The sequence below is a fragment of the Corvus moneduloides genome, chromosome W, assembly GCF_009650955.1.
Source record: "Corvus moneduloides isolate bCorMon1 chromosome W, bCorMon1.pri, whole genome shotgun sequence".
Classification (NCBI taxonomy): Eukaryota; Metazoa; Chordata; class Aves; order Passeriformes; family Corvidae; genus Corvus; species Corvus moneduloides.
The window spans coordinates 9,105,729-9,177,817 of record NC_045510.1 but is presented as its reverse complement, the minus strand read 5'-3'; positions in this window follow the sequence as shown (position 1 = coordinate 9,177,817).

Genomic DNA, 72,089 nt, shown 5'->3' with positions numbered 1-72,089 from the left:
TCAAACCCGCCCAAGTTCGTTTACTGTCTCTTTAAGACCCGCTGCCGGGAAGCGGAACTTCTGCGCTTTAGCCCAGTTCACGGAAGGGGGAGGAGGGTGGGGGTGGGGGAGGGTCCCTTTAAAACGGGCAACAGAGATATAGAGGGCTCTCTTTTGTTCTTTCTGGGCTCCCGAAGGGGTTGCCTCAGGCAGGTCTCCAAGTCACAACCCAGGAAGCTTTATTTCGCAATCCGAGGCTACTTTGAAGTGTATTTCGCAACACCTTCGCTGTGGCTGCTTGCTGTTTTGTAGAGGAGGGGCCAGAGCCGCTCTCCACGAAAATTCCAGCTGCCTGCCGTTTGCCAAGGAAGGGGGGGGCGAGGCTTGCCCGAAGCTGCCGGAGACACTTCTTCGGACTTTTTCGCCGCTGCCCACAGCTGTTACTGCCGACGGGACCTTCGCAGCCTCGGGAAATGGTATTTCGCAACCCCCAACTGTCGACCGGACCGCTGCCTCCGGGAGAGTCCCTGTCGGGTGGCATGGAGCGAGCAGCTCGGCAGCATTGACTCTTGTTTTTGGAAAAAAAAAAAATTCTTCCAGGTTTTGGCTTTGTCCCTGTCCCCCGTTGGTTGTTGTTTGGGGAAGGAGGGAGCTCTGTAACCGTGGAGGCTCAGTTGCTGTGTTGTTTTTCCTTTGTTCTTTCTTTCAGTCACGTGGTCTGAAGAAGGCGGCTTCTTCGCCATATTGTTTTCTTTGGGGGAGGGGGAGGGCAGGATTCAGCATTTTTGTATCTAGTGGTTATTGCTGTTATCTTGGTTGTTGCTGTTGTTCTTAGTAGTAAACTTTATTTTTTCACTTATATTTTCTCGTATTCGTCTTTCCTTATTGGTGAAAGGGGAGTGGTTAAAACTAAGGGGCGGTAACTCATTGTGGAGTCTCTGCCCTGTATAATTGTCTTAAATTATACAGTGGGGCAACACAGAAGAAGTTTTTGAGAAAGAGAAGAAAATAGACTAAATAATTCGGAAAAATGGTTTTGCCATAAAACAGTGTAAGGTAAAGGGACCTGCACAGGAGATCCAACTTTTAGGAATAAAATGGCAAGTTGGATGTTGTCAGATCCCAATGGACATTATTAATAAGATAACAGCGATGTCTCCACCAACTAACATAAAAGAAACACAAGTTTTTTTAGGTGTTGTGGGATTTTGGAGAATGCACATTCCAAATTACAGCCTGATTGTCAGCCATCTCTATCAAGTGACCTGGAAGAAGAATGATTTCTGATAGGGCCCTGAGCCACGACAAGGCTTTGAAAAAATCAAGCAGGAGATAGTTTATGCTGTAGCCCTTGGGCCAGTCCAAGCAGGGCAAGATGTAAAAAATGTGGTTTGTACTGCAGCTAGGGAGAATGGCCCTACCTGGACCCTCTGGCAGAAAACACCAGGGGAGACTTGAGGTCGACCCCTATTGTTTTGGGGTTGGGGATGTCAGGAAAATTAATCCACAATGTCAGAGGTTTATGTCCAAAAAGGAGACAGAGGAGTCCTGTAACTTTATTCGAATAAAGGGAGAGGTCATGGGGTATTTCCCATGGGGTCCCTCATTGCTGGAGGACACAGCCTCCTTTTTATCCTAATTTCCCGGCTGCATTTCCCTCTCTATTTCCCCATTGAGGTACTTGAGAGGTACAGACTTCCCTGATTGCCTAATACAGACCACCTTTTTCTTTGTATCTCTGTTCTTTTTCTTTAAGTCCAGGAGTTTAGCACAGCCTTGGGTGAGCAACAGTCTGTCGATTAGTGAAATTCCTCTGGAATTTATGGTTCCTCCCATTGCTTCTTTCACCTATGAGTATCTGGCTTTATCTACCAGCAGACCCACAGTTTGTTTGTAAAGACACATCCCTCTCATTCCTTTCAGAGATACAGAGGATCTGAGGCCTGCTTTACTCCAACTGAAAAGGAGATGCTGGCAGCTTATGAAGGTGATGCCTTAAGAACCTAAAAATGAAACAGCACACACTTTCAAGATATTAGTATAGGAGGTAATATAAAGGTTGATCTTTATTGGAGGCCTCCAGGGGCAGATATTGAAAATGTCCACAAAAGCCCACCCCCCAAGGGGTGAATAGTTTTATAGGTTTAGTAAATTAGCATATTTGACAAAAATCACCAATTAGGAGCACAAGTGGTGATGCAATCTCCCCCTCCACCCCCAGTTCAAGCCCCTTCTAACTCCTCCCCCCTCAGATGGAAACTGAATTTGTTGATGAAAATGTGTCTTGAGCTGTTTTTCAGCCTTGATTTCTAAAGAGAACCAAGATAGGGTAGGGGCTTTGGAATATGTTTTGTCTTTCTGCCTATCAGGGCAGGGAAAAGTACTGGGAAAACTAGCTATGAATGCAATAATAGGCTACAGAGCTCCAAATATATGAGTAAAGAATACAGAGAATATATTAAAAAAAAAAAAAAAGGCAAAAATTCATCTGGCATCAAAGGTATCTGAACTGCTTTGGAGGTGATTGGCACTGAAGCACAGCTCCTCCTGGCACTCCAATTGCCAGTGCTGGGCTGGATGTTCAAAGGGAGGGTCTCCTCTGCACATCATGCAACAGATGCTACAGTGGGTCGTACTGATTACATAACAAGGTTGAATAGGTAATCCCAGTCATCCAGGAATCTTGGAAGTGATCGTGGACTGGCCAGAAATGGGTTGATTGTGGTCTGGGGACTGGGTTTGGCATTGGTCAGTGGATGATGAGCAATTGTATTGTGCATCACTCATTTTTCTTGGGTTTTATCACCTCTTTTAAAATTTACTATTATTTTTATTATTTTACTTTGTTTTAGTTATTAAACTGTTCTTATCTCAATCTACAAGTTTTCATTTTGATTCTCCTCCCCATTCCATTGGGGTAAGGTGTGTGTGTGGGAATGAGGGAGTGGCTGTGTGTGGTGCTTAGTTGCCAGCTGGGCTTAAACCAGGACAATGAGCTACACTGCTGGAGCTCTTTAGTGTGGCAGTTGAGATTTCACCCATCCTTCTACACAGCTTCCCTGCCCCTTCCTGCTCCTTGAGAAAGCTGGCTATACCAGGCTTGGGTCTGGGTAGGAAGAAGAGAAACCTCCAAGCTGTCTCAGGGTACAGGTTGTGGGTAGGGTTCTGAAAATACTCCTCTGACAGTAGCTTTGATCTGCTTCTCCAGGGCAGTGAGTTGACCAGGCCCCAGAGGAGCATCTCAAGTATGTTTGCTAGTAGCACTAATGTAGCCCTTGAAATTCAAATAGGCGTGCTCTAAAATATGAAACCTTTCTGTTGAAGACAGCAAAGCAACCCAGGAAAAATTTGTGGAAATACTCTTTGTTCCTGTTATGGATTTACACACACCAGTCACCATAACAGGGTGACTCTAGGATCCCGCTGATTAATGTAGGTTTCCAATTTCTCTTTTATTAGTTTTCAGGTTACAGCTTGAGCTGGTTGCCTCTGGGGAGGGACCCCTACCCCAGATCATGCCCCCCAGTTATACCTGTACCACCCAGCACCCGATCCCCAAGTCCAATCACTTAATTCTGGTCAGTAGTCTCTTGATTTCTTATTGGTTTTCACTGTTGCTGAGCTGGCCTTCTTCTGAAGTTACCTCATTCTCTTGGAATGGTTTCCTTGGTCCTTATCGTCTTCATTTTGCTCACATCTGCCGGATTCAGCTAGTTCTGTGCTAGTAGCATTAGTTTTATCAAAAATTTTATTCTCGCTCAGCTCTTGCAGCCTAAAGCTTCAATTACTTTAGTTATTAGTGCTAAGCTGCTAATACAAAATGAGACTATTCAAAGAGAAGAATACAGTTAATTAAATTCCTTCTATAACAGTCCTCCCTTTGTTTTGTTTTTGGGCATTCCTGCCCATCTACAGTTGGTCTTGTATGAGGACTCTGATACCCTTGTATAGATTTCATAAGAATATTCTGCAAACAATCCCAAATACAAGTAAAAACACAGCAGGCTATCAGAAGCATAATAACCACAGGTAAAAGATTTTTTAGCAATGAACTAAATGATGATAATGCCCATCTATAGGAGAAGTGTCTACGAAGGATGTCTGAACTTCAGGTGGCTCTCTTGAAAGCTGTTTATTGCATAGGCAAAGTTACAGCAGTCCAGGGAGTGGGTATCCAGAGACAGCCCTACAGCTGTCAGCTACAGCTTGTGGGCATACCTGAAGTTGCTTTCTGTTCAAGATACAAAGCATTATATACTTTGCTGAGTATCTTAATACATGACAACCAATAAGCACCATACACAATACCTTTACATTTGCCTATAGCCTATCATAGCTACTACCATTACCATATTATAGTCATTATCAAATCACAAGAGTAAGTATGTTACAATTTAAGCTTACAATGGAAAATTCTCAGACTTTTCTTCTGCCTGCCACATTGACATTTCTTGTTTGCCTGCAATATCTCTCTTTTTGGTAAAAACATGTTTTCTATTTACTTATGCTCTTCTTGAGACTTATTTACTTATGCTCTTCTTGAGACTTATTTACTTGGTGAAAAACATGTCTTTGTTTGTAATCACATACCTTTGCCCTAATCATAAAAATCTCCTTCCAACTCATCTCCCACCTTTGCCTTCTCAGTTATTCAGTGATCACTGGTTCAGCAAAACATCTTTATATCAAAACTTGCTTTCATTTCTATCTCATCCTCAGTTTCTACATTCAGAGATCTTTCTGCCAAGCCTACATATCTGTGAAACTTTCTTACCAAACTTTCATCCTTCCCAACACCCATCCAGAGAGCAAGTTTTGTAACTATTTTCAGGGGGCTTGTATGCACTTTGGGCTTCTTTGTGGGTAGTTAGGTTGGCCACATGATGGGCCAACAACATAAAGGAATTGCATTCCTTATAACTATAAACAGGGAGGTATTAATAAAAGCAGTAAAGAAAGGTATTGTACTAACAGTTTTGAGAATAACCCTCAGAGAATGGGGTTGCTGATGTATGGTTGAGTCTGTTTTGGTGATGGTTTGTCCACTGTGTTACGATCCGGTTTGTTATGAATGTATTGTGATGTTGGCTTTTTGCAAGTTACATAATGTTAGAAAAACTTTACCTAGGTTCTGTAATGTAATACATGATATAGAATGTCTATTGTTTATGTAGTCAATTTAGAAAAGATAGGCAGAGAAAGTCTTCACATTCCTGGAGTGTCTTATTTTTGTTGTTCTAGCAGTCTTTTTAGTGTTTGATGCTTTCTTTCTGCGATGGCTTGGCCTGTGGGCAAATGAGGGATGCCAGTGATGTGATCCACACCCCACTCATTCATGAATGTTTTTAACTCTGCAGAGGTATATGCTGGGCCACTGTCAGTTTTTATTTTATTTGGTGTCCCCAACACAGCGAAGGCCTGTACCAGGTGGTTGATGACATCTTTGGCCCTCTCCCCATGGTGGGCTGAGGCAAAGGTTGTGCCAGAAAAGGTATCCACAGAAACATGAATGTATTTCTGGCGGCCAAATTGGGGGAAATGGGTGACATCTGTTTGCCATACCTCACAACTGCCTAGGCCTCAGGGGTTAAGCCCTTGACCTAATGATGGAAGCTGATGATTTTGGCAGTTGGGGCATGTTGCCACAATGGCTTTCGCTTGGTCTCTAGTGAGGTGGAACATTTGAATGAGAGCTGGAGCATTCTGATGGAACATTGCATGGCTCAGCTGGGCTTGCTGGAATCTGGTAGGCAGATTCGCTAACTCGATGGGCATAGCTAGGGCATCTGCTCTCCTGTTCCCTTCGGCAATAAATCCTGGCAGGTCAGTGTGTGATCTCACATGCATGACATAGAATGGTTGCTTTCGGTGGGAGATCAGTTGAATCAGTTTCGAAAGCAAGTTATGAATTTTTGGGTTTGCAACCTCCTTTAGTAAGGCTCTCTCTGCCCTGGAAACTACACCTGCTACATAGGCAGAGTCAGTTATCAAATTAAATGGTTCACTGAACCGCTCAAATGCTCTGACCACGGCTGCAAGTTCTGCCACTTGTGGGGATCCTTCAACTACCTGCACATCAGACTCCCACTTTTGAGTGCGCTTCCTGTACCTTACAGATGGACTGTCTCGCCTCCTCTGTTAGATGCCTAGGTGATGTGAGGTCATCTTTCCCTCACAGGAGGTTGAACAGAGGAGCGAGATCTTCTGTCATCAGCCCTAGGAGTGGCCTCACCCAATTTATGTACCAGCAGAGCTGGTGGAGTTCCTGCAAGGTCTTAGGGTTATCATTAATTTTGACTTGTTGGGGAACTACAGTCTGTTCATGGATTTTTAGTCCAAGGTATTTAAATTGAGAGGTTTTCTGGGCCTTTTCAGCCTGGATTTCAAATCCATTTGCCTCTAAGGCCTCGATTACCTTCCCCAATGTCCAGTCTAAATACTGCTGGTTAGGAGCACACACCAAAACATCGTCCATATAATGGAGCATTATTGCCTTTGCTTCTAACTTTCTGATGGGGGACAGAATGCGAGCTACATACCACTGGCAGATGGTGGGTGAGTTCTTCATGCCTTGTGGCAGAACTCGCCACTGGTAGCGCTTCATGGGAGCCTTTCGGTTGATGGAAGGTACCGAGAAGGCAAACCGGGGTGCCTCATCTGTGTGTAGTGGGATCTGGAAGAAACAGTCTTTAATATCAATGACTGCTACCTTCCACTGCCTGGGGAACATGGAGGGTGAAGGCATTCCGGGCTGCAGGGGTCCCATGTCCTCAATGATTGCATTTATTTTCCGCAAGTCCTTTAGGAGGCGCCACTTGTGTTTCCCCGGATTTTTGATTACAAATACTGGGGAGTTCCAAGGGCTGTTACATGGTTCGATATTTCCTTTTTCCATTGTTCCTCCACAAGTGTGGTGAGCACCTTTAATTTGTCGTTTTTCAAAGGCCACTAATCCGTCTAGACGTGTTTGTCAGTGATCCATTTTAGTTTCTGGAAGGGGTGCTCCGCAGTGGCCTTTACTAAAAATTTTGGGGTTGAGATGGAATTTCGACTCGAGCCCCCCACTGGGACATGAGATCCCTGCCCTACAATGTAAATCCAGGGTCAATTACAAAAGGACGGACTGATGCTATCTGTCCCTCTGGACCCTCAATTTGGACAACTGCCCTGCTTCTCTGGGCAGATATAGATCCCCCCACACCCATCACTATACCTTCTGCCAGCTGCAGCTCCCAGTGTGACGGCCAATTGTGGGAAGAAATGACTGTCACATCTGCTCCCGTGTCCATCATTCCTGCCAGGCTGATGTCCGAGCCTTGGCAAGACAGTTTGCAGTTAAGCATGATGTACTAGTTTGAAAACAAACCAGTGGGAGGCACCAAGTCAGAATAACAATTTAATGGGGAAGTTAAAGAAAAGGAAAGAAAAAATCTAAAAGAAAACACTGGTTCAAACTAACAGAGTCAAGATACAACCTGAGTCCCTGTTAGGCAGGGTGGTGGTAGCAGTCTGGTAGAATGGTGGCTGCAGTCCTCTGAAGCGGTGATCCTGTAGAAAAAAGGGTCTGCTCTTCCTCAGAAGGTCCAGTGGTGGCTGTGTAGCTCCTGTCCTCTGGAAATCCAGTGGAAAGGCATTGTCTTTGGTGTTCAGTCTCAGCTTATATCCATGATGGGATGCTTGGTTCCTCCCTCTGGGTGGAGCATCTCACAATGGGGTAATGAGTCATGAGGCCAAGTGTTGATTAGGCTCATTAACAGAAGATAGTCCGGAGGGAGTTATCTCTGAGTCATGCAGCAGGACAATGATGGGCCATTAACAGAAAGATAGTCTGGGGGGAGGAGGCAAGGAAACACTGCCCCACCTGATTTCAACACCTCATAAGGATGGTAATAGAATACACTGCAACCCAGGACATTATCCACCCCTTATTCTATTACCATCTACATCATCCCAAATCAATACCTTCTTTAAACTCTACACACACACACATACATACATATATATACAATGAAACCCTACACACAGTTCTCACCTAAGATTAGGTCTCCTTGTGGTACACAACGGGTTTCCCCATCTTTTTGCATTACCCACCAAGTACAACCAGGTCCTTGAGCAAAGACAATCCCACGGATGGGTTTGCCTTTGCCTGAGGTGGGATTAATCCAAACAGTCTTTCCTAAAATACCCCTCAGGTGGACCGCAGGGACTCTATCTCCATCCACTGTGTGCAAGGGTTCAGACTCTGCGGGACCAGCTCGATTGATGGACCCTCGGATATTGACCATCCAGGTGGCCTTTGCTAAGTTTACTTCCCAATTTTTGAAGGTCCCCCCACCAAGTGCCTTTAGGGTGGTTTTAAGTAGTCCATTGCAGCGTTCAACTTTTCCGGCAGCTGGTGCATGATAAGGAATATGATATATCCATTCGATACCGTGTTCTCTGGCCCAGGTGTTGATGAGGCTGTTCTTAAAATGAGTCCCGTTGTCCGACTCAATCCTGTCAGGGGTGCCATGTCTCCACAGGACTTGCTTTTCCAGGCCCAGGATGGTGTTCCGGGCTGTAGCATGAGGCACAGGGTAGGTCTCCAGCCATCCAGTGGTTGCGTCAACCATGGTCAACACGTAGCGCTTGCCTTGGCGGGTTTGGGGAAGGGTGATGTAATCAACCTGCCAGGCTTCCCCATACCTGTACTTTGACCATCGTCCACCGTACCACAGAGGCTTCACCCGCTTGGCCTGTTTGATTGCAGCACAGGTCTCACAACTGTGGATGACCTGTGAGATGCTGTCCATGGTAAGGTCCACCCCTCGGTCATGGGCCCATCGGTATGTTACATCTCTCCCCTGATGACCAGAGGCATCATGGGCCCAATGAGCTAGGAATAATTCTCCCTTGTGCTGCCAGTCCAGATCCACCTGTGATACTTTCACCTTGGCAGCTCGGTCCACCTGCTCGTTGTTGCGATGCTCTTCATTAGCCCGACTCTTGGGTACGTGCGCATCCACATGTCGAACCTTCACGGTCAGCTTCTCTACTCGGGCGACGATGTCCTGCCAAATCTCAGCGGCCCAGATGGGTTTCCCTCTGCGCTGCCAGTTGGCCTTTCTCCAGCGATCCAGCCATCCCCACAGAGCATTAGCTACCATCCATGAGTCGGTGTAGAGATAGAGCCTCGGCCACTTCTCTTGTTCACCAATATCCAAAGCCAGCTGGACGGCTTTAAGCTCTGCAACCTGACTCGATCCACCTTGTCCCTCGGTAGCTTGTGCAACTCGTCGTGTGGGGCTCCATACTGCAGCTTTCCACTTCCGGTTAGCGTCTACAATTCGGCAGGAACCATCAGTGAAGAGGGCATAACGTCTTTCAGTCTCCGGTAGCTCATTATATGGTGGGGCTTCCTCAGCACGAGTCACTTGCTCTTCCTCTTCTTCAGAAGATAATCCAAAAGTCTCACCTTCAGGCCAGTTTGTTATAATTTCTAGAATCCCAGGGTGATTCGGGTTTCCAATACGGGCACGCTGTGTGATGAGGGCGATCCATTTGCTCCATGTGGTGTCGGTGGCGTGATGCGTGGAAGGAACCTTTCCCTTGAACATCCAACCCAGCACCGGTAGTCGGGGTGCCAGAAGCAACTGTGCTTCAGTGCCGATTACCTCTGAGGCAGCTTGGACTCCTTCATAGGCTGCCAAGATTTCCTTCTCTGTGGGAGTGTAGTTGGCTTCAGACCCTCTGTAGCTTCGGCTCCAGAATCCCAGTGGTCGACCTCGAGTCTCACCAGACACCTTCTGCCAGAGGCTCCAGGACAGACCATTGTTCCCGGCTGCAGAGTAGAGCATGTTCTTCACCTCTGGTCCTGTCCTGACTGGGCCAAGGGCTACCGCATGAGCGATTTCCTGCTTGATCTGGGCAAAGGCTTGCTACTGTTCGGGGCCCCAGTGGAAATCGTTCTTCTTGCGGGTAACCAGGTAGAGAGGGCTCACGATCTGGCTGTACTCGGGAATGTGCATCCTCCAGAAACCTATGGCGCCTAGGAAAGCTTGTGTTTCCTTCTTGCTGGTCGGTGGAGACATCGCAGTGATCTTATTGATGACCTCAGTGGGAATCTGACGTCGTCCATCTTGCCACTTTACTCCCAGGAACTGGATCTCTTGGGCAGGTCCCTTGACTTTGCTCCTTTTGATGGCAAAGCCAGCTTCCAGGAGAATCTGGATGATTTTTTCTCCTTTCTCAAACACTTCCTTTGCTGTGTTTCCCCACACGATGATGTCATCGATGTATTGCAGATGTTCTGGAGCCTCACCCTTTTCCAATGCAGTCTGGATCAGTCCGTGGCAAATGGTGGGACTGTGCTTCCACCCCTGGGGCAGTCGGTTCCAGGTGTATTGCACACCCTTCCAGGTAAAAGCAAACTGGGGCCTGCATTCTGCTGCCAAAGGAATGGAGAAGAAGGCATTGGCAATGTCAGTCGCGGAGTACCACTTCGCTGCTTTGGACTCCAGCTCGTACTGAAGTTCCAACATGTCCAGCACAGCGGCGCTCAATGGTGGCGTGACCTCATTCAGGCCACGGTAATCCACCGTCAGTCTCCATTCTCCACTGGACTTATGCACTGGACATATAGGGCTGTTGAAAGGTGAATGGGCCTTGCTGACCACCCCTTGGCTCTCCAGTTTGCGAATCATCTCATGGATGGGAACCACAGAGTCTCTGTCGGTGCGGTATTGCCGACGGTGCACTGTTGCTGTGGCGATTGGCACCTGTTGTTCTGCAACTCTTAGCAGTCCCATGGCAGAGGGGTCATCTGAGAGGCCAGGCAATGTACTCAGTTGCTTGATATCTTCTGTCTCCACAGCAGCTATCCCAAAAGCCCAACGATGTCCTTTTGGGTCCTTGAAATATCAATTTCTGAGATAGTCTATGCCTAGAATGCATGGGGCCTCCGGGCCAGTCACGATGGGGTCTTTCTGCCACTCGTTCCCAGTTAAACTCACTTCAGCTTCCAGTACAGTCAGCTGCTGGGATCCTCCTGTCACCCCAGAAATAGAAATGGGTTCTGCTCCCACATACCTTGATGGCATCAAAGTACATTGAGCACCGGTGTCAACCAAAGCAGTGTATTTTTGTGGGTCAGATGTGCCAGGCCATCGGACCCACACAGTCCAAAAGACCCGATTCTCCCTTTCCTCTACCTGGCTAGAGGCAGGGCCCCTCTATTCCTGGTCATGTTGCATGTTTCTCCCTTCTGGTGAATACGTTCCTGAGGTCCCTTCAAGAGGATTGGTCATATTATCATTCCGGTACCGTCTGGAGTTCTGTGTGCGAGAGACCGGAGCAATACTGACTCTAGATGTGCTTCTTGTGGTAGTTGTCCCTTTTTTTAGTTCACGTACCCGAGCTGCTAAGGAGGAGGTGGGTTTTCCATCCCACTTACTCATGTCTTTTCCATGTTCCTGAAGGAAAAACCAGAGGTTACCTCGTGGGGTGTATCCTCTCTCCCTGGTTGGGGGACGCTGGCTCCTAATGGCAGAGACTCTTGTTGGTTCTGGCGAGATCAGGTAAATCTCTTCCTTAAGTTCCTTTTTCAATTTCTGATGGCCTTCTTCAATCAAGCTCCGGACTTGCTCAGCCGAAAGACTTGTTTCCACGGATGAGACATGGGTGTGAAACGGGGCTGTGACAGTGTCCTCGTAAATCCTCAGTTTGTTCACCAAGACGCCCACCCTGTCCTCGCCTTCCCTCCATTGCAGCGTTGCCAGGTAACGGGAGTATATCTCTGGTCCAAGGCGTGCAAACCTCAACCACATCTGTGACGTGCACTGGACACCATCTGGGCTCTTAGGAAATCTCTCATCTTCTGAGAAAATTATTTCCAGCACAGCCAATTCCCTCAGGCACCGAATACCTTGTTCCATTGTGCTCCATTTTCCTTGGTGCACCTGGAGGTCCTCTTTACAAAGGTACCTGTCCCTTACACTTGTCAGCAGTCGCCGCCAGAGGCTGAGAGCTTCTTGGGTTCTCCCAATCCCCTGGTCAATGACCACATCCCGGGACAGAGATCCCAGTTGCCTGGCCTCACTTCCATCCAGAATGGTGTCATTGGCTGCAGCGTCCCAGATGCGGAGCAGCCAGGTCAGGATAGACTCGTTTGTCTGGCAGGTGAATTCCCTCCGCAGGTCATGCAGCTCACCCAGGGATAGTGATCGAGTGATGATCTCTGGCTCTGCTTCTTCTGCTGGGTGCGAAGGTCCTGCTGCATCCTCGTCAGTCACTATGCGGACTGATTTGCTTATTGATTTCTTCTTCTGAACGGGGGCAACTGCAATTGGTTTAGGCTGTTCTGGTTCAGTGATGGTTTGCGTGGGGACGCTGACAGTGCTTTTGGTTCCCTTCTCTGTGTCAGTCTGCGTGGACATGGACGCTGTTGCTTTGCATTTGGTTCCTTTCTCCTCTGTGTCAGTCTGCGTAGCCATGGTGTTTGTTGCTCTGCTCTTTTCCCCTCCCTCATCCTGAGGATGCTGTGCCATAGCTTTGATTCTAAGCATGGTGTACATGGTGCAGGCTGTACAGAGAAGACAAAGCAGAATAGGACAGCAAGTTTATGCCGTCTTTGACATCCAGAGGGAATTCAATATTTCCAAAAACTGCTGTGCCTGGCCTGAAAGGCTGGAAGAAACCACTCTCTACTCCTCCCACCAGGGGATGGGTGCGATTGTTGAGGAGATCCCAGACATAGGAGCCCAGACTAGGACAGCCAAACAAAACTGAGTATATACTCCGAATGGTATTCATCGCCTCGCAGGTTATTATGCTATAGACATAATAAACCATTAAAGCAATTCTCATACCATTCCCTGGTTTTAACAGCAGTAATGCTACAGGCAGGTAGTTCCCCATGTGAGGAAAAATATACAGCAAGATACAGTACCCATGTAGACAAGCTGAGCACCATGGTGAATAGGTTTCCATTAACACAAAATTGTAATTCTGACTTTCTCTCAGAGCTGGCCTCACATTAGGCGCCAAATTATGTACTAGTTTGAAAACAAACCAGTGGGAGGCACCAAGTCAGAATAACAATTTAATGGGGAAGTTAAAGAAAAGGAAAGAAAAAATCTAAAAGAAAACACTGGTTCAAACTAACAGAGTCAAGATACAACCTGAGTCCCTGTTAGGCAGGGTGGTGGTAGCAGTCTGGTAGAATGGTGGCTGCAGTCCTCTGAAGCGGTGATCCTGTAGAAAAAAGGGTCTGCTCTTCCTCAGAAGGTCCAGTGGTGGCTGTGTAGCTATTGTCCTCTGGAAATCCAGTGGAAAGGCGTTGTCTCTGGTGTTCAGTCTCAGCTTATATCCACGATGGAATGCTTGGTTCCTCCCTCTGGGTGGAGCATCTCACAATGGGGTAATGAGTCATGAGGCCAAGTGTTGATTAGGCTCATTAACAGAAGATAGTCCGGAGGGAGTTATCTCTGAGTCATGCAGCAGGACAATGATGGGCCATTAACGGCAAGATAGTCTGGGGGGAGGAGGCAAGGAAACACTGCCCCACCTGATTTCAACACCTCATGAGGATGGTAATAGAATACACTGCAACCCAGGACACATGAGTTTGTCGTTCCCAACTACCTCAGCCCAGAAGACAGAGGGGTTGTAGTCCTGTGACGGACTAGTGGGCATGAGAATACTTTGGGCTACAACCTGGTTAGCAGCAAGAAAACAGGGGGGTTTAACACACTGGATATTGACAGTAAAAAACCCTTGTGGCCCCACTTGAACAATTTCTGGTATAACACAAATGTCAGCTGGTGAATGTACAACATCTTTTAGCACAAACGGTATACAGTCTCTCAGGTTCTCGCAACTCACGACGATTCTCTGGGGTGTTACCGAGTCCATTTGAGTTGCAGTGGTCGTGGTAACCATTTTCCTGGTGGCAGTTTCATGATTTGTTCCCCCGCGTGGCCCTTCCAATCCATTCGGTCCTGTCAGTTTTTTAGCTGCATCCCATCAGCGGCAGGCGATGTCATTTGCCCTGGGGAGACAGCTTGGAAACCCTGATTAATTGGAGCCAGGGCTCGGCAATTTTGGGCTAAGTGCCCTGGTTTGCCACACCTGTGACAGACCCAATTAGCATTTCTTTTGTCCTGAGAGGCTGTAGTTTCAGCGGCAGCTTCAGTTCCTATTAAATTCCCCCTCGTTTTTAAATTGTGCTGGTTAATTGGCACTAATGTCCTGCAAGCACGAATCATTTGGTTTAGGGTAGGTGGAGGATCGAATGGAAGACCCAAAATCACTCTTTTACAAGCATCATTGGCATTAGTTTTTGCAATTTGCGTTATGCTCTCTTGTTTTCGGATCTTCCACTTGTCTTTCCACTACGAGTCTCAGGTTATCCACAAAATCAATAAATGGCTCATTTTGCAGTTGCTGAATCTCTGTATAATTCAATTGAGGTGCTAATTTAGGGGGCATCATTAAGAACGCTTGCTCTGCCGCTTGCTTTACAGCATTCAGGACTGGCTCTGGTGTATTTTGAGCCTGGGTCTGAGGCTTGGCTAATAACCCCTCACCGGTAAGGTGATCCATAGAAACCCCGCGTTGTTTGGATCCTGCAGTAAAATCAGGAGGACCTCTCCCAGTTTCTTTCTCCAACTTTCTTCCCACATTTGAAACTCGAATGGGGAAAGCAAGCAGGAGAAAATGCTTTTGACGTCATTTGGCACAATCACTGTACTGGTGAGAGTTATCTTAAGAAGGTTCTTAAAATACTGACTCTCCCTCCCAAATTCTTTCTGGGCTTTGCAAAGCTCTTTGAGCCCTGCAGAATCAAAAGGTTTCCATGTGGGATTATTGCCAGTTCGATCATGTGTTACAGGAGCAGCAAAGGGATAGGAGGGGGCTGAGGGGACTGCTGGACCCAATTTCAAGATGGCGTCGGTTCCAGTTTCTACCCCGTGGGAACTGGAAGAGGGGGCGTGGGAACCAGGAAGTCCTCCACAGGGGGCGGGGTTGGAGGACCAGGAGGCGTGGTCACAGGATGGGGAGGGATTCCCAACACAGGGGGCAGTACCCGACATGTGGGAGGAACCCAATGACGTCACCTCTGGGGGCGGGGATAGGAAAGGGTTAGGGGCAGGAGTGTGAAAGGGACTCTGGGAAGAAGAAGAGGGGGGAAGGGTGAACTGTGCCATGCGGTCTCCACCATTTTGTTGACACGTGGAGTGGGGGAGGGACAATGGCAAACAGCATTTAGAACAGTTTTCCGGGCTTACAACTGGGGAAGAGGGCGAGGGATACAGGGTTTGGGAAGGGGTTGAGGCAGCTTGGCCAGAGCTACCCCAACAGGGTGGCTGAAAAGACCGAGAGGGGTCAGAGAGAAGGTAGCAACTCTGTGACTCTGGGCATATCACCCCATTCGGTTTTTCCAACGAAAGGGAAGTGGGATGATGAGCAGGAGGGGAGGAAGGAGGGATATGGGAAGAACTGCGAGGGGATTTGTGCTTTTCTTTTACTTTCTGATCCATTTTATGCAAGTCCCTAAGGACTAGAACTAGAGGAAAGAATTTTTCTCCAGAGGAGTCCCCTTTTCGCTTTAAATCAGCAATCTTATCTCCCACAGCCTGCCAGAAGGCAGGAGATTTTAAATTTGCAGGAGACACTTGAGGAAGGTAAAAGAAAAGCCAGCGAACAAACTGTTTTAACAGACCCTTTGAAATTTTAAACCCACTAACTGAAAGGGATTTCACAACTTGGAGAAAAACCTCTCTTTGGGGCTGAGACAATTTTGATCCCATCTCTCTCTCAGCACTTCTTCCACCCACCACCCGCAAAATGAAAAAAGAAACAAAATATCAGGGACCGGGGATACACCAGTTCAGTTAAAAGGCGTCCGGTCCCAAACTAAAAGCACAGGTGGGGTTCTCCGAGGCACGGCTGCTCTCCAAAGTCAGTTCAGTGCCGAATCAGTGGGAGTTAGCAGCCTTCTCTCAGGGCACCGCTCCTAAAACAGAGCGGACTGCACCAAGAGGCGTTGGCAGCTCCAAAGTCGCTTCTTCTCACTGTCCACCAACAGCCACGACGTCGCAGGGATCCACTCGCGTGAGCCCCACACTTGGTGCGCCAACCTAATGCAGTTCTTGTGCTCGAAGCACGAGCTATGGCATGCCCCAGGTCAGAGACAGTCCAACTATGTTCTTCTGTGCGTTGCTGAAGCAACTTCGGCATCAGGAAAAGAGCTGCTGGCTGAGCTAGCTAGCTGGCTTCTTTGCAGAGGGAACACAGCAGAGCCGATGGTATCGGCTCACATTAGCTCGGAGACAAAGGAAGAGAGAGGCTGTTCTGGTCTGGCTCCTAACAGGTTTCTGTTAGAAGTTTCGCAACCCGAACAATCTCAGAAGGGATGGAATGCGATGGGATGCCTCCCCGAGGCTTGTCCTCAGTTTTATAGGCAATTTGAAAATTGTGGTGAAAGGGGAAAACAACCAATGAGTTACAAACCAGGGGGAGGATACAATTTAACAAGACCCACTGGGGGAAACTGAGAGGCGGGAGTTATAACAAAGAACCAATGAACAACGGAGTAACCGAGAATTTTCCCAAACCAGGGGAGGCGGCTTGTACCCGGGCACCGCCCAGGGGGGGTGCGGCTTAGGCTTCTGAGCCGCCCCTCAACCCACCCTCTGAGTCTGCCTCTTCGGGAAACTCAATCCAGGGGATGGGCTGGGATTGATTGGCATTACGCTGCCCCAGCCCCGCAGTGGGCAGGGTCACCGCAACATCTTATCAGAGAAGAAAACCAGAAACCAGAGAGAAGAATTTATGGAGGGAGCAGAGACATAATGGAGCCAAGGAGGAAGATAAGGCTGATGGGATGATACATAGAAACTCCAAAGAATTTATGAATCATGCATGATTGTGATGAATATGCAATAAGAGATGTACTTTTAAAGACGATCTTTTGGATGTAGAGGTGTGCCTTTGGCTCTCTGCCAAAGCACCCAGCTGTAATACCGTTTTTGCTATTGTCTCCTAATTGTCACTTTTATTAAACTTTTTAAAAATTTTACAAAAGTGAACCTCGTTTTTCACAATTGGTGGCCCGTACGGGGAAAAAGAACTCGCCTCTGAGATCACCCGGGGAACCCAGAGCGGGGGGCACCCCCTCCTGCTTTTGGCGGCTTCCCTTTGTGTTTCCCGACGTGGGTCGGGGGGTTTGCAGGTCAAACACCTGGAGGACAAAAGAGGAGACAATAAAGCAAAAAGAAAGGAAAGAAAAGGCTCCCTGAGATACCACGGTAGTTAAGCATGTAAAAATCTTGTGCGCGAAGACTCAGGGAAAGGTATTTTTTTCTTTCCTCTTTTTCTTGGGGGGGAGCGGATACGGGGGATGAAAGCGTGTGTATGAGACGCGGGCTGGTTACCCCCAGACCTGCAAAGTGAGTGAGGAGCTTCTGAAGCTGCATTTCTGCTCTCCCGCGAGGGAAGCAGTCAGTAAAGAGGCAAAGTGAAAGATAAAAGGAGTGAAAGAACCACCGGTTTAACTGGGACTGGGTTTCAGGGGAGGGATTGGATCCCTTGAAGAAAGGGAGCCAAGAGTTTCCTAGTACAAACCACGAGGAAATGAGGCAAAAAGTAAGAGGGCCCCTAAAGACTTGCCAGGTTGAGGATTGAATCCAAGAAATTTGGGTTTTAAGATGGCCAAATTGAGGATTGAATCCAAGAAATTTGGGCTTAATTCTGCCAAATTGAGGATTGAATCCAAGAAATTTGGGTTTTGAGACTGCCGGATTGAGGATTAAATCCAAGAAATTTGGGCTTAATTCTGCCAAGTTCAGAACTGAATCCAAGAAATTTGGCGTTTGAGACTGTCGAATTGAGGATTGAATCCAATAAATTTGGACTTAATTCTGCTAAATTGAGGATTAATCCAAGATACCTGGAACATTCGGCCCATGGGTGAATATTAGCCAACGATTTGAAATTAAAAGGTACCTTAATCTTGTGTGGTTGTGACTGTGTCTTGGTTTGAAAGACAGGTGTCTGCTAAGGAAGGCAGAAGCCTCCCTTCGAATGGCAGATGTAACCCCTTTCCCTCCGAGTTAATATAATTTTGAAATCAAGGGCTTTTAGGCAAAGATGTGGGAAATAGGAATAACAGTTCTTTACTATTATATACATAACCAGTCAAACAAACAATAATAACTATGGCAGTAACAGCAAACAATCACAAACCCAGTCCCGGCCTTCTCGGCTGTTGGGCTCCTTTTTTCCCCTCGGGTGCAGTTTTGCTCGCAGCCGGCAGAGGCACTGGCGGCTCCCGGTGAGCAGGGCAGGTGCGATGGTTTCCCCGCGGCTGCAGGAGGCGCTCCGGAGCGAGCTCGGGGAGCACATGGCACACGTGCCCTGGGATCCTGGGAGGGATGGAACAAAGGTTTCACAAACCCCTGGACAGCTGGCCCCGGTGTCTGGCTGGACCTTCGGGAACAGCAGGCTGGAACGGCAGGCTGGAATGGCAGGCTGGAGCAGCAGGCTGGAGTGGCAGGGATGAGCACAAATCCTGGGTGGCAGACGCAATGTATCCAAGCGGGGAACCCCCCGGAGGTCTAGGCAGACAGGGCAAGGACGGCTACAACGCAGTGAAGGCTTGAATCAGCGGCGGGGCAGGGCGGCCACAGCCTGGCCTCCAGCGGGGAAGGGAAGGTTGGCCAGGGATCCTGGGATCTTTCTCCGCAGAAAAAAGAAAGAACGGCCGAAAAGAACCAGAAGCATCTCTCTCCGAATGCCGAGAGCGAACTGACCCCACACCCAGGTGAAGTAAAGGAGTAGCCAGGCCCACCCCACCTCCAGTGGGCAGCTCTTTTGTCTTTCCTTAAGTACAGAGCGATTTGTATCTTAGTAACAGTATGGGGGAAAATTCCTTTAACAGAAAAAAAAAAAACTAGAACTCTTAAAACCCCAACATTATCCACCCTGAATTTTTTCCCATACTAACATGTTATATGAAACTTAACCCTTTTAACCATATAAATACATGCATCACCCGAATTATATACATATATACCTGCTGATACTGATACAAGTACAGAGCCATGGGTAGTTCACCCTAAAACAAGGTCCCCTTGAGGTATGCATTGGGTCTCTCCATCCCTTTGCATCACCCGCCAGGTGCAACCTGATTCCTGAGCGAAGACAACCCCACGGATGGGTTTGTCTTTGCTCAAGGCAGACTTAACCCAGACAGTTTTTCCAAGCATACCTCTCATGTGCACCACTGGAACCTTATCCCCGTCTGTTGTTTGTAGGGGTTCGGATTGGGCAGGGCCTGCTCGGCTGGTGGAGCCTCGAGTGTTAACTAACCAGGTGGCTCTTGCTAAATGCACCTCCCAGTTTTTGAAAGTCCTCCCACCCAGTGCCTTCAAGGTGGTTTTAAGCAGTCCATTACACCGCTCAACCTTCCCAGCTGCTGGTGCATGGTAAGAGATGTGGTACACCCACTCAATGCCATGTTCTCTAGCCCAGGTGTTTGTAAGGCTGTTCTTGAAATGAGTCCCATTGTCAGACTCAATTCTCTCAGGGGTACCATGCCTCCAATGGACTTGCTTTTCAAGGCCCAGGATGGTGTCAAAGGCAGTAGCATGAGGCACAGGGTAGGTCTCCAACCATCCTGTGGTGGCTTCTACCATTGTGAGCACATAGCGCTTGCCTTGGCGGGTTTGAGGCAGTGTGATGTAATCAATCTGCCAGGCCTCCCCATACTTGTATTTGGACCACCGCCCACCATACCACAGGGGCTTCACCCACTTGGCCTGCTTGATCACAGTGCATGTCTCACAGTCATGGATAACCTGGGAGATACTGTCCATGGTTAGATCCACCCCTCGGTCTCATGCCCACTTATAGGTGGCATCTCTGCCCTGGTGGCCTGAGGCATCATGGGCCCATCGAGCTAGGAACAACTCTCCTTTATGTTGCCAATTCAAGTCTATCTGGGTGTCTTGGGGTGACCTTATGATGTGTATCCCATATCGCTGCCTATGCCCAGAAATTAATTTTTGTGCCTTTCTATGCCTCTAAACTGAGCCTGAGAGGGGGAAGGAAAAAAAAACTGAGCAAAACTTTCTCAAAGCAGTTTGCAGCTCGTTCAAGGTTACAAAAAGATAGCAGGTTTTTTTTTTTCCCAGCTGGGGCAGGGGAGTGAGGAAGCACCCGGCTTGCTGCTTTCCAGTCAGTTTTTGGCCAGTTGTTTTCAGTTTCTTGTTCTCTGGAGAGAGACTGAGAGTTGGACTTTGCATTTCCTTCTCTGGAATTCCGGATTTTCTCCCTTTTCTACTGGACTGCTTGATTGCTGTAACATCAGAGCACATCGGGAGGACTTTCCACCGGGCACAGAGGGCCTGGCCCTGGCCCAAGCCCCAGCTCCGAGGAGACCAAAGGGAGGACTCGAACACTTTCCCAGGTTTTTTCCTCTACAGCGAAAGATTTTACCATCTAACATTATTTTCCTTCCCGTGTGTTTGTTAAATAAATAGTTTTATCTTCTTCACTTTCCTTCGAAGAAAATTTATTTTTTCCCGAACCTGGTGGGGGAGGGGTGGTTGTGCCTTCTCTCAGAGGATATATTTCTAAATTTGGCCAAACTGGAACAAATTTAGTGGCGCCCAACTGTGTGGCCCGAAGGAAAGTGAAAAAAAACCTGTGCTAATTACATTTTGGTTTGAATTTACTTATTCTGTGTTGGGGTAAAGTAGTCACCATGCTGGTTGAGTTCATAATGTCTCTCTGTCTCGACGTACTCATGTCTTTCTGGTCCTTAGGCTTCATTGAGGTACTAGTGCTTTTTTGGTCCCTAGGGTTGTTTGCCTATCCACAACTTGCTCCAATCTTGTCCTTGATGTGTAAATTTTACAGAGAAGGGAGACGAATCAGGATTTCTATTTTGCTGTGCTTGGTGATAATGTTTTATAAGAAGTTGATAGAGGTAAAAGCAGCTGTTCGAGGTGTGTATGATAAGTGGTTTCTGCGTCCTAACCCCAGTCCTAGCTTCAGTAGCCTGTTTTGGGAATTTATTAGTAATTGCACCCAGATTGTTAGAGGAGGAGGAGATGGGGTTTCTCTTCCCTTTAAATTTGATAGGTTATCTTTTGAGAATGTTCAGTATCCCCTGGATGTTAAAGAGACCACCCTCCTGGTATTTAATCTGGTAATCTTCCTCCATGTAATCCACAGCTTGTCTAGAATGAGAGCTCAGATTTCCAGGGTGACTGCTGAGACACCTGACCCAGAGGTGGAAAATCCTGAGTGATATGGGGAATGGGAGGACATCGGCCAAACCCTAAAGAAATTCTCTGACCCGATAGTTTGGGATTTCCCATCTGAACAAATTCAGAAACCAGCTGAGGTGGGAAAATATCTGAAAGAGTAATACAATGACAATTCTAATGAGAACAAGCTCCTTGCAATATGTTGGGCTTTGGCATATGCCTATCGCACACTGCAGCAGGTAAAGGTAGAGGGGCAGGAAGATAAATCGGCAAAGCCTGCAGATACCCCAGTCACTCAGGCTGTAGATAAACCAGACAGAAAGTCCAAACCAGATGGAGAGTCTAAGCCACTGACAGTGGCTCCTGTCACGAGGAAAAAGCACACAACCAAAACTGATCGCCCAGTGAAAGATGATGATGATGCAGGGGAAGGAACCTCAAAAGATGCAGGGGACGGAACCTCAAAACCACCAATGAACTCAGGCACAGAAACCATTACTGAGTCCATGTCCATAAAGGACCTTCACAGCCTAAGAAAGGATTACACCCGACGGTCCGATGAATCCATAATAAGTTGGATGGTCCGTATTTGGGATGCTGCAGGTGATGATGTGATGCTGGACAGTGCTGAAGCGAGGCATTTGGGATCCCTGTCACATGATCCAGTGATCGACCAAGAGATGAAAAGGGAGGCTAACTCTACCAGTCTCTGGAGACGGATTTTGACAGGCGTGGCTGAAAGATATATGTGTGGAGATGATCTCTACATGCAGCAAACCCCGTGGAAGACCATAGAACAAGGGATCCAGCGCCTGAGAGAACTAGGGGTGGTAGAGGTTGTCTTCACAAATGACCCAGGATTGAGGAGTCCAGACCGGGCCAGAGTTATTCCATACATGTGGCGAAAACTCATACATCTTGGGCCACCAGAATACGCTTCTGCTTTAGCAATAATGAAACCAGACTATGGTGCGAATGAGACTGTGAAGGATATGGCAGTGAAGCTCCGAGCATATGCAGACTCTGTGCATGGCCCAACACATGCAGCTGTGGAAACACGTGTGCAGAAATTGGAAGATAAGATAGAGAAGAATCACCAGGAGATTAAAGAGTGCCTTCTCAGCGGACGTTCCCCAGAGAGAAGGTACATCCCACGAAGTGAGCTGTGGAATTTCCTGTGTGACAGTGGGGAAAACATGAGGAAGTGGGGTGGACAACCCACTTCTGCTCTGGCAGCACGAGTGAGTGAATTGAAGGAGCGCAAGTCTCAGAAAGGAAGATCTACCAAAAAAGAAGTAGCTCCAGTTGCCTGTAGCCAAACTGCCGGAAATGATGGAAAAGACGATGGCATGTCCAATTCCCATGAAGGAACCTCTAAGGTGCAGGCCCAGGGAAAGAAGGATAACCAGGCATAGAGGGGCCCTGCCTCTAGCCAGGTAGAGGTCAGGGAAAACCGTGTTTTTTGGACGGTGTGGATTCGTTGGCCTGGTACATCAGAACCACAAAAATATAATGCCTTGGTTGACACTGGTGCGCAGTGTACAATAATTCCATCGCAGCATGTGGGGGTAGAATCTGTTTCTATTTCTGGTGTAACAGGTGGATCACAAAATTTGACCTTGGTGGAAGCTGAGGTGAGCCTGACTGGAAATGAGTGGAAGAGACATCTCATTGTGACTGGCCCAGAGGCCCCGTGCATTTTGGGCATAGACTTCCTCCGGAACGGGTATTTTAGAGACCCAAAGGGACTCAGGTGGGCTTTTGGAATAGCTGCTGTGGAGACAGAGGGCATTAGGCAATTGAACACTTTGCCTGGGCTATCAGAGAACCCGTCTGCAGTCGGCCTTCTGAAGGTGGAAGAACAAAGGGTACCAATTGCTACCTCGACAGTGCATCGCTGACAGTACCGGACAACTCGAGATGCTGTGATTCCCATCCACAAGATGATCCGTGAGCTGGAGACCCAAGGGGTGGTCAGCAAGACCCACTCACCCTTCAACAGCCCCATCTGGCCTGTGCGCAAGTCTGACGGGGAATGGAGATTGACTGTGGACTATCGTGGCTTAAATGAAGTGACTCCACCGCTGAGCGCTGCTGTGCCGGACATGTTGGAGCTCCAGTATGAGCTGGAGTCCAAAGCAGCAAAGTGGTACGCCACTATTGACATTGCTAATGCATTTTTCTCCATTCCTCTGGCAGCAGAGTGCAGGCCTCAGTTTGCCTTCACCTGGAGGGGTGTGCAGTACACCTGGAACCGACTGCCCCAGGGGTGGAAGCACAGTCCCACCATCTGCCATGGACTGATCCAGGCTGCACTAGAAAAGGGTGAGGCTCCAGAACATTTGCAGTACATTGATGACATCATTGTGTGGGGGAACACCGCAACAGAAGTGTTGGAGAAAGGAGAGAAAGTTATCCGGATTCTCCTGGAAGCTGGTTTCGCCATCAAGAAGAGCAAAGTCAAGGGACCTGCCCGAGAGATCCAGTTCCTGGGAGTGAAATGGCAAGATGGACGGCCTTAGATTCCCACCGAGGTCATCAATAAGATCACAGCAATGTCTCCACCGACCAACAAGAGGGAAACACAAGCTTTCCTAGGTGCCATAGGCTTTTGGAGGATGCATATTCCTGAGTACAGCCAGATTGTGAGTCCTCTTTACCTGGTTACCCGCAAGAAGAATGATTTCCATTGGGGCCCTGAACAGCAATAAGCTTTTGCCCAGATCAAGCAGGAAATCGCTCATGCGGTAGCCCTTGGCCCAGTTAGGACAGGACCCGAAGTGAAGAACGTGCTCTACTCTGCAGCCGGGAGCCATGGCCTGTCCTGGAGCCTCTGGCAGAAGGTGTCCGGTGAGACTCGAGGTCGACCACTGGGATTCTGGAGCCGAAGCTACAGAGGGTCTGAAGCCAACTACACTCCCACAGAGAAGGAAATCTTTGCAGCCTATGAAGGAATCCAAGCCGTCTCAGAGGTAATTGGCACTGAGGCACAACTCCTCCTGGCACCTCGACTACCGGTGCTGGGGTGGATGTTCAAAGCAGAGGTTCCCTCTACCCACCACGCCACCAATGCCACATGGAGCAAATGGATTGCTCTCATCACACAGCGCGCCCGTATCGGAAAACTGAATCGCCCTGGGATTTTGGAAATAATTACAAACTGACCTGAAGGTGAAAACTTTGGTCTCACTGATGAAGAAGAACAAGTGACACGCTCTGAAGAAGCTCCACCGTACAACCAACTGCCATCAGACGACACACGCTACGCTCTTTTCACCGACGGTTCTTGTCGCATCGTAGGGATGAAACGAAAGTGGAAAGCAGCCGTATGGAGCCCCACACGACAGGTTGCAGAAGCTACTGAAGGAGAAGCTGGATCAAGCCAACTCGATGAACTCAAAGCTGTTCAACTAGCCCTGGACATTGCTGAAAGAGAGAAGTGGCCAAAGCTTTACCTCTACACTGATTCATGGATGGTAGCCAATGCTCTGTGGGGATGGCTGGAAAAGTGGGAAAAAGCTAATTGGCAGCGTAGGGGAAAACCAATCTGGGCTGCTGAAGAGTGGAAAAACATCGCTGCCCGAGTAAGAAAGCTGGTTGTGAAAGTCCGCCATGTAGATGCCCATGTCCCCAAGAGTAGGGCTAATGAGGAACACCAAAACAACAAGCAGGTAGATCAGGCTGCAAAGATAGAAGTGTCACAGGTAGACTTGGACTGGAAACACAAGGGAGAGTTGTTCCTAGCTCGATGGGCCCATGATGCCTCAGGTCATCAGGGCAGAGATGCCACCTATAAGTGGGCACGAGATCGAGGGGTGGATCTGACCATGGACAGTATCTCCCAGGTTATCCATGACTGTGAGACATGCGCTGCAATCAAGCAGGCCAAGCAGGTGAAGCCCCTGTGGTACGGTGGGCGATGGTCCAAATACAAGTATGGGGAGGCCTGGCAGATTGATTACATCACACTGCCTCAAACCCGCCAAGGCAAGCGCTATGTGCTCACAATGGTAGAAGCCACCACAGGATGGTTGGAGACCTACCCTGTGCCTCACGCTACTGCCCGGAACACCATCCTGGGCCTTGAAAAGCAAGTCCTTTGGAGGCATGGCACCCCTGAGAGAATTGAATCTGACAATGGGACTCATTTTAAGAATAGCCTTATTAACACCTGGGCTAGACAACATGGCATTGAGTGGGTGTACCACATCCCTTACCATGCACCAGCTGCAGGCAAAGTGGAACAGTGCAATGGATTGTTGAAAACCACTTTGAAGGCACTGAGTGGGGGAACTTTCAAGAATTGGGAACAGCATCTGGCAAAAGCCACCTGGTTAGTTAACACCCGAGGTTCCACCAATAGAGCTGGTCCAGCCCAATCTGAACCCCTGCATACAGGGGATCTAAGGTCCCAGTAGTGCATGTCAGAGGTCTGTTAGGAAAGACTGTGTGGATAAATTCTGCCTCGAGTACAGACAAACCCATCCGTGGGGTTGTCTTTGCTCAGGGACCGGGTTGCACATGGTGGGTAATGCAGAAAGATGGAACAACGCGTTGTGTACCACAGGGAGATCTGATTGTTGTGTAAAAACCACCTGTAGTGTGAAATGCCAGTATACCCCTGCTTGCTGATTGTCACTGTCACTGTTCGTATATAGCCGTGTATATATATATATATATATATATATGTATTAATGTGTGTGTAGAATTACAATATCTTAGTTTGGGCATTGAGCCAACAATATGGGATAAGGGGTGGAATCTCTTGGGGTGACCTTATGATGTGTATCCCATATCGCTGCCTATGCCCAGTGTTGGGGTTTTAGTTTAGTCTTAGGTTTTCCTGTTAAAGGAATTTTCTCCCATATGCATGTTGCTAGGGGACAAATAGCTGTACTTAAGAAAGACAAAAGGGGAGTGGGGCGGGCCTGGCTACTCCTTTGTCTACACCTGGGTGTGGGGTCAGTTCGCTCTGAGCGTCCGGAGAGAGAAGCTGCAGAGAAAGGAGCTGCTGCTTCTTTCTTTTTGGCCGTTCTTTCTTCCTGCTGGAAACAACGCCGGGACCCCAAAAGCCGTTTTCCCTGCCCTGCTGGAGACCGGGCTGTGGCTGCCCTGCCCCGCTGCTGCTTCGAGCTTTCGCTACGCTGTAGCCCTGCTCGCCCTGCCTGCCTGGGCCTCCGTGGGGTTCTCCCATCTGGATACATCTCGCCTGCCACCCGGGATTTGCGTCCGTCCCTGCCGTTCCAGCCTGCCGTTCTAGCCTGCCGTTCCAGCCTGCTGTTCCTGAGAGTCCGGGATCGGCTGCCCAGGGGTTTGTGAAGCCTTTGTTCCATCCTTCCCGGGATCCCAGGGCACCAGAACCGCGGGTTTCCCGAGCTCGCTCCGGAGCGCCCCCTGCAGGCGCGGGGGAACCATCGCACCTGCCCTGCTCACCGGGAACCGCCAGCGCCCCTGCCGGCTGCGAGCAAAGCTGCACCCGAGGGGAAATAGCCTGACAGCCGAGAAGGCTGGGACTGGGTTTGTGATTGCTGTTACTGCCATAGTTGTTGTTGTTTTGTTTGACTGGTTATATACATATATATATATATATATATATAGTAAAGAACTGTTATTCCTATTTCCCACATCTTCGCCTAAAGGCTCTTGATTTCAAAATATAATAACTTGGAGGGAGAAGGGGTTATATCTGCCACTTCAAGGGGGGCCTCTGCCTTCCTTAGCAGACACCTGTCTTTCAAAACCGAGACAGATCTTGGCGCCCAACGTGGGGCCTGAGGGCATTAAGAGATAGAGGTGAAAAAGGAATAACAGTTCCTGGATAACTTTATTTTGTGTGCTGGATATTGGAACCTTTTTAGGCAGCACTATGTGGTCTAGTTTACCCTGGTTCGGGTGGCATGTGGCCGTGGCTATATTCTTCCCCTTTGCAGCTCCTTACTTGAATATGGGTCCTCTGACTAAGGCTACCATTGCTGTTATCCAGCTTGCGTTATGGGTCGAGAAGGTGAGGAATTCATGGGTTTTTAACTTCCTCCGGAATGTGGGCACATGGATAAACAGCTATCACACACTGAGCACATGTTTTTGGGGTTATGTTAACAATGGTACCTTCTGTGAGGAAATGACACCAGGGGAAGTTTTCTCCCAACCCCTCAACCAGTTCTTTGGGCCCACCCCATCAATTTTCAAAGGGTTTAAATTCCCTCTGAATACTAACCATCTGCTGCTGATAGGCCTACTCTATTTAGCATTCAAGGATAAGTTGAGATTGGCTTGGATATCTACCCGGACACCAGCCCCAGAGACTAGAGATCCTGCCCCAGAGCCTGACACGGCCCCAGACACTAGAGATCCTACCCCAGAGCCAGAGCCTGCCACAGCCCCAGACACTAGAGATCCTACCCCACAGACTGATACTGCCCAACAGTCCACCTCAGAAATGGACTACCCAAACTGGGTGGGGGTACTGGCAAAAGGGATGCAGGAGATGTGCCAAGAGATGGGCCAGGTGCGCAAGGAGATGTGCCAGGAGATGGGCCAGGTGCGCCAGGGGATATGCCAATTGCTAAGGGAATACACCTCCTCAGCTAGTGAAAAACCCTCTCCCTGCCCCAAAGAGGGTGAGTCCGATGGTGCAGCAGTGGAACCCACGGATGTTACAACCGTCCAGGCTTCAGCTGAACCACAAGGACAACCACAGCCAGCAGCAGTCGCCCCTGTGCAAAGGAGGAAGTATAAGACCAAATCAGTACGACCAGTTAATGATGATGGGCAACCAGGGCCCTCACAACCAGCAGGAGAGCCAGAGCCAGAAATCATCACTGAGTCCCTGTCGTACGACAGTCTCCGTGCTATGCGAAACGACATTGTGCGAAGGGGGCGTGAGCCTTATACCACCTGGCTGCTTTGGGTTTGGGACCTTATGGGCACAAGTGTGCAACTGGATAGTGGTGAGGCAAGGTATCTGGGATCGTTGACCCAGGACCCAGGTGTGGACCAGATATTTGTGAGGGAGCCAGGGCCTCTCTCTCTTTGGGAGCGGCTCTTAACGAGTGTGAGAGAAAGGTTCATTCACAAAGAAAGAATGCAGGAGTATCATCATAGAATGCAGAGGAAGACACTCGAGCAAGGGATCCAACAGCTAAGAGAAGTGGCAATATTAGAGGTACTCTTTGGGAAGGATGGACAGCATGATAATGACCCCGATAAGGTCAGGTGCACAGGACAGATGATGTGGAACCTGGCAAGGCTAGGGCCATCACAATACACCACCTTCATTGCAACGATTGATGCTGACAATACCCGAGAAACAGTGGGCTCTGTTGCCAACAGGCTCAGGCATTATGACAGCATGATCAATGGCCCGCTAAAAGCTCATGTCTCTGCTGTGGTCCAGGACCTCAAAGAGGAGATGAAGGAGATGAGGGAGGAGATGAGGGAGGAGATGAGGAGGGTCAGTGTGGCACCAGTGCGAGTCACAGGCCCCCAAGTCAGAGCCCGTCGTCCCCCTGCTAGAGAGAGAGGGTACACCCCACGAGCTGAGCTGTGGTTTTTCCTGTGTGAGCATGGCGAAGACATGAGAAGGTGGGATGGGAAACCCACCTCTGTCCTGGCAGCGCGGGTGCGTGAACTCAAGGAGGGAGGCACTAACCGAGGGGGTTCCGCTAAGGTGAAGGTAGCCTCAGCCTCCCGTGACCGAGCTGCCAGGCATTACAGAAGGGAGGATGATATGTCGGATCCCCTTGAAGGTACCTCGAGCATGTACGCCCAGGGAAAGAATGATAACCAGGGTTAGAGGGGCCCTGCCTCTAGCCAGGAAGAGGCACGGGAGAACCGAGTTTTCTGGACGGTGTGGATCCGATGGCCTGGCACATCAGAGCCACAAAAATATGATGCATTGGTTGATACTGGGTCACAGTGTACTTTAATGCCATCGGGACATGTGGGGGCAGAACCTGTATCCATCGCTGGGGTGACCGGGGGATCACAGCAGTTGACCCTTTTGGAAGCTGAGGTGAGCCTGACTGGGAAGGAGTGGCAAAAGCATCCGATTGTGACCGGCCCAGAGGCCCCGTGTATTCTGGGCATAGACTTCCTCCGGAATGGCTACTACAAAGACCCAAAAGGACTCAGGTGGGCATTTGGGATTGCTGCTGTGGAGGCAGAGGGCATTAGGCAATTGAACACCCTGCCTGGACTATCTGAGAATCCTTCTGCAGTTGGGCTCCTGAAAGTGGAAGAGCAACGAGTGCCAATTGCCACCTCGACAGTGCACCGCCGGCAGTATCGGACAAATCGAGATGCTGTGATCCCCATCCACAAGATGATCCGTGAGCTGGAGAGTCAAGGGGTGGTCAGCAAGACCCACTCACCCTTCAACAGCCCCATCTGGCCTGTGCACAAGTCTGACGGGGAATGGAGATTGACTGTGGACTATCGTGCCCTGAATGAAGTGACTCCACCGTTGAGCGCTGCCGTGCCAGACATGTTGGAGCTCCAGTACGAGCTGGAGTCCAAAGCAGCAAAGTGGTACGCCACTATTGACATTGCCAATGCATTTTTCTCCATTCCTCTGGCAGCAGAGTGCAGGCCTCAGTTTGCCTTCACCTGGAGGGGCGTGCAGTACACCTGGAACCAAGTGCCCCAGGGGTGGAAGCACAGTCCCACCATCTGTCATGGACTGATCCAGACTGCACTAGAAAAGGGTGAGGCTCCAGAACATCTGCAGTACATTGATGACATCATTGTGTGGGGGAACACCGCAACCGAAGTGTTTGAGAAAGGAGAGAGAATAATTCAAATTCTTCTGCAAGCTGGTTTTGCCATCAAGAAGAGCAAGGTCAAGGGACCTGCCCGAGAGATCCAGTTCCTGGGAGTAAAGTGGCAAGATGGACGACGTCAGATTCCCATTGAGGTCATCAATAAGATCACAGCAATGTCTCCACCGACCGACAAGAAGGAAACACAAGCTTTCCTAGGTGCTATAGGTTTCTGGAGGATGCACATTCCCGAGTACAGCCAGATCGTGAGTCCTCTCTACCTGGTTACCCGCAAGAAGAACGATTTCCACTGGGGCCCTGCACAGCAGCAAGCCTTCGCCCAGATCAAACAGGAAATTGCTCACGCCGTAGCCCTTGGCCCAGTCAGGACAGGACCAGAGGTGAAGAACGAGCTCTACTCTGCAGCCGGGAACAAGGGTCTGTCCTGGAGCCTCTGGCAGAAGGTGCCTGGTGAGACTCGGGGCCGACCACTGGGATTCTGGAGCCAAAGCTACAGAGGATCTGAAGCCAACTACACTCCCACAAAGAAGGAAATCCTGGCAGCTTATGAAGGAGTCCAGGCTGCCTCAGAAGTAATCGGCACAGAGGCACAACTCCTCCTGGCACCCCGACTACCGGTGCTGGGGTGGATGTTCAAAGGAAAGATTCCCTCCACGCATCACGCCACCGATGCTACTTGGAGCAAATGGATTGCCCTCATCACGCAGCGCACCCGAATTGGAAACCCAAGTCGCCCTGGGATCTTGGAAATAATTACGAACTGGCCGGAAGGTGAGACTTTTGGGTTATCTTCTGAAGAAGAAGAGGAGCAGGTGACACGTGCCGAAGAAGCCCCACCATATAACGAGCTACCAGAGAATGAAAGACAATATGCCCTCTTCACTGATGGTTCCTGCCGAATTGTAGGTGCTAGCCGGAAATGGAAAGCCGCTGTATGGAGCCCCACACGACAAGTTGCACAGGCTACTGAAGGAGAAGGTGGATCGAGCCAATTTGCTGAGCTCAAAGCTGTCCAATTAGCTCTGGACATAGCTGAAAGAGAGAAGTGGCCAAAGCTCTACCTCTACACTGATTCATGGATGGTAGCCAATGCTCTGTGCGGTTGGCTGGAAAGGTGGAATAAGGCAAACTGGCAGCGCAGAGGAAAACCAATCTGGGCTGCTGAAGAGTGGAAAGACTTTGCCACTCGGGTAGAGAAGCTATCCGTGAAGGTCCGTCATGTAGATGCTCACATCCCCAAGAGCCGGGCTAATGAAGAACATCGTAACAACAAACAGGTAGATCAGGCTGCGAAAATAGAGGTGTCCCAGATAGACTTGGATTGGCAACATAAAGGAGAACTGTTCCTAGCTCGATGGGCCCATGATGCCTCAGGTCATCAGGGCAGAGATGCCACCTATAAGTGGGCACGAGACCGAGGGGTGGATCTAACCATGGACAGTATCTCCCAGGTTATCCATGATTGTGAGACATGCGCTGCGATCAAGCAGGCCAAGCGGGTGAAGCCTCTGTGGTATGGCGGGCGATGGTCCAAATACAAGTATGGGGAGGCCTGGCAGATTGTTTACATCACACTGCCTCAAACCCGCCAAGGCAAGCGCTATGTGCTCACAATGGTAGAAGCCACCACTGGGTGGCTGGAGACCTATCCTGTGCCTCATGCTACTGCCCGGAACACCATCCTGGGCCTGGAAAAGCAAGTCCTTTGGAGGCATGGCACCCCTGAGAGAATCAAGTCTGACAATGGGACTCATTTCAAGAACAGCCTTATAAACACCTGGGCTAGAGAACATGGCATTGAATGGGTGTACCACATCCCTTACCATGCACCAGCAGCTGGGAAGGTTGAGCGGTGTAATGGACTGCTTAAAACCACCTTGAAGGCACTGGGTGGGGGGACTTTCAAAAACTGGGAGATGCATTTAGCAAGAGCCACCTGGTTAGTTAACACTCGAGGCTCCACCAGCCGAGCAGGCCCTGCCCAATCCAAACCCCTACAAACAACAGATGGAGATAAGGTTCCAGTGGTGTACATGAGAGGTATGCTTGGAAAAACTGTTTGGGTAAAGTCTGCCTTGAGCAAAGACAAACCCATCCATGGGGTTGTTTTTGCTCAGGGACCAGGTTGCACCTGGTGGGTGATGCAAAAGGATGGAGAGACCCGATGCTTACCTCAAGGGGACCTTGTTTTAGGGTGACCTACCCATGGCTCTGTACTTGTATCAGTATCAGCATGTATATTTGTATATAATTTGGGTAATGCATAGATTTATATGGTTAAAAAGGTTAAGTTTCATGTAACATGTTAGTATGGGAAAAAATTCGGGGTGGATAATGTTGGGGTTTTAGTTTAGTCTTAGGTTTTCCTGTTAAAGGAATTTTCTCCCATATGCATGTTGCTAGGGGACAAATAGCTGTACTTAAGAAAGACAAAAGGGGAGTGGGGCGGGCCTGGCTACTCCTTTGTCTACACCTGGGTGTGGGGTCAGTTCGCTCTGAGCGTCCGGAGAGAGAAGCTGCAGAGAAAGGAGCTGCTGCTTCTTTCTTTTTGGCCGTTCTTTCTTCCTGCTGGAAACAACGCCGGGACCCCAAAAGCTGCTTTCCCTGCCCTGCTGGAGACCGGGCTGTGGCTGCCCTGCCCCGCTGCTGCTTCGAGCTCTCGCTACGCTGTAGCCCTGCTCGCCCTGCCTGCCTGGGCCTCCGTGGGGTTCTCCCATCTGGATACATCTCGCCTGCCACCCGGGATTTGCGTCCGTCCCTGCCGTTCCAGCCTGCCGTTCTAGCCTGCCGTTTCAGCCTGCTGTTCCTGAGAGTCCGGGATCGGCTGCCCAGGGGTTTGTGAAGCCTTTGTTCCATCCTTCCCGGGATCCCAGGGCACCAGAACCGCGGGTTTCCCGAGCTCGCTCCGGAGCGCCCCCTGCAGCCGCGGGGGAACCATCGCACCTGCCCTGCTCACCGGGAACCGCCAGCGCCCCTGCCGGCTGCGAGCAAAGCTGCACCCGAGGGGAAATAGCCTGACAGCCGAGAAGGCTGGGACTGGGTTTGTGATTACTGTTACTGCCATAGTTGTTGTTGTTTTGTTTGACTGGTTATATACATATATATATATAGTAAAGAACTGTTATTCCTATTTCCCACATCTTCGCCTAAAGGCTCTTGATTTCAAAATATAATAACTTGGAGGGAGAAGGGGTTATATCTGCCACTTCAAGGGGGGCCTCTGCCTTCCTTAGCAGACACCTGTCTTTCAAAACCGAGACACCCAGAAATTAATTTTTGTGCCTTTCTATGCCTCTAAACTGAGCCTGAGAGGGGGAAGGAAAAAAAAACTGAGCAAAACTTTCTCAAAGCAGTTTGCAGCTCGTTCAAGGTTACAAAAAGATAGCAGGTTTTTTTTTTTCCCAGCTGGGGCAGGGGAGCGAGGAAGCACCCGGCTTGCTGCTTTCCAGTCAGTTTTTGGCCAGTTGTTTTCAGTTTCTTGTTCTCCGGAGAGAGACTGAGAGTTTGACTTTGCATTTCCTTCTCTGGAATTCCGGATTTTCTCCCTTTTCTACTGGACTGCTTGATTGCTGTAACATCGGAGCACATCAGGAGGACTTTCCACCGGGCACAGAGGGCCTGGCCCCGGCCCAAGCCCCAGCTCCGAGGAGACCAAAGGGAGGACTCAAACACTTTCCCAGGTTTTTTCCTCTACAGTGAAAGATTTTACCATCTAACATTATTTTCCTTCCCGTGTGTTTGTTAAATAAATAGTTTTATCTTCTTCACTTTCCTTCGAAGAAAATTTATTTTTTCCCGAACCTGGTGGGGGAGGGGTGGTTGTGCCTTCTCTCAGAGGATATATTTCTAAATTTGGCCAAACTGGAACACTGGGACACCTCTATTTTCGCAGCCTGATCTACCTGTTTGTTGTTAGGATGTTCTTCGTTAGCCTGGGTCTTGGGGACATGAGCATCTACATGACGGACCTTCACGGATAGCTTCTGTACCCGAGTGGCAACGTCTTTCCACTCCTCAGCAGCCCAGATTGGTTTTCCTCTGCGCTGCCAGGTTGCCTTATTCCACCTTTCCAGCCAACCCCACAGAGCATTGGCTCCCATCCATGAATCAGTGTAGAGGTAGAACTTTGGCCACTTCTCTCTTTCAACTATGTCCAGAGCTAACTGAACAGCTTTGAGTTCAGCAAATTGGCTCGATCCACCTTCTTCTTCAGTAGCCTGTGCAACTTGTTGTGTGGGGCTCCATACAGCAGCTTTCCATTTCCGGCTAGCGCCTACAATTTGGCAGGAACCATCAGTGAAGAGGGCATATTGTCTTTCACTCTCCGGTAGCTCGTTATATGGTGGGGCTTCTTTGGCACATGTCACCTGCTCCTCTTCTTCTTCAAAAGATAACCCAAAAGTCTCACCTTCCGGCCAGTTCATAATTATTTCCAAGATCCCAGAATGACTTGGGTTTCCAATTTGGGCGTGCTGCGTGATGAGGGCAATCCATTTGCTCCGAGTAGCGTCAGTGGTGTGATGCGTGGAAGGAACATTTCCTTTGAACATCCACCCCAGCACCGGTAGTCGGGGTGCCAGGAGGAGTTGTGCCTCTGTGCCAATTACTTCTGAGGCAGCTTGGACTCCTTCATAAGCTGCCAAGATTTCTTTCTCAGTGGGAGTGTAGTTGGCTTCAGATCCTCTATAGCTTCGGCTCCAGAATCCCAGTGGTCGGCCCCGAGTCTCACCAGGCACCTTCTGGCAGAGGCTCCAGGACAGACCATTGTTCCCAGCTGCAGAGTAGAGCACGTTCTTCACCTCTGGTCCTCTCCTGACTGGGCCCAGGGCTACAGCGTGAGCGATTTCCTGCTTGATCTGGGTGAAGGCTTGTTGCTGTTCAGGGCCCCAGTGGAAATCGTTCTTCTTGCGGGTAACCAGGTAGAGCAGGCTCACGATCTGGCTGTACTCGGGAATGTGCATTCTCCAGAAACCTATGGCGCCTAGGAAAGCTTGTGTTTCCTTCTTGTTGGTCGGTGGAGGCATCACAGTGATCTTATTGATGACCTCAGTGGGAATCTGACGTCGTCCATCTTGCCACTTTACTCCCAGGAACTGGATCTCTTGGGCAGGTCCCTTGACTTTGCTCATCTTGATGGCGAAACCAGCTTCCAGGAGAATTTGAATGATTCTCTCTCCTTTCTCCAACACTTCTGTTGCGGTGTTCCCCCACACAATGATGTCATCAATGTACTGCAGATGTTCTGGGGCCTCACCGTTTTCCAGTGCAGCCTGGATCAGTCCATGGCAAATGGTGGGACTGTGCTTCCACCCCTGGGGCAGTCGATTCCAGGTGTACTGCACGCCCCTCCAGGTGAAAGCAAACTGAGGCCTGCACTCTGCTGCCAGAGGAATGGAGAAAAATGCATTGGCAATGTCAATAGCAGCATACCACTTCGCTGCTTTGGACTCCAGCTCATACTGGAGCTCCAACATGTCCGGCACGGCAGCGCTCAGCGGTGGAGTCACTTCATTCAAGCCACGATAGTCCACAGTCAATCTCCATTCCCCATCAGACTTGTGCACAGGCCAGATGGGGCTGTTGAAGGGTGAGTGGGTCTTGCTGACCACCCCTTGGCTCTCTAGCTCGTGGATCATCTTGTGGATGGGAATCACAGCATCTCGATTTGTCCGATACTGCCGGCGGTGCACTGTCGAGGTGGCACTTGGCACTCGTTGCTCCTCCACTTTCAGAAGCCCAACTGCAGAAGGATTCTCAGATAGTCCAGGCAGGGTGTTCAATTGCCTAATGCCCTCTGCCTCCACAGCAGCAATCCCAAATGCCCACCTGAGTCCTTTCGGGTCTTTGTAATAGCCATTCCAGAGGAAGTCTTTGCCCAGAATACACGGGGCCTCTGGGCTGGTCACAATCGGATGCTTTTGCCACTCCGTCCCAGTCAGGCTCACCTCAGCTTCCAAAAGGGTCAACTGCTGTGATCCCCCGGTCACCCCAGCAATGGATATAGGTTCTTCCTCCACATGTCCCGATGGCATTAAAGTACACTGTGACCCAGTATCAACCAATGCATCATATTTTTGTGGCTCTGATGTGCCAGGCCATCGAATCCACACCGTCCAGAAAACTCGGTTCTCCCGTGCCTCTTCCTGGCTAGAGGCAGGGCCCCTCTAGCCCTGGTTATCATGTTTTCCCTGGGCGTACATGCTAGAGATCCCTTCAAGGGGATCCGACATATCATCCTCCCTTCTGTAATACCTGGCAGCTCGGTCACAGGAGGCTGAGGCTACTTTCACCTTAGCGGAACCCCCTCGGCTAGTGCCTCCCTCCTTGAGTTCACGCACCCGCGCTGCCAGGACAGAGGTGGGTTTCCCATCCCACCTTCTCATGTCTTCGCCATGCTCACACAGGAAAAACCACAGCTCAGCTCGTGGGGTGTACCCTCTCTCTCTAGCTGGGGGACGACGGGCTCTGACTTGGGGGCCTGTGACTTGCACTGGTGCCACACTGACCTTCCTCATCTCCTCCCTCATCTCCTCCCTCATCTCCTCCCTCATTTCCTTCCTCATCTCCTTCATCTCTTCTTTGAGGTCCTGGACCACAGCAGAGACATGAGCTTTCAGCAGACCATTGACCATACTGTCATAATTCCTGAGCTTGTTGGCAACAGAGCCCACTGTTTCTCGGTTATTGTCAGCATCAATCGTTGCAATGAAGGTGGTGTATTGCTATGGCCCTAGCCTTGCCAGGTTCCACATCATCTGTCCTGTGCACCTGACCTTATCAGGGTCATTATCATGCTGTCCATCCCTCCCAAAGAGTACCTCTAATACTGCCACCTCTCTTAGGTGCTGGATCCCTTCCTCAAGTGTCTTCCACTGCATTCTATGATGATACTCCTGCATTCTTTCTTTGTGAATGAACCTTTCTCTCACACTCATTAAGAGCCGCTCCCAGAGAGAAAGGGGCCCTGGCTCCCTCACAAATATCTGATCCACACCTGGGTCCTGGGTCAACGATCCCAGATACCTTGCCTCACCACTATCCAGTTGCACACTTGTGCCCATAAGGTCCCAAACCCGAAGCAGCCAGGTTGTATAAGGCTCATGCCCCCATCGCACAATGTCTTTTCACATACCACGGAGACTGTCGTACGACAGGGACTCAGTGATGATTTCTGGCTCTGGCTCTCCTGCTGGTTGGGAGGGCCCTAGTTCCCCATCATCATTAACTGGTCGTACTGATTTGGTCTTATACTTCCTACTTTGCACAGGGGCAACTGCTGCTGGCTGTGGTTGTCCTTGTGGTTCAGCTGAAACCTGGACAGTTGTAACATCCGTGGGTTCCACTGCTGCACCATCGGGCTCATCCTCTTTGGGGCAGGGAGAGGGTTTTTCACTAGCTGAGGAGGTGTATTCCCTTAGCAATTGGCATATCCCCTGGCGCACCTGGCCCATCTCCTGCATCCCTTTCACCAGTACCCCCACCCAGTTCGGGTAGTCCATTTCTGAGGTGGGCTGTTGGGCGGTATCAGGCTGTTGGGCAGGGTCTCTAGTGTCTGGGGATGTGTCAGGCTCTGGGGCTGAATCAGGCTCTGGGGTAGGATCTCTAGTGTCTGGGGCCGTGTCAGGTTCTGGGGCAGGATCAGGCTCTGGGGTAGGAACTCTACTCTCTGGGGCCATGTCAGGGTCTTGGGCAGGATCAGGCTCTGTGGTAGGATCTCTAGTCTCTGGGGCTGGTGTCTGGGTAGTTATCCAAGCCAATCTCAACTTATCTCTGAGTGCTAAATAGAGTAGGCCTACCAGCACGAGTTGGTTAGTACCCAGAGGAAATCTAAACCCTTCGAAAATTGGTGGGGTGGGCCCAAAGAACTGGTTGAAGGGTTGGGAGAAAACTTCCCCTGGTGTCATTTCCTCACAGAAGGTACCATTTTTAACATAACCCCAAAAACATGCACTTAGTGTGTGATAGCCCTTTATCCATGTGCCCACATTCTGGAGGAAGTTAAAAGCCCATGAATTCCTCACCTTCTCGACCCATAGCGCAAACTGGATAACAGTAACGGTAGCCTTAGTCAGAGGACCCATGTTTAGGTAAGGAGCTGCAAAGAGGAAGAATATAGCCACGACCACCTGCCACCCGAACCAGGGTAAACTAGACCACATAGTGCTGCCTAACAAGGTTCCTATATCCAGCACACAAAATTAAGTTATCCAGGAACTGTTATTCCTTTTTCACCTCTATCTCTTAATGCCCTCTGGCCCCACTTGGGCACCAAGATCTGTCTTGGTTTGAAAGACAGGTGTCTGCTAAGGAAGGCAGAAGCCTCCCTTGGAATGGCAGATGTAACCCCTTTCCCTCCGAGTTATTATAATTTTGAAATCAAGGGCTTTTAGGCAAAGATGTGGGAAATAGGAATAACAGTTCTTTACTATTATATATATAACCAGTCAAACAAACAACAATAACTATGGCAGTAATAGCAAACAATCACAAACCCAGTGCCAGCCTTCTCAGCTGTTGGGCCCCTTTTTTCCCCTTTGGTGCAGTTCTGCTCGCAGCCAGCAGGGGCGCTGGCGGCTCCCGGTGAGCAGGGCAGGTGCGATGGTTTCCCCGCGGCTGCAGGGGGCGCTCCGGAGCGAGCTCGGGGACCACGCGGCACTGGTGCCCTGGGATCCTGGAAGGGATGGAACAAAGGTTTCACAAACCCCTGGACAGCTGGCCCCGGTGTCTGGCTGGACCTTTGGGAACAGCAGGCTGGAACAGCAGGCTGGAACGGCAGGCTGGAACGGCAGGCTGGAGCAGCAGGCTGGAGTGGCAGGGATGAGCACAAATCCCGGGTGGCAGACGCGATGTATCCAAGCAGGGAACCCCCCGGAGGTCTAGGCAGGCAGGGCGAGCAGGACTACAACGCAGCGAAGGCTCGAATCAGCGGCGGGGCAGGGCGGCCACAGCCTGGCCTCCAGCGGGGCAGGGAAGGTGGGCCGGGGATCCTGGGATCTTTCTCCGCAGAAAAAGAAAGAACGGCCGAAAAGAACCAGAAGCTTCTCTCTCCGCAGCTGCAGCTTCTCTCTCCGAATGCCGAGCGCGAACTGACCCCACACCCAGGTGAAGTAAAGGAGTAGCCAGGCCCACCCCACCTCCAGTGGGCAGCTCTTTTGTCTTTCCTTAAGCACCCAGCGATTTGTCATCTTAGTAACAGTATGGGGGAAAATTCCTTTAACAGAAAAAAAAAACTAGAACTCTTAAAACCCCAACAGACTGACAGTGCTAGAGAAAGAGATATTGGAACAATAAAAAGGAGTGAGTGAGAATGAATGAAAATGTATGTGATAGAAATGTTAAACCCTGAAATATAACTTTATTTTCTGGAGGGAGGCATATTGCATTAAGAGGAGGGAACTTCTGTATTCTAGGTGAGGAAAGAGGAAAGAGAAGGTGGGGTCCAGATTGTTAAAAAAAAAAAAAAAAGTGGGAAACAAAGGCCTGGGAATGGTAAATAAGAATCTGAGAAAATGGGACATAAAACCAGTATGCAACAATCAGGAAATAAAAAAAGGAATAGAGGCGTGCCAGCAGAGATACCCCAGGAAAGCCCTCTGGGAGTTATGTTAGCTAACCTGAATACTAACCCAAGTACAAGAAAAAAGAGCAAAGTCAAAATGATACAGTTTTGTATGTTTGATTGGGCCGAGAAGGAAATAAGATCTGACCATGATTTCTGGCCCAGATATGGTTCTTTTGAAGTTTGGATCTGTCAGGCTTTACAAGTATTTGTAAATTCAAAAGAAGCCTTTAATACAGAAGAAGGCAAGTACGCTTCATACTGGGTGGGAAACATAGAGCCTAAGGGAATAAGAATTTTTAAGTTGTCAGAGACCCCAGAAAAGGAGCAAAGGGAAAACAAGAAAGAGAAGGACTGGGACCCCCTGGAAGCATTGCCCTCTCCATTCCCGCTTGTGTCCCCCAAGCCCAGGGTCCTGTTGCGCCACTTGCAGCTGCACCGCCGGTCTTGGGGCCCGAGGTCTCACCCGTCCTGGCTCTTATGGCACCACCCACGGCTCCACCACTTGTCCCAGCGGCGGCAGCTCCGCCGGTGGCCCCCGTGTTCCTGCCGCCCCCTTCAGCCCCCGCGGGTCCTGTGGCAGCCCAGCCCACCACTTTTGGGGTTCCCCCCGCCCCTGCCCCAGCCCCGGTGGTGGCCCCGGTCCCGGCTCCAGCCCCAGTTCCGATGTCCGCGGCCATTCCACCAGCCCCTCCCCTGCTGCGCTGTCTGCCACGGCTCTGCCAGTGGCCCCGTTGTTCCCGCCTCCCCCTCCAGCCCCTGTGGGTCCAGTGGCAGCCCAGCCCGCTGCTTTCGGTGTCCCGCCCATCCCTAGTCCAGGTATCTGTTCCACGGCAGCCCAGCCTATAGCTTTTGGGGTTCCCCCCGCCCTCTCCCCTGCCCCGGCCCTGGTGTCGGCCCCGGTCCCGGCTCCGGCTCTGGTTCCGATGTCCGCAGCCGTTGCACCAGCCCCTGCCCCTGCTGCGTTGTCTGCCACGGCTCCATTGAACCCAGCTTCGGCCCCGCGGGCCACACTGGGTCCGCCGGCAGCACAGAGTCCTGTCGCCATGACTGCTGTGGACCGTGTGCAGAGAGTCCATGCTAAAATCTGGTATCCACCGGAAAAACTTGTCCCCTTGGCGGTTCCGGTGGCAGTCCCCCCCATGCCCCCCCACTCCTGAGGGAATCAGCTTCCCAGAGAATTCCTACCCCCTACTCCCAACCCCTCGCCTGCGTCACTGTTCCCCTGGCAACGACCGCTTCTGCTGTTCCTCTTAAGGAGGAAGCAAAATACCAAAGCATGGGGAGCTCAGTTACAGAACAGCCCCCCCCGACACCCCCCCAAAACAGGAAAGAAGTATCATAAGAGAAAAAGGACACAAGAATTGGGATGGGGAGGTCCGTTTGTTCCCTTTACGGGAAGCTCCAATGGGAGCTGGGGGAACAGGATTTGTAAACGTCCCCCTCACTTCTTCAGAAGTTAGAAATTTTAAAAAAGAGATCAAAGGACTATTGGACAATCCTATAGGTACAGCTGAACAATTAGATCAATTTTTAGGTCCAAACATTTTCACTTGGGAAGAGATGCAAGCAATAATGAAAATATTATTTTCTCAAGAGGAACGAGAAATGATTAGAGTTGCAGGTATGAGAATTTGGGAAAGACAAAACCAGCAGGGACCACCAGGAGACCAGAAGATGCCATTAACACCCCTGCTTGGAATCACAACGAAGAGGCTGGGCAAAGGAATATGAATGATTATCATAATTTAATTATCAAAGGAATAAAAGAGGCAGCTCCTCGAGTGCCTGTTGAATGGGAGATACCTGAGGAACGGTGGGAAGCTACAATTAAGAAGTGTCAAAAGCAATTTGCCTGGAAATTAGTGAAAAGGAAGTGACGAGGAAATAGAGGGCAAGACCGAATTGACCACTGTACTTGCCACCAAGAAGATCATATACCCCTGCTGTGGCTGGCAACCCCATAGGCATGGGAGGTGGAGGTATAAGCCATATCAGACCTCTGTTATTCCTTTATCTGTCACTCCTTTTTTGTGTCTTCCCTCTGGGGATACCGACAAAGCCATGCCATAGGTGTTACCGAAAGCTGTATATGGAAAACCACCAAGGTTCCTTTTTCATTGCGCATACCCATGTCAACAGTCACTGTTATAACCCATCCAAATTAGGAGACTGCTGCAGTGGGGATTACTGCAATATGCATGACAGTGAGGCCTGTGGAAAAATATAAGGATCAATTCTTGGTAGATGTTTTCAGAGGTGTTTATTTTCCAGCCACATGGCCGGTGACTGCCAAGGAACTGTAGTAATCACGGGACAACCAGGGTCCTTCCCGGGCAGGGGAACACAAAACAACCAATGGGGAACGAGGTTGACCCGGGAGTAGGGAAACCCCATGCCTCCACCCCAGGGTACCCCTCCCCCCGGACCCCACGCCAGGGGGGAGGAACCCCAACACTTCACCCTTTTGTTTTAACTAAAAGAGATTTAAAACTTAACATTGAAGACAACTGGATAAACATAAGATAACAAGAACAGTTTCAAAAGAAAACAAGCCACCCTCTTGAGTCTCTAAATGTCTAAATGGATTTTTTTTCTCTGGAATGATGAGCGGGAAACACTCCACTACTAGAATAAGTAGTAAAGTAGGTATGTTTATTCCAGCGCTGGGACTCATGGGGGATATTTCCTCCAAAGTCATGCATACTGACAGCTGCATTCAGCTTGGTATTTATCGGGTTACAAGTTCCATATTCATTAAGTTTCCCAATACGCCTATACATATTCATCGCCTAGCCCTGCCTAGCCTCGCTTCGTATTACAATGAGCCCAAAAGTCATTTACATCCGCGTTGCGCTTGCGCAGTGTTGTCTGGTGGTTGTGGGCAGGGGTCTCTGAGATGAAATAAGAGTCTTCCTCAGATGAAGTAAAGGGTCTTGCTCATCCTGAACTTTTCACCTTTCCTCCCTGCACATGCTCTTTATGCCCCTGGGCTAAGTCCAAACTTCAAGACTGGTTTGAGTTAGTTTTAGGTTAAAAACAGGATCCTTGGTCAAGATTCCTTCCCTTTATCAATAGTCTCATATCTTCTCATCCTGCTTTGGTAGGCACAATAAGTGTTGGGCAAGCGGTATGCATTGCTTTTAACAAACCACTTCTTAGTAAATCATTTAATCTCTGCTTCCCCATCCCCCTGATTCAGGAACATCTTAAGTCTGGCAGAAGTGAGACAGGACTCTCTGAGCATGCTTTGTGGAGAAACTGAGGCAGGAGAGGGTTTCTTCCATTTGTACCTGTTGGAACTCTAAACAACAATAGTTAATTCTTTCCCCCCCCCCCCCTTCATCCCCCACTCAGCATTGGAAAGGGATTTTTTGGGAAACAATTGGCAAAGGCATGGTTTTGTGAGGGAAACCATGGGTGAAAAAACAGATTAGGAATACACTGGGGGTAATAGGATATAGGATAAAAGGGAAAGGTAGGATTGGGAAAGGGAGATTGTATGGATTGCTTATAATGGGGATATTGTCTAACATGACTACGATTTGCAGCATATATACTACCTTTTACAGAAACACCACTAGGCCCAGTAACATCTGCTGCTTGCAAGCCTTTCCTTCCTTGAATAACCTTAAACTCTACCACTTCTCCATCTCCTAAGCTTGGGATGCATTTTTCAGGGTTATTCTTTTTAATGGCAGTTCTATGAACGAATATGTCTTCCTGGTTGTCACATCTTGTTATAAAACCATAATTTTGTTTAACATTATACCATTTTACTATTTCTAAAACCTTAGCTACAATGATTTTTTCTTTTTTCCGAGTTGCTGCTGTTTTCTGTCTCACTGTGTTCCTGGTTTCACTTTCGTTTTCGCTCGCTCCCGCGTTGGAACTGCCGGGGCTGCTAAGGCTTCCAGGGCCATCAGGGCTGCTAGTGCCTGCGCGCTCTCGCCGCAGAGTCTCGACTTCCTGGGGTCGCATTTGGGGCCGCGCGGGCTGGGCTGGGCTGCACCACTCAGCTCCCTGCACGCCGCTGCTGCCGCTGTTCGCAGCTGTGCTGCCGCTGCTTGGGGCTGTGCCCACATCTTGGCCAGGCCTCCAAGCAGTGGCCCTCCCACTCCCTGCTCCGGCGTGTTTCAGCTAGGCGTGGCTGCGCTCCACCACCATTGCCGCTGGCCGCCGCCCGCACGCCACCCCTCTCAGCCAGGCATTCATGGGGCTCGCTCCACCACACGCTGCGCAGGGCTGGGCGGGCACTGCCGGGCCGCGCCACTCTCGCTGCGCCTTGCTCCATTGCCGACACTATGGCTCGTGCCGGTCCGTCCATACGCGGGAACTGCCTTGCTGCTGCTTGCAGAGCACTCGGCCCACGTGGCCGAGGTCGCACGGTCCCTGAGGCACATTTCCCTTCACAAGGACACAGCTGATATTGTTCAACAGTCTCCGTAATTAGATAATATTCACGGAAATATCCTTCCATTGGCATATATTTTGACTCAGAAATTAACTGTGTCCAAACATTCTTCCAAAAGTCTTTGGTAAGAATCAAGTCCCAAGAAATGTAGAAAAAGTTTTTAAACAACCATGCCAGGAAGTGTTTCAGCTCCTTTTGAGCTTGAATTAAGACAAAATTTACATATCATTGTTCAAGAATCTTTTCAAGTTTAAGATAAATGTCCCTCTGTGGCTCGGAGAGCCAAGAGTCTTTCCACAGTTCCTCCATAGTTTATGGAACAGCAAAACAAAAACAAGAAGAGAAATCCAGAGAGTTTACTCACAAATCACAGTTGCTGTCCCCAGGGATCGATGTCTTCCCCAGCATCTCCATCAGTTGCTGCAGTGGGGATTACTGCAACATGCATAAGACAGCGAGGCCCGTGGAAAAATATAAGGATCAATTCTTGGTAGATGTTTTCAGAGAGATGTTTATTTTCCAGTCGCATGGTCGGTGACTGCTGAGGAACTGTAGCAATCACGGGACAACCAGGGTCCTTCCCGGGCAGGGGAACACAAAACAACCAATGGGGAGCGAGGTTGACCAGGGAGTAGGGAAACCCCGTGCCTCCACCCCAGGGTACCCCTCCCCCTGCACCCCACGCCAGGGGGGAGGAACCCCAACAGGAAACTGTATACAAAATGGGAAAAAATACTGGATTGTAGAAAATTTAGGAACAAGTGTGTAGGAACCCAGAGTGCCGAGAATATTTATCTGCCTGTTTTTAAGGGTTCTTACCCCCCTGAACAACACTGTTTTAACCTCCAACCTTGGAAAAAATTACCAACGACCAGACAAGAACTAGAAAATACAGTGGTGTGAATTAGGTGATAGACTACTATGTAAAATTGTCACAGGGTGAAAAATTTAGAGGTTTTGGGCTTCTCTTTGTAGTAAATAGATAAGAGTAAAAAATATCAAAATGGAGGATTGTTGTTGTTCTCTAAACCTTCTTCTCCTTCTTCTACTACTCCATGTTCTGCAGTAAAAGTAGTTTGGAATGATTGGATAGAGAATTCCACAGTTCCTGCCCATGTTACTGAATAATTGGTAGGAAAGTGAAAATAATATACGTTTTTAGTAACTATTGGTTAAATTATTTTTAAAAGGCTGTGTAAATCTTGATAATTAGAGCCTTCACTCCTGCTTTCTGTGCTCTATGCTGTACCTGGGTCATGCTAGTGGCTCAGTTCCTCTGATAAGACTTAATAAACAACTATCTGGCAGCACTGAAACTCAAGGAAAAGTCTCGGTTTATCTTTGAAACTCCTTGCAAGGACTTTTAGAAAATTCTCTCCCATCAGGAGGGATTTGATTTATGGCATGGTTCAGTGTCATTGTGGTAGCAGGTTGGGAAGTAAATGTCCAAAAGGGGAAAGATGGATTTGTTTCACATATATTGTTGGGAGTAAAGTCTCAGGCTTAGTAAAAGAACAACTGGTAAACAAGAAGGCAAAGCTAGCACAGCAATCTAACTCTATATCAACCCCAATTCGAGACATGTATGTGAAACTCAAACAACAATTAGAAAATGAAAAAGATATCTCAAATTTTGGAAAAAACCTGTTTGTGGAATTAGGGGAAAGGATAGGTAAGGAGCTTAATGTAACCAACTGTTGGGTCTGTGGAGGGCCTCTGATGACAGAGGAATGGCCATGGAAAGGCAGTAGCTTAAGCCCAATAGAACTCCCTAAGCGGAATCAGACAAAGATAAGGGGAGAAAACAGACCAGAAGGGTGGGTACTAAGTTCAACAGTGATAGGAGAGGAGTGTCTCTGGTGTACGGGGAACAATTTCCTTAACGAAGTAGGAAATACTCCATGTAAGAGATATAAAGTCAGTAATGGAACTTTTACCTAGTGGGTTCCTGAGAAACCAGCTCTGTATTGGACTCAGAGAAAAACAAAGGAAGAGAATTGTAAGTACAATAATAAGGTCAAACTCTTTCAATGCAATGATACAAACAAAAATCCTTATTTTGGGATCCCAGAAATATCAAAATTTTGGGAAAATATAAATCAACAAAAATTTAATTACTGGAGGGCACCAGATGGCCTATCTTAGATATATGGAAAAAGGGCATATGCAAAGCTCCCCTCTCAGTGGAAAGGCAGTTGTACCCTGGGAATCATACACCCAGGATTCTTTCTTTTACCAGAGCTGGACAGAGATCAACTAGTGTTGCAATTATTAAAGGATCAGGGGCATGGATCATTGATAGAATTATGGGATCAATAAAAGAACTGTAGCAATAGGCCTGTAAGCAAAAGGCCTGTGTGTGAGAAAAACTCTCCATGAGAAAATTCTTGTGTGAAGAAAAAACAGGGCTGGGAACAAAGAGGGAGTTTGAAGATTTGCAGCTGTTCAGATAAGACTGGGAGAGAAGGGAGGTGAACTCTGAATTCTTTTAATCATAACATAACTGTAGAAGCTTGCCAATGTAAGTCCAATTATGTAGAAGTAGAAATTCGCATTGAAAAGCTTTAAGCCACTTAAGAGTTAACAAGCTGGTATACTATATAAGTGCCTTTGGATTGCTAATAAACGGAGTTTTGCTCTTATCAACCATATTGGTTTTGGACTGCAATTTTCTCCCCCCGCCGGAGTCCCTGGGCTCTCTTCTTTTTACAATTCCAACAAACTAGGAATACCAGTGTATGAGGATCTAAAAAGAAATAAAAGAGAATTGATTGGAGGATCTCAAAAATGGGGAGACGAGGAATGGCCCGCTGAGTGCATAATTGAAATGTATGGGCCAGCCACCTGGGCACAAGATGGGAGTTGGGGATATCGAACCACAATTTACATGCTGAATTGGATTATAAGACTCCAAGCAGTTGTAGAAATAATAACAAACCAAACTGGTCAGGCATTGGAATTACTAGCTAGCCAACAAAGCCAAACAAGAGCTGTGGTGTATCAGAATAAGTTGGCTTTAGACTATCTATTGGCTGAAGAAGGAGGTGTTTGTGGAGAATTTAATACATCAGATTGTTGTTTGAAGATAGATGACCACGGGGATGCCGTCCTAGATATAGCCAAAAATATCAGAAAAATAGCCCATGTACCGGTCCAAAAGTGGGAATCCGCACTAAAACTTAGCTGGTGGGATAATGTATTGGGAATAGAATGGTGGAAGAAGCTAGGTTTTTTCCTTTTATGTGCCACCACAGACTCGATATTTCTCCCTTGCTTGGTCCCCTGTTTTATTCAATTAATATCTACTGTGGTCCAAGGCATGCAAATAGTACCAATGCCTGTGGAACCAAAATTGGCTACATCTGGAACGGCACAAAAGATCATGGTGTTGAAGAAGCAAAATGATATCAAAGACCCCTTTGAAGAAGCAAGATTGATTTGTGAAAAAAATGAGCAAATAATAAAGGCTAGAAAACAAGGGATACTGCTCAAGCCAAATGATCTGTAAAAAAAAGGAAAAGTGAGGTATTGTTATGAATATATTGTGATGTTGGCTTTTTGCATGTCACATAATGTTAGAAAAACTTTACCTAGGTTCTGTAATGTAATACATGTTATAGAATGTCTATTGTTTATGTAGTCAATTTAGAAAAGATAGGCAGAGAAAGTCTTCACAATCCTGGAGTATCTTAGAGAAGAAGAAAACCAGAAACCAGAGAGAAGAATTTATGGAGGAAGCAGAGACATAATGGAGCCAAGGAGGAAGATAAGGCTGATGGGATGATACACAGAAACTCCAAAGAATTTATGAATCATGTATGATTGTGATGAATATGCAATAAGAGATGTACTTTCAAAGACAATCTTTTGGATATAGAGGTGTGCCTTTGGCTCTCTGCCAAAGCACCCGGCCATAATACCCTTTTTGCTATTGTCTCCTAATTGCCCCTTTTATTAAACTTTTTTTAAATTTTACAAAAGTGAACCTTGTTTTTCACAGTGGTGAATCCAGTTATTCATTTCTGCAACCTTTACAGCAAAGTAAGAAGTTAATAACACAGTATACAGACCCTCTGTCAGAGACTGAAATGGTTCATGCCTTAAACATTGTTATGAAGGAGTTTTGCCCACTGTAGCAAAAACTGTATAAAGAAGCTACAACCACAGAAGCCCACCCCTCCTTGAAGATGCCTGACTGGAACTTTGGACTGTGAGTTAAGCCACCTAGATAAGATAAAGGGGACACTAATGTTCACGCATCTCAGGTCTAGGGAGAAACAAACAAGGCTGAAGGAAAGGAATGCAACCACAAGAAAGCCAAACCCAGCAGCTGCATTGAGAATCATCCCTGGCTGGGTTTGGGATGGGGGAGACCATAGCCCACAGAAGCCAGGTTTACACAGACTCCCCCCCAACCGAGAGCAGGGGGAGGAGGTTTTGAGTGCGTGGCGAAACCTCTGGTCAGAGGCATTGAACACTCATCCTCCCTTACACAAACTGGCCCAGCTGTGAAATCCCCAACCCCACAGGCCACATCCACGGAACATTCACATGGGAGGCAGCTGAGGGGGTATCATAATCCATCAAAGACCCCCCAAAGTGCTCCCCAGACTCATTCCTGAGGCCTTGGACCACAGGACTGCATGTGACGCAAAGTGATGCAACAGATCCAGAGTCTGCTGTGTCATATTGCTCCCCCCCCCCCTTCCCCCCCCCCCCCCCAGCCCAGGGGAGGTACCTGGGCATTCCCACCTGGCCTGAGCATATCCATTGGATTCTATGCTTTTTGGGGAGGCCCTCACCACCAAGAAGACCAGCTGGAGAGGATCAACAGAACATCACTGGGATCCATGAAATGGTGATATTTTCTTTAATCTGTCTCTGTCATCCTTCTTCTGTCCCCCCTACTCTTTTCTATTTCTTTCTCTTCCTTTTTCTCTCTTTCTCTCTCTCTCTCTCTCATATTTACTACTAAAACCCATACTATTGACTTTGGCATATGGTCTCATTTGCACCCTTATTCAGGCAGAGGCATTTCTAATAACTTTAAAAACCGGACTGTAACACCCTCCCATTTAGGGTCCAACTTTTTTTTTGTGAGAGTGAATGTTGCTGCCTGCCCCGAGGTGCAGCCCGGCCCCGGAACTGCCCAGGCATGTCCGGACTTGTCTCTGCCTTGTGCTCTGAATCTCCTTTGTTCCAAGCCCAGGTAAAACTTGAAAGTAGCACGGACCCCCCCGAAACAGAGTCCGATTAGCTGGTTACCATGGGTCCACCCCCTGCTCTCCCTGTGCCCCTCCCCCAAATAAAGGAGCCGATCGCAGCTGGCTTCCCCTCTGTCTGCTCCTGCTTCCCCTTCTGTGGACTGGTTCTCTTGTCCCTCCCGGGCTGGGAGGAATAAAGAAAACAGGAATACAAGCACGGAGTCAGGGCTATATTTCTACCTCTTTGCTTCTGCTTGTGACAATAGCCAAACAGCTATCACTTGCCGCATATCAGAGCCGCTGAGCTGCTGGATCGCCCGTGCTGTCTCTCTTGGCAGCTTGAGGCATTCCTGGGCAGAGAACAGTGAGTCTGCCGACTGAGCAAGCAGTGAACTTTGTCAAGTGGACTTTTATCATTACTGCATCCCCAGACTGTAATAAATTCTGAGACTCAATTTGCTAATTAAAATTTTATTTATTAACAGCAAGCGAGCAAGGCAAAGGCAAATACAGCGCTGGGCGACAGGGGTCTCCGCTCCACCAACTGCCGCGCTTTCTGCCAGTTCCAGTTCCTTCTTATACAGTCTCTTTTCCGGTTGACGTGTCTTTTCTTATGGTATTCTGCACATGTGTGACTTGTTGCTAGGGGGTCTTTTTCCTCCTGGTGGTCGCAGCGATGGTTGACCCCTCTTTATATGGTCATTATGCTCAAGTTCCTGGAACTAAAAGCTGGCTAAGCAAGTACAGATAGGGATTAGGCAAGCACATATTTGTCTCTGGCTTTTATCTAGATCTAGGCAGCTGGTTTCCTGCTACTTGATATTTAGTGAACAAAACATTCTGTTTCCTGCTACTTGATATCCTTCACACAGACTGGATATCATGTACTTGCATTCCAGCTGATACTGGTTGAAACCATCTGGCTTGTGCCCTATTTTCTTGCAGATGTTTTTGTATTCCCAATACAAATTTGGTAACTGTTGCGGGTTGGGTTTGTAACCGGGCGGAAACACCAATTTAGTGTAGTGGTTTGGTCTAAAATACTCATTACTGTTTATCTTCTGTGAGATAAGAATTAGGAGAAACGCAAAGCAGGCACCAAACTTGAAAGAATATAAAGAAGTTTATTAACAGACCTAAAAGAAGGGAAAAAATTATACCACCTTCAGAACTCTCCTCCTCCCCTCACCTTTCTCCCTTCTCCCACTGACAATGTAAAAAGACAACCCTTAAGATGTTCAGTCTGTTTACCACTTCCATAATAACCTTGTTCAGTCCATTTAGGAAGAGGTCTCTCTCCCTGCATGTGAGTCCCTTCCCCTGACTTGCAGCTTTTCAAGGTCACACACAGATAGCAACTGGCTTTCCCGCAACTGCTTTCGAGGGTCCACTCTTGAAGTTTTTTGGGGTACAATTTTAAGGTTGAGCCGTTCAGAAACGAAAAACAGAGGCCCTTCTCCTTCCCTGGGAGCAAAGGGTCTTCCTCATCTTCATCTTTAGGACTATCTCTGGGAGCATCTCTAGGAACTGAGGTTTCTCCTTTCCCATTTGGAGCAAAAGTCCTCATCTGGTCCATCTCTAGGGACTGAGGTTTTTTTCCTTTCCCATTTGGAGCAAAAGTCCTCATCTGGTCCATCTCTCCCTGTCCAAACTTCTCATGAAATTACAGCTGCGTCAGCATCTGCCTATCTCAGCACAGGTGCTTTTGCTTATGAGTTGAACACTCCACCCCCCATATCTTCATGGAATTACAACGGGATACTCTGATATATCATAGCTTCACAACAGACTTTCATCTTTAAGCATCTCCTCTTTCTCTTCCCTCAGGTTTTCAGCTCTTCACAGCAATAAAAGGGTTAATCTCACCTCGGCCTTGCAGCTGTGTGGCTTATCGCTGTTGGTCACCTGACCTCTGCCGGACAGAGGTGCCGCTTTGCTGAAATCTTGGCCACAGTGGAGGGGGGGGTTGGTTCCGAGCCGCTCTGGCTGCCCACAGCCCTGCTGGGGGGGGGTCATCCTGGAGCCATGGCCCGGCCTGGCCTGGCCCGAGCAGGGCCTGGGCCGGGCCCACTGGGCCCCACTCGGGCCCCGCAGCCACCTGTCCCAGCACCGGAAACGAGAGAGAGCTTGGGGGGGGAGTTTGTCTATTCTTAAGTGTGTATCACAGAGGCGGTCACAACTTTAAGTGGCTTAAAGAATTGTCCATATTCAAACTGGCCACCTGATAGGTTCTATCAGGTCATAGAGGAAACAGTAAGCACCCCTTTGCAAGGACATCACCTCCGGGACTATGCTTGCTAACCTATGACAGTAACCCATTCATCTCCATCTAAGAGGCTGGTCCCAGCAGGGACAAAGGTCCCAGGTCCAGCTAAGTGTCTGCTGTGGAAAAATAACAGATGATTAGTGAGGAGGATTGTAAACACGATCAAGGGACTTGCAGCTGGGGTGTAGAAAAATATATAGATCATACTAATTCTTGTTTATCCTTGTGTGCTTGATAAGTAGAACATCTATATTTAGATAACATAGGCCTGTGATAGACTTAAAGGCCGCTATCAAGCATGCTTGAAATTCCTCCCCTGCTGAGGGAAAGATCAAAGCACAGTGGTAAACTATGCCTGCATGAATGCCTGATGTACAGGTGAAACAGCAGGTTTGGTGATTGTAAGGCCCCAAAAAACTCGCTCAATGAGGCTTTTAAAAGAGCTTACAATTGTTCATGTACTCTGAGTTAGACGCATGGGAGAAATACTGACAAGATATTCTCAATAGGCCAAAAGAACAAAAAAGACTTTACTGGCAACTTTAGAAAATCAGAGAACTTTGGAAAAAGGTTTAGTGCAACATTCAGTCAACAGAAAACACTTTGCAAAGCATTAACTTAGTCCATTCAACTTACATTCAACACCCCTTGGCCTTCCTGGGCTCTTCCCCAGGTGGGACTTCCGGTCATTTGGCCACTTAAGAGCTGGGTTAGGGACTCCAGAGGCGGTGTGTGAAGCACACTGGTGTGCCAGTGATTGGATGCCACTGCCAGGCTGGGGTACTGGCTCTAGGGGGGTAGGGTGTACAGGGCAGTGCACTGCCTTGCCAGGGCAAGGTCCAACCTGCCCCTTCCCCCACACATATGCACCCCAAAATGTCTTAAGACATTAATCTTTCCAGTTTCTCACAGTGATCCTCTAGTATGGACTAAGCTCTGCACTGCTTGTGTTCTCACTTATGTGCCTCTGCCTGGGTGTTGCTTCAGGGATCCCCCAGTCTGTAGGGTAACAAAAAAAATTACTCTTTTATTTCATCCATGAGTTTGTGATTGTTCCTACATCCTGCCTGTGCTGGCTCACACATTTGGCATAGTCAGCAGGATCCAGGAACAAGCCTGCCATGACTGGCAAAAAAGTCAGGAACTGGGAAGGCCACGATGGTGACTCCCTCCATTCCAGGATGGCCATGTTCTGAGTGCTGGACCTGGACCCCCATGGCCACTTTCCTGGCTACGTGGGCTCTTCTGGAAGCATGGCCTGAAATAGATTGGGTGGTGGTTACCCCCCCAAAAGACTGAGATGGCTGCATGCAGATTGCCATAGAAAGCGGCATCAAAGTCTTCTTAAAAGCTAGCGGAGAGATTGGGATGGCTGTTAGCTACCAGTCTTAGAGTTCTTGACTGTGAAGTTGTTGCATTATGGGGTAAAATGAGAGAATTGGAAAAGGAAGTTGGGACTTTACAAGATGCAAAGGTGATCATGTAAGAAGTAATTACTACTCAAGCAGAGTGGTGCCATGGACTCCAAGATACTGGAGAAAATAGTACATATTGCTGACAAATGGCAGGGGGAATGGATGAGCGAGTGGCTGTGTGTTGCCAGCTGGGGTTAAACTACAACAGTCCTTTTTGGTGCCCAAATAAGGCTCGAAGGGTTTGAGATAACAATAAATATGATTGGAATGTGCTAGATTGAATTTATAGCTGTTAGTGCGGTTTAGCTACTGGGCAAGCTCCTGTGCTTGCCATGGACTCACCTGCCTGACTATTAGAGTCTAGTGCTGGTTAGTGGCTGCTTTTTGCTTTCACTGTTTGCTGTAGTGCTGTGCTGCTTATCACCTTATTCTGCTGTGCCTGGGAATGCTTTGATAACAGCAATGGCTCATATGTTGATTACAGGATCCAATCTGGACAGGGCAGCAATAACAAAAAGTATCAAAATGCAGCTTTTGAGAGGGGTGCCTGCCTCACTAAAACCCTTGATTATAGCAGCAGTCACAAATGCTACTGGTAATGCAGGCACCCTAGCAGATACCTTAAGGCAAATTTGGGCTGTAACTGGGATCATTTGTGCAGGTGATGAATACAAAGGAAAGCTGGCAAAGCCCAAAGGAGTTACATCATGGGTGATGACAAAAACAATGTGGAATGATCTAAGACAAGTCAGTATCCCCCGATCAGAAATACATGGAATTGCAACATCAGAAATGTTTCACTGATGGCAAAAGTTAGCACTTATGCAAAAAAGCTGACCGCCCCTGGCCCTACCACCAACTCCATGCCCACCCTCCACCCCTGCCTGCCACCTTAAGGCAAGGCACTACCTGGGAAATGCTAAAACAGCAGGGGAAGTTCTCCAAAATTGCTGCCACCGTAGCCTCTTACTGTGAGTGGGACCGATGCTCCTTCATTCCTTTAACTATAAAGTGGTGGTCTGGGGAGATTTTACATGTGTTAGCTCTGGTGGATACAGGTGTTGCTTTTACTGTATTACAGTGATATTACTAATAAAGAAGCCACATCACAGATGTGCGGCTTGGGGGAAACCCCACCCCCACCCTCCAAGCTAAGGTTACCTTAACGATAGGAAACAACACCCCATTTGTCACTGATGCCTTAAAGAACTTATAAATAAAACAACACACTTTGAAGATAATATTAGTATAGGAGGTAATATAAAGGTTGGTCTTTATTGGAGGCCTCCAGGGGCATATATGGAAAATGCCCACAAAATTCTAACCCCCCCTACGGGGTAAATACAGTTTTATAAGTTTAGCAAATTAGCATAATTGACAAAAATCACCAATTAGGAGCACAAGTGGTGATGTAATTTCGCCCTGGTTCAAGCCCCTTCTAAATCCTCCCCCCTCAGATGGAAACTAAACTTTGTTGATGAAAATGTGTCTTGAAGAGCTGTTTTTTGTCTTTGGTTCCCAGAAAGAACCAAGATAGGGTAGGGGCCTTGGAATGTGTTTTGTCTTTCTGCCTATCAGGGTAGCAAAAAGGTAGGGAAAACTAGCTATGAATAATAGGCTACAGAGCTACAAATATATGTGTAAAGAATATAGAGAATATATAAAAGAAAAAGGCAAAAATCATTCGGCATCCTCACGATGATGCTAATCGCCCCAATTAAAGACTATATCTTGGGCATTGATGTGCTGGCAGGACAAATAGTTGAAACTTTAAATGGTTGCTTCTGCATCAGGAAGTCACAAACAGGATTTGCTATTTGATCTATAACCATCTTGTGTGAATTTCCAAAGTGGGATCCTGTTGTACTGCCCGTCCCTATTGTGATAAATGAGTGAAATGTTGTCTTTCACATATATGATTTTAACATTTATAAGTGATAATGTACTATGTAGAAATAGTGTTAAGGTAAAATATAGTTAAGTAGAAACGAGATTAAGGTAAATTGTAACTTCGAAATAGTTGTAATATGTTGGGAAATGTAGTAATAAACACATGGTAATAAATGTCTTTTAAGTTGAGAAACTACAGAGCCAGAAACCAGGACATCTTAAAGAAACAAAGAAGATAATCCGCATGCATCCCAGGAAGACTGTTATCTCATCAAAACTTACACCTCCCAAGGAAACTGTCAGCTAAAAGTTAGGTTGGAGACTGAGGGGGCACCGGAGAAAGGGTGCCTGTCTTCAATTCTGAAGCTATCCTGAGGACAGAAGCGGCGTAGTGCTGGCATAAAGGGGCAGAGACCGGAGAGGGGGGAAAGTTGAGTGAAGTGTAAATTACTTTCTGGGCTTAATGAATATGTAACAGTTTAAGAGAGTACTTAAGTCCACAGTAAAATGAATGGAGGTACGCCTCTGGCAATATTGCTAAGCGCCCCAGCACTGTGATATGCCTTTGTTCTACTAATAAATGTTCAATATTATATTGCTAAAAATTTAGCTCTTGAATTCATTTTTCTCACTAGGTCTTTCTGGGTCCAACCAGTTTGAATTCCTTTCTCATTAGCACATCCTGCTGCTTCTCTTATCTTTTCTATTTTTGAGATTATCCACCTGGCTTTCCGTTTATTTAAGCATTAAACAATTAGTTAATCATATACTAGCTATTACATTGTATAAAAAGTTATAATTCAAATTATATAGGTATCTAATAACTCAAGCTATATAATCATCTTGTAACTTTAACCCTAGTTATAATGCTAATTAGTAAATATCTGCATAGCAAAGTTATTCTTAACATGCACATAATATTTCCTAACATATTCTAATACATAATATTTCTTACATTTCACTGCCCGCGAAAGCCAATGCTATAATAGCTGTTTATCACAATCCCTCATTTTTTCATTAAACCATTTGACTTGAGCAATAATTATTTTTAACCTTAGTAATACACTCATGCCTTTCAAGAATCGATTTAGCCTCTTCATGGGGGTCAAGATCCTTTGTTTTACTCTGTTTCTTTAACACCATTATCTTTTGTACCAATCCACATGTAGCTAGTTTGGGATCCATAGGCATTGCTACTATTGACATTCTTTGTACGACACTGGTGATTAGGCAAATGAAACAGGGAATCATACAAGGAAGAAATAATAAACCTGCTGTTGCACATAGAAGGAAAAAGCAAAACTTTTTCCGCCATTCTGTTCCCAAAAAATTGTCCCACCAGCTGGCTTTTAGCATCGATTCCCATTTCTGAACCGGGACATGGGCTATTTTTCGGATATCCTTGGCTATATCCAGAACGGCATCTCCATTATCATCTATTTTCAGGCAACAATCAGATGTATTAAATTTCCCACACACAACTCCTTCTTCTGCTAATAGGTAGTCTAATGCCAGTCTATTCTGATACATTGCAGCCCTTGTTTGTTTTTGTTGGTTTGATATCAATTCCAGTGTTAAGGCAGTTTTATTAGCTATTATTTCCATGACTGCTTGGAGTCTTATGATATGGTTTAGCATATAAATTGGGGTTCAATATCCCCAACTCCCATCCTGTGCCCAGGTGCCTAGCCCATACATTTCCAGTATCCATTCAGGGGGCCATTCTTCATTTCCCCACTTTTGAGATCCTCCAATTACTGCCCTTGTTTTTCATTTTAAGGCCTCATAAACTGGTACCCCTAAATCATCCCCGTCCGATCCTGGTAAAAGAAAGAATCCTGGTTGTATAATTCCCAGAGTACAACTCCCTTTCCACTTGGGGGGGAGTTTTGGGTAAGCTCTTTTCCCACATATCCAAAATAGGCCATCTGATGCTTTCCAATAGTCAGTACCCTGTTGATTTATGTTTTTCTAAAATTTGGATATATCTGGAATATTAAAATAGGGGGTTTTGCCTGCATCTTTACACAAGAGAAGTTCAACTTCGGTGTTATATTTGCAACTCTTCCCCTTAAGTTTTTTCCAGGTCCAATACTGTGTTAGTTCTTCAGGAATCCACCATGTAGAAGTCTGTAGCGGGTTGGGTTTGTAACCAGGCAGAAACACCAATTTAGTGTAGTGGTTTGGTCCAAGATACTCATTACTGTTTACCTTCTGAGAGATAAGAATTAGGAGAAATGCAAAGCAGGCACCAATCTTGAAAGAATATAAAGAAGTTTATTAACAGATCTAAAAGACGAAAAAAAATCATACAACACCTTCAGAACTTTTCTCCTCCCCCCACCTTTCTCCCTTCTCCAAGTGACAATGTAAAAAGACAACCCTTGAGATGTTCAGTCTGTTTACCACTTCCATAATAACCTTGTTCAGTTCATTTAGGAAGAGGAGTCTCTCTTGCCCATGCTATGGAGACATTATCACAACGAGACAGCCACCCACTTCCAAATAACTTTGTTCAGTCCATTTAGGAAGAGGAGTCTCTCTGCTCACATGCGAGTCCCTTCCCCCAACTTGCAGCTTTTCCCACAACTGCTTTCGAGGGTCCACTCTTGAAGTTTTTTGGGGTACAATTTTAAGGTTGAGCTGTTCAGAAACAAAGGTTCTCTTCACCCATCTCTGGGAGCATTTCATCTCTAAGAAATCTCTGGGAGCATCTCTAGGAACTGAGGTTTTCTCCTTTCCCATTTGGAGCAAAAGTCCTCATCGCTTCCATGTCTCCCTGTTCAACTTCTCATGAAATTACAGCTGCGTCAGCATCTGCCTATCTCAGCGCAGGTGCTTTTGCTTACAAGTTGAACTGAACACTCCACCCCCCATATCTTCATGAAATTACAACGGGTACTCTGATATATCATAGCTTCACAACAGACTTTCATCTTTAAGCATCTCCTCTTCTTCTTCCCTCAGGTTTTCAGCTCTTCACAGCACTAAAAGGGTTAATCTCACCTAGGCCTTGCAGCTGGAATGTTGCTTATCACTGTCGGTCACATGACCTCTGCCCGACAGCAGTGCAGCTTTAGCTGAAATCTTGGCCTTGGCTGCAGTGGAGGGGGGGGGGAGCCGAGCTGCTCCGGCTGCCCACAGCCCTACTGTGGGGGGGTTCCACAGGTGGAACAGGGCCCATAGGCTCCAAGATGGTCATGGCCCGGCCCAGCCTGGTCCGAGCAGGGCCTGGGCTGGGCCCGCTGGCCCCCATACGGGGCCCGCAGCCACCTGTCCCAGCACTGGAAATGAGACAGAGAGGCTCCGCTTCAGAGTTTCTACTCTTAAGTGTGCATCACAGAGGCGGTCACAACTTAAGTAGCTTAAAGAATTGTCCATATTCAAACTGGCCATCTGATAGGTTCTTTGAGGTCACAGGGGAAGCTGTAAGCACCCCTTTGCAAGAACATCACTTCCGGGACTATGCATGCTAACCCATGACAAAGTCCCATTACTAGCTTTATATCTTTTACAGGGGCTATTTCCTACTCTTTTAAGAAAATTTTTCCCAATTCGCCAGAGGCACTCTTCTCCTATTACTGTTGAACTTAAAAGTCATCTTTCTGGCCAGTTTTCCCCTTTTATATTTGTTCTGTTCCATTTAAAGAGTTCAACAGGGCCTAGGCTACTGCCTTTCCATGGTCATTCTTATGTCATTAAGACCCCTTGGCAAACCCAGCAGTTAGTTACATTTAGTTCTTTACTTATTCTTTCTCCCAAATCTACAAATAGGTTTTTCCCTAATCTAGGGGTTTCAATTTCCTTTTCCAATTGTCATTTGATTTTTGTGTATAAATCTTCATGTGGGGTTGATCTGGGGTTAGATTGTGGTGTTTGTTTTGTCACTTCGTTTACTATTTGTTCTTTTACCAGATCGTGGACCTGGATTCCACCCCCTAGGGCAAATGTAAAACAAATCCATCTTTCTCCTTTTGGACACTCACTTCCCATAATCCTTTGACCATCTAATCCTAAATTTTCTGCAGCCCAATATGTTTGCCTGTCCTGCATGCAAGTTTCTAATTTGGATGGGTCATAACAGTAACTGTTGATATGAGTGTGAGCAGTGAAAAAGGAACCTTGAGTGTTACCGAAGTAAAGCGATTGATAGCATTTGTGACATGAATTTTCTTGAGCTCTAAAAGGGAAGAGACAAAAAAGGAGTAACAGAGGTCCGGTATGACTTATACCCCCACCTACAATGCCTATGGTGCTGCTGCCCATAGCAGGTGCCTATAATCTTCTCGGTGGTGAGTACAGCGGTCAACCCGGTCTTGCCTTTTATTTCCCTATCACTCTTTTTCTAAGTAAATCGCTTTTGGCACTTTGGTATTGGGGTTTTTCACTCTTCAACAGGCACTAGTAGTCCCCATCCACAAAGCAGGTTATTTTCTCTTATCCAATTTCCAGGCAAACCTCTGCTTACATTCAGATACTGTGGATTCCTACTGCTCTTCAGGGACTTCCCACTCACTTGGTATCAATAATTCCCAACCACAGATTAAACTATTTCTACTTCTAATAACAGCCATCTGTTCAAAATTGGTAGGTCACTTGTGCAACATGTCATACAATGTGGGTGTCTTTTATAAGAGCTACAATACCATTTTTGTTTACAATCTGTACATTTACATATAACCCAGCTAGCGTGTCTTGTATTGAGGTGTATGAGGCACGGTATATGCGTTGGTACAGGAGGTGGCTGTAATTCGACCCTTAGGTCGGGATATAAGCGATTTTCTTCTTTATACAAATCACAAGCTATAGCAAATATTTTCTGAGTTTGCGATCTATATAAACCAGATCCTCCTGTTTGGAGGGGAAGTATCCCTCCCCAGGGAGGGTATCTGAGTTTCCTTAGAGTTTCTCCAGCGGGTACTTAAAACTACTCATATAAACTTCTCCTTTCTTCGCAGTTGTCTGTGATCTTTGGGGGATTATTTGGGTCATCCCAGTTCATGACCACCCAATCCCTGCTTAAGAGTCAATTTCATATCACCAGGCATCGATGTTATGGTCCACTCTTTAGGTTCTTCCACAGGTCCTTTGATTCGGCTGGCGTGGAAGAACCCTCTTTCTTTGGTCTGGATTGCTGCTTCATTCATCAGCAGTACCTGAAAAGGACATTCCTATTGTGGAGTTAAAGATTGTTCTTTCCATGTTTTAACCAATATCCATTCCCCAGGGTGGATATTATGGATTCTAAAATCTAAAGGTGTGGTTTGAGGGATTATTCAATCTCAAATTTTCTAAAGTCTGTGCAATTATGGTGATGTATTTCTTAACTCTTGCTTCCCCTTCTTCGTAAGTGGCAGTTTCCTGATGGGAGGTCAAAAAAGGAAATCTGAACATCATTTCATAGGGTGACACTCCTATGTCTGACCTGGGTTGTGTCCGGACCCTTAGTAATGCTAAAGGCAAACACTTTATCCATGACATCTAGGTTTCAGTCATCAGTGTGGTTAAAGTCTTTTTCAGAGTTTGATTCATTCTCTCTACCTGGCCTGAACTCTGTGGGTGCCACAGGGTATGTAACTCCCCTTCTATTCTTAGGGCTTGAGCTATTTGCTGTAATATATTTGATGTAAAGTGTGTTCCTGTTCCGGTTTGGCCAAATTTAGAAATCTATCCTCTGAGGGAAGGCACAACCACCCCTCCCCCACCAGGTTTGGGAAAAATAAATTTTCCTCAAAGGAAAGTGAAGGAGATAAAACTATTTATTTAATAAACACACGGGAAAAGGAAAATAATGCTAAGTAATAAAATCTTTCGCCGTGGAGGAAAAACCTGGGAAAGGGTTAGAGTCCTCCCTTTGGTCTCCTCGGAGCTGGGGCTTGGCCCAGGGCCAGGCCCTCTGTGCCCAGTGGAAAGTCCTCCTGATGTGCTCTGGTGTTGAAGCAGTCCAGCAGAAAAGGGAGAAAATCTGAAATTCCAGGGAAGGAAAAAAAGTTCAACTCTCAGTCTCTCTCCGGAGAAAAAGAAACTGAACAACTGGCCAAAAGCTGACTGGGAAGCAGCAAGCCGGGTGCTTCCTCGCTTCCCGGCTGCAGCTGGAAAAAAAAAAGTCCCTATCTCTATGTGACCTTGAACAAGCTGCAAACTGCTTTGAAAAAGTTTTGCTCGGTTTTCCTTCCCCCTCTCAGGCTCAGTTTAAAGGCATAGAAAGGCACAAGAATTAATTTCTGGGCATAGGGCAGTGATATGGGATACACATCATGACACTTCACCGTGCCATAAATCGAATCTCTCCTGATGGGAGAGAATTTGCTGAAAGTCCTTGCAAGGAGTTTAAAAGATAAAGCGAGACGTCTTCTGTAGTTTCAATGCTTCTAGATAGTTGTTTATTAAGTCTTATCAGAGGAACTGAGCCACTAGCGTGACCCAGGTACAGCATGGAAGGAGGAAAAGTAGGAGTGAGAGCGAGAAAGACCAATTATCAAGATTTACACAGCCTTTTAAAGACATTTTAACCAATAGTTACTAAAAACGTACATTATTTTTACTTTCTTACCAATTATTCAGTAACACGACTAGGAACTGCGGAATTTTCTATCCAATCAATCCAAACTACTTTTACTGCAGAATATGGAGTAGTAGAAGAAGGAGAAGAAGGTTTAGAGAACAACAACAATCCTCCATTTTGGTATTTTTTACTCTTATCTATATACTATAAAGAGAAGCCTAAAACCTCTAAATTTTTCACCCTGTGACAATCTTACATAGTAGTCTATAACCTAATTCACACCACTGTATTTTCTAGTTGTTGTCTGACTGTTGGTAATTTTTTCCAAGGTTTAAAGCTATACCAGTGGTGTCCAGGGGGGTAAAAACCCTTAAAAATAGGCAGAGAAATATTCTCGGCACTCTGGGTTCCTACATCTCCCCCTCCTGTTTGAACCAAAAACACTTCCTTAACAGCTTTGTCCGTGGCTCATCTAGCACAGTGGAGTATACAAGGTACAAATACTAAAAGAATTATAACAATAGTTAAAACATACAAACCTGTCTTCAAAATTTTTCTCCATAAAGGTGTAAGGTCAAACCAATTGAACAAATCATTCAACAATGATCCGCTTTCTTCTCCAAGTTTAGCTATTCCATCCTCTAATTGCCGTATACTTTCATGGATGGATTTTGAATGATCTGACAAATTCATACAACACATACCTTCAAATTCTTCACATCCATGTCCATGCACTAATAAAAGATAATCAATTGCTGCTCTGTTTTGCAGAGTCACTTGTCTCGCACTCTGAACATCAGTTAACATATCGCTCGGTGTGAGAGAGACAGCACGAGAGTTCTTACTTAGCCAACAGCCCAATTGATCCAATTGTCTTAAGGCTGCTCCTGCAGCAGCACCAGGTAAAAGGAGAGCTGCAGAAAACCTTTGTCCAAAATTCCAAGCTACAAATTTGTCATTACAATCAGATTTATATTGCTCAACCAATCTTTTCTCCCTTCTCTTATGTTCTTTTATCATTTTTGCATTAGGCGTTGTCATAGGTTAGCAAGCATAGTCCCGGAAGGGACGTCCTTGCTAAGGGGTGCTTACAGTTTTCTCTGGGAACTGATAGAACCTATCAGCTGGCCAGTTTGAATATGGACAATTCTCTAAGCCACTTAAAGTTGTGATCACCTCTGTGATCCACATTTAAGAATAGGCAAACTCCCCCTCCAAGCTCTCTCTCATTTCCGGCGCTGGGACAGGTGGCTGCAGGCCCCGTGTGGGGGCCAGCGGGCCCGGCCAGGCCCTGCTCGGGCCAGGCCGGGCCGGGCCACGGCCATCCTGAAGCCATGGACCTGTTCCAGCCGTGGAACCCCCCCCACTGCCTTGCCGTGGGCAGCCGGAGCGGCTCGGCTCTCCCCCCTCTCCACTGCGATAAGAAAAATTCAACATTCCAGCTGCAAAGCTGCAAGGCCGAGGTGAGATTAACCCTTTTTATTGCTGTGAAGAGCTGAAAACCTGAGGGAAGAGAGAGAGGAGATGCTTAAAGCTGAAATTCTGTTGTGAAGCTATGATATATCAGAGTATCCTGTTGTAATTTCATGAAGATATGGGGGGTGGAGTGTTCAACTCGTAAGCAGAAGCACCTGCGCTGAGATAGGCAGATGCTGACGCAGCTGTAATTTCATGAGAAGTTTGGACAGGGAGAGATGAACCAGATGAGGACTTTTGCTCCAAACGGGAAAGGAGAAAACCTCAGTCCCTAGAGATGCTCCCAGAGATAGTCCTAAAGATGATGATGAAGACCCTTTGCTCCCAGGGAAGGAGAAGGGCCTCTGTTTTTTGTTTCTGAACGGCTCAACCTTAAAATTATACCCCAAAAAACTTCAAGAGTGGACCCTCGAAAGCAGTTGCGGGAAAAGCTGCAAGTCGGGGGAAAGGACTCACATGCGAGCAGAGAGACTCCTCTTCCTAAATGGACTGAACAATATTTGGAAGTAGGCGGCTGTCTCGTTGTGATAATGTTTTCATAGCATGAGCAAGAAGAGACTTCTCTTTCTACATGGACTGAACAAGGTTATTATGGAAGTGGTAAACAGACTGAACATCTCAAGGGTTGTCTTTTTACATTGTCAGTGGGAGAAGGGAGGAAGGTGGGGGGAGGAGGAGAGTTCTGAAGGTGGTATAATTTTTTTTCTTCTTTTAGGTCTGTTAATAAACTTCTTTATATTCTTTCAAGTTTGGTGCCTGTTTTGCATTTCTCCTAATTCTTATCTCACAGCAGATAAACAGTAATGAGTATTTTGGACCAAACCACTACAGGCGTTAGCAAAGAAAGCTTTCCAAAGCTGCATGGACCGCCCTTAACATTTGAGGGAATTGCAGGCCAAATTCTGCCTCCACAAATGAGAAACATCCCTCGTGGCAATTGCAATGGATCCTGGTTGAACGATATGCTCATCTTTACTGTTGAATTGCACCAAGATGTTGCATTTCTATATATTTCGTAATTTGGAGTGACATCTGTTATCTTGTTTTTATTTTGTTTCAACCCTGGAGAACTGAGTACCACACAAAACTCCATTTTTATAGGTCATTTATTGAACCAAGAATTTCCAATTCCTGAGGTTCGTAAGGAGCCTCCGAAAGGGATTTGGTCCAAACATCCCAATTCTCTACTGGATTTGAACCGAATCGTGAAAGTTTTAGATTAGCATGTTTGGAAGGTGGCCATTTGTTTGCTGGTAGTCCCACCAAACATGTTGAAAATGGCTTCTTTGGCCTTGAATGAGTTAGACAGATGGTATCTAGGCCTGATGCATTGGCCAAAGTCTCCCAGACATTTTCTTTTGGTTGTTGTACTGGGAAAGCTGCATTGCTTAAGGCAATCAGTGAGATGATAAGGCACAAGTGTAATACCTGATTGAGCTTCATTCTCAACAGCTTTATCCCATATAGGAATCTCTGATCTGTAACAGAACTTCTAACACACTCTTACATACAAAATTTACACCATTAACTTTCCCACTTTTTGCATAATATTCAGTCCACAGTTCTTGTACAGAAAAAAAAACAACTGATGTCTGTGGCATTGACAGTAGCGTTGACGCTGATTCACGTCTGCGTGCTCACCTCCTTGTTCTGGGAGTCGATTCCTGCTTGTTTCTGGACTTGATAAGGTTTCACGTGTTTTGCTGGAATCCACTTCAGTCCTGCACCTGTTGAGACACAAGCATATCCCTTGCCCCAAGTTATTAGTTGAGATGGACCCTCGATCTTTCCCGTCTCTAAGTCTTTGATCAAGACTAAAGGATTTTCTCTCAATTTTGCCTGAGTACTGTTTGAAAAATGCCTGATAATTGGTGGAGTAGGTTCTGAAAAGGAGCTATTCAAGAAGTTTAAAACGTACAAAGCTTTGTTTGATCACATCTGAGGCGTAGCCTCTGATTCTCCCCTTTTCTGTTTATCTAAAAGGGATTTTAAGGTATGGTGTGTTCTTTCAATGATGGCTTGGCCTGTAGAAGAATTAGGAATGCCAAATATATAACGAACACCCCAATTTTTTAAAAATGTGTTAAGGGTTCGTCCTCTGTAAGCTGGATCATTGTCTGTCTTAATTTCCTGAGGAACACCCAATGTTACAAATGCTTGCAAAAAATGTCGACATGCATGTTTCGCTATTTCGGCTATATGTAGGGAAGCAAAGACTGCACCTGAGAAGGTGTCCACAGATACATGAATATTTTTAAATCTCCCAAAAGATGGGTATTTTGTAACATCTGTCTGCTATACTTGCAGGCTCTGCAATCCTCTTGGATTGACTGCTCCTGTGGATACAGGGGGTTGCACAAGCTGACAGTCCAGACAGGCACTTATGATGGCCTTTGCTTGATCTTTAGAAATGCGAAATGTGCGCATTAGCGCTTGTGCATTCTGATGAAAAAATGCATGACTCAGTTTTGCTTGTTCAAAAATGTTTGGCAAAGTGTTTGAAATGACCATGGTCAATTTGTCTGCTTGTGCATTTCCCTCTACCAAAAATCCCGGGAGAGAAGAGTGTGCTCTGATATGGGAGATAAAATATTTGTGTTCTCTCTGTTCTAATAATTTTTTCAAACACAAAAGATAAGAACACAGATCCTTATTATCAACTTCTTTCAAAAATGATCCTTCTATTCTTTTAATTATATTTGCTACATAAGATGAATCTGTAACTAGATTGAGTGGTTCTTGAAACAAATGAAATGCACGAACAACTGCTGCTAATTCCACAATCTGAGGTGAGCCTTGCACTTTTTGAATATCTGATTCCCATTCTTTTGTAGTTGCATTCTGCCATGTTATCACTGACCTCTGTGTTTTCCCTGAACCATCAGTGAATAACGTTACTGCGTCTAATGGCACTTCACTTATCATAGGTTTTTCTCTGAAGCTTATTTTCGCTTGTAGCAGTTTGTGGCTTGGAAAATGAATTGAGCATATGCCTGAGTAATCTAACAATGCAACCTGCAAATCATCTGATTTTTGCATTGCCCAATCAAAATATTTCTTTTTCAAAGGCAGATAGATTGTCATGAAATCCTTGCCTGCCATTGTTAGCAACCTTGCTCTAGCTCTGATTATAATTTGAGCTGCCATTTCTAAAGTTGTGAAAATCGTTTTAGGGGATCTATAGGGCAGAAAAATCCACTCTAATATCAATAGAGGATCTCGCTGTGACGAGTCCCATTGAAATATGAGACCATACAATTGCATCTTTTCTCCTAACACTGCAAGGAAGAATGGTTGGCTCAGTATAAAGCGATGTGCTTCTCTCTGCTGAAGAGCTTCAGTAATCTTTCCAAGAGCTTCTTGAGCTTCCGTTGAGAGGGATCTTGGCGAATTGATATTACAGTCTCCCCTTAAGAGATTAAAAAGTGGTGCAAATTCATCATTTGTGATTCCCAAGATTGGTCTGATCCAGTTGATCTCTTCCAAAAGCTGTTGTAGATCTCACAGGTTTTTAACTTGAGTTCTAACTTGTATTTTCTGTGGTCTTATTACTTGCTCTGTAAGTCTCCATCCTAAATATCTCCACGGTGAATTTTCTTGGATTTTTGAAGTAGAGATTTCCAATCCGGCATTTTGGACTTCTGTAATTACACTATCACGAGCTTTTTGTAGCTCTTGTTGTGTGGGCGCTGCAATGAGCAGATCATCCATATAATGAATGATCATTGCTTGTGGATGTTTCTTTCGCGCTGGATATAAGGCTCGCGCCACAAACCATTGACAAATAGTTGGAGAATTTTTGAGACCTTGTGGAAGAACAACCCAATGATATCTTTGCAGAGGTTCTTGTCTGTTGATACTTGGGACAGAAAATGCAAATCGAGGACCATCCTCTGGATGGAGTGGGATGTTGAAGAAACAATCTTTGAGATCAATGATTACAAGTGGCCAATCTCTCGGAATCATTGAGAGAGATGGAAGTCCAAGTTGAAGTGGTCCCATTTCTTCAATGACCTCATTAATCTTTCTGAGGTCATGAAGCAATCTCCATGAACCAGAGATTTTCTTATGAATGACGAGTACTGGAGAATTCAAGGGACTATTAGTTGGTTTTATGTGGCCTTTTTGCAATTGTTCTTTAACAAGACTCTTGAGAGCACTCAGTTTCTTCTCTTCCAGGGGCCACTGGTCCACCCATACCAGTTCATCTGTTTTCCAGGTTAATTTCAAGGTGGTGAGTGCTGCAGCGACCCCTATTAAAAATCCACTTCTATTTTTGTTCCCCATTGTGATAAGCTGTCTCTTCCCCATACTGTGATGGGCTTCTGCACAATGAAGGGACAAATGATTGCTGTTTTTCCTCCGGGTCCTGAAACAACAATTGCATGCTCATTCTGCAGGCATAGGGTACTTCCTCCAATACCTGAAAGCGAGTTCAGAGGTGCTTTCAAGCGCCATTCTTTGGGCCAAAAGAGATAAGAGATGACTGTAACATCCGCACCAGTGTCTAACATTCCCTTGATTGAGATTGTCTTGTCTCCACATGTTAAACTGCAAACGATCACAGGTCAATCACGGCCTATCTGCTTCATCCAAGTGGCATGAATGTCCACATCTTCAATGTCAACTGAAGCTTGTTGATCAGTCACTGGCATGATCTGCTCTGTTGCATGAGATGGTAAAGCAATAGCTTTGGCTATTGGAGTATTTTCTGGAATAACTAGTGGAGGACGTAAAGGCTGAGCCAAAACTGTTAGCTCTTCATTTTGATCTGCTGAAACAATTGATGGAAAAACAATGAGCCCTATGATGCTAGATCTTTCCTTGCCTACTATTAGAAAGTCTTGTCTCTTCCAAGATGTTCCAGTGACCCCTGTGGGTATCACTGCATGATGTTCGTTCATAAAACATACTAATTTGGAAGCTGCCAATTCGCATTGCGCCCCTGGTGGCAGCAATTCTGGGTCACTGGGAAATCTACAGATGGTCCGGCTGACGGAGTTTGAGTGACCTTCTCCGATAACTGTGTTCCTTGTGGGATTGTGGATGGAGCCGTTGCCATCACTTGTGTCATAGTGCGTTAGCGTCCCGCGCTCCTTTTCAAGTTTCCCGGAAGTGGTAAAACATTCCCATCCACATCTGTTCTGGCGTGACATTGATTGGCATGATGTCTTCCTCTTCTACATCTTGGACAGAGGCCTGATATTTTCACATTTTTTTCAGGTCCTGGACAATACTTTTTCATGTGTTCATGTCTTCCACATTTAAAACATGGTCTCCCAATGAATTCTGCCGCCATCACTTGTGTAGAGTTACTTCATTGCAGATCTGAGCAAAGCACTGATATTTGCTCTTTAAGAAGTCTTCCAAGCTCTTGTCCAAAAGCATATGCTTGGGATGTTGCAACATGCTGAGGTGTACCCACCTTACTGCAAGCTTCTATCATTTCAGTTATGGTTGCCTGACCAGGTATAGCACTGATTATACGTTTGCACTCTGCATTAGCATTTGCAAAAGCAAGACTTTGTAGCAGATATGGTTTTGCCGCTTCGTCACTGATTTGTCTGTCCAAGGCTTGCTTTAGACGATCAACGAATGAGGTAAAACTTTCAGCAAAACCTTGTTTTACTTCTGTGTAGATGCCTTCTGGGGTTCCAGTAGGTGGAATTTGTAAGATTGCTGTTTGTGCTGCTTCTTTGATATCTATAAGCACATTTCGAGGCAAAACCACTGCCTGATCTTCAGGTCTAGCATGAGGTCCATCGCCAGCCAATTGCTCTAATGTGAAGGCTGCATGTGGTCCTCCTGCATATTTCTCTCTTAGCTCACCAAGTGCTTTTCTCCATCTTGCATCCCATAGCAGGAGTTGTGCATCTGTAAGTATTGTCGATGCAATGCTTCTACAATCAAAAGATACTAAATCATAATTGTTAAATGTGCCTCTCAAAAGCTGTTTGAAGTATGGACTTCCCAGTCCATGATTCTTCACTGCATCCATTAAATCTTTGATAACTTGATGATCCAAAGGTTGCCATGTAGGAGGATTTTGATTATGTCTGGTATACGCAACCGGCATTACAATGCTATCTGTTTCAGCCATAGTAAAATTTCTGTCTTGAAGACCTTTTTTTCTAATACGTGACCAGTCTGTTGTGGTAGCTGTATCTTTTGAAACATATTTATCAGGCGAAACCATATCCATACCAGCATCTCGTAAACTTGCAGCTTGATTGGACTGCAAGGATGCAGGTTCTTCTTCACCGAAGAATCCATGCATTCCATCTTCTCCCCCTCCTGGATGAGGAATAGGGGGCAGTATTCGCAGCTGTGCACTGTAGGGTAATAATTGAGGAGTGGCAAAACCTGCCATTTCAGGTGGCTTTGATCTGGATGCTGAAGGAAAGGGTACAGTTGATCTGGATAGGGTAGTGCCACCATGCGGGATGAGTGAGGGGTGGGGACCCAGTGCAGCAGCCTCTTGAGGTAGATAATCTGCACATTCTCTCATTCGGAAGCAAAGATGACGAATAAATTCATCTGAAAGCCGAAAGCGACCTTGGAGAAATGAGGGATCTGGTATCTGTTGTTGTGAAATTCGAAGCTGTGAAGAAGGCAGATGGGAAGTTGGAGTTCCAGCATTCGTTGTAAAAATACGAGGTGAAACTCGAGAAGATAGAGGAATGCCTTCTGAAGCTGTGATGGTTACCATATCCTCTCCACTCAGGTCCGGAATAGGCACTTGAGAATGACAAAGTCCCATAAAATCGGCTGAATATCCCTGAGAAGCTCGAGAAGAATGTGCATGAAGTGGAATGTCTCGATGCGACACGTCAGTTTGAATATGAATAACATGTGCTCGGTCCTGTTGTGATGGAGCAGGTGACAGTATAGAACTGAGAAAGGTCGCTGCCTCTTCTGGAGATAAAATCTTCATTTCGTCGAAATTGTACGGGAGATGTGATTCAACATCGTGTGATTGTAGTGCTAATTGTCCGAGTGGCGTTGCCAGAGGGATGAGAGGTGGTAAATGCGATGATGAGACGGTAGCTGCTGACATGCTTCTGCTGTAAATTCTCGGCTGTGGCTGCAGTGCAGACGGGGGCTGCGTTGAGACAGAGCTGGTAGGAGGTGGAGGTGCTGAAAGCTAGTACGACGGAGCTGCTGTTGCCGATGGAATTGCAGTGCTGGCTGGAGGTGTCGTGCGTACCGGCTGTGCCGGCGTACTAGCTGAGGCGTCCGTGCGTAGCTGCCGTGCGGAGCGAGCAGCCGGGATCGTGGGTGGGGCCGGGCTGGCCTGAGAAGCGCTGGTGCCGGGGAGCGGTGGTGTGGCTTGGCTGGAAGCGGGGGCGTGGCTGACGCCCCGGCCAGGGCTCGAGTTGCAAGCGGCGTTGCCGAGGTAACCGCGGTATCTCTAGATGGGTGGCTAATGCCGCGCCGCGCAGGCGTGGAAGCGAGGTCTCCCGAACGCGGAAGTAAAGCAGGGTCGGCAGTGGCGGGAGTGATGATGTCAGCAGCAGGCGCTGCCGCCGCCGCCGCCGCGGCCGCAGCGAGCCGTTCAAACGCGGAAGCGGCCGCGAATCGGGGCCGCGCGGGGGTAGCGGGAGGGCCAGATGGAAGCTCCGGGACAGCCCCTGGCCACGCGCATGGTTCATCTGATGGGAGGACCCCAGGCTCGGGAGGTAGGGACCTGCCTCTGGCTTTCGCGGTAACAGGTGTTTCAGGCGAGATGGAAACCACGCCCTCTGAGGCAGGCTCCATTTTTAGGGAGGTGGCCGGGGGTCCCCCCGTCTCCCCCCCGGGCATGCGCACGTGAAGGAAAATCTAAAACTACTGCATCATACTCCTCTGTCGGACCGATTAAAAGTTTTAACTTCGATTCCGGCAAAAATTCGCGTTTCGCCTTCGGAAGGGCCGCGCTCCCCCCCCCCCCCCCGCTGCCTGCGGTGTCTGCAGGAACTCATAACCGCTTTTGATAAGAGTCTCGGGGACTTTTGCACGAACATCGGGTTTTTCGCCTGTCTCTGAGGGTGGGGAGGGTTCAAGCGGGGTTTTAAAATCTCCCGCAGCTTTTACGGGTGTCAGCGCAGCTTGCGCGGGAGATTTAAACATCTCCTCTTCCTCAGAAGCAGGAGGCGCCACCTCCAAAAGCGTTTCATAAATTACTCTAGCCGCAGGAATTAATTTTTGAGCTGTTTCGTCTTTTAGGCTGGCGTAATGATTTAGAATAGTATTAATATTCTCCCAAAAAGATGGTAAATATAAATCTCCAATTACTGCATCTGGAAATTCAGCTTTACACCCAGGACAACAAGCTACGTATTTCTTTTTTAGATATTGGTAAGGGATGGTTTCGAATCAGGTTTTCAAAACTACGGACCACATTCGCCTCCGCGTGGGATGGAACTGCACCCATGATTTGTTTCTTAGTCTGGTTTTGGACAGCTTACCGTGTTGTCGATTGATGTTATCGGCTCGTGAAATCCCAGTCCGAGTTCCGTCCAGCAGTCCACGGCTGCTCCTCCCCCCTGTGCACCGAGGTTAGGAGATCCTGGAGTTTCAAGGCCGACCCCGGGGTAGTCTTTTCGTCGGTTTTATGGCTGCGCCCTGCTGTCCAAAAGGTTCTGGGTTGCGTCGTTCCGTGGAGGTCGAACACGGAGCACCATTTGACACTTTACCGTGCCATAAATCGAATCTCTCCTGATGAGAGAGAATTTGCTGAAAGTCCTTGCAAGGAGTTTAAAAGATAAAGCGAGACGTCTTCTGTAGTTTCAATGCTTCCAGATAGTTGTTTATTAAGTCTTATCAGAGGAACTGAGCCACTAGCGTGACCCAGGTACAGCATGGAAGGAGGAAAAGTAGGAGTGAGAGCAATTATCAAGATTTACACAGCCTTTTAAAGACATTTTAACCAATAGTTACTAAAACGTACATTATTTTTACTTTCTTACCAATTATTCAGTAACACGACTAGGAACTGCGGAATTTTCTATCCAATCAATCCAAACTACTTTTACTGCAGAATATGGAGTAGTAGAAGAAGGAGAAGAAGGTTTAGAGAACAACAACAATCCTCCATTTTGATATTTCTTACTCTTATCTATATACTATAAAGAGAAGCCCAAAACCTCTAAATTTTTCACCCTGTGACAATCTTACATAGTAGTCTATAACCTAATTCACACCACTGTATTTTCTAGTTGTTGTCTGACTGTTGGTAATTTTTTCCAAGGTTCAAAGCTATACCAGTGGTGTCCAGGGGGGTAAAAACCCTTAAAAATAGGCAGAGAAATATTCTCGGCACTCTGGGTTCCTACATCACAAAGTCACCCCAAGACAGTTCCCCTGTT